Source organism: Ostrea edulis, chromosome 1, assembly GCF_947568905.1.
Source record: "Ostrea edulis chromosome 1, xbOstEdul1.1, whole genome shotgun sequence".
In the NCBI taxonomy this organism is placed as follows: Eukaryota; Metazoa; Mollusca; class Bivalvia; order Ostreida; family Ostreidae; genus Ostrea; species Ostrea edulis.
The window spans coordinates 37,978,523-38,050,611 of NC_079164.1; the positions used below are offsets into that span (position 1 = coordinate 37,978,523).

Here is a 72,089-nt window from a genome sequence, read left to right on the forward strand (position 1 = left end):
AAAGATCTTTACAGTTAATCTAAAATATCATAATTTTTTTGGTATTCAAATATATTTGGTTGCTAAGCAACAACACCATATCGAATATTATCAAACAGTACTACCCGTTTTTCCTCCCCAAGTTCAATGTATACTCAATATATGAACTTCACGACAGACATGTATGAGATAATGCCTGAAAAACCGGGGGGGGGGGGGGGGGGGGGGGGGGTTATTTCTTAATGAAAAGGACAGTTTACTTAGCCCCAAATATTAATGTATAGTAAGAGCTTTTGGATACTCAGTTAGCTCTGTAAACGTTTTCTATAATCAAGGCTCTCTGAAAATTTTGCGTTCAATTGCTTATGAAATTTTATCAGAGGTAATTGAAGGACACATTGAATGAACGCGTTAGATGTACAGCCATTTTAATTTTGGTAAAGGTAATCTTATTGTAATGCATTTTATTATTCACTTTAAACTGGAAATCACTGTCACAATACCGGTACTTTAGCACTAGAATTACATGTACAGTTCCTCTTCAGTGAGAGGCTGCGAATTTCCTTGGGATCCTTCCCGCCTACATATGACAATCCTTCCCGCCTACATATGACAATCTCAGAATAATGCATGGTGACAACACAGGTGGAGAAAACCAAATCTTCTGTCAAAAACATACTCTCATTTTCATTGTGAAATGAAATACAGTCCTTAATTGCTATGTAGCTTAATTGGAAAGAATACTGTGGAGTGTAAATATTTGATCAAGTAACAAGGAGTCTTCTAAAATGGTTTTTAACGATACAGCAAATACCAAAGAAATACAAGCTTTGGAACTAATGCACGTGTTTAAAAGGGAAATATGTAGTAGAATTCGATTGATGATTTCCAATAAAATACAGTCTAGAGGCGACAGTGTTTCAGTGTGTACACACTCCAGGATTTTGTGACGCATGGCACCGTTGTCTCAAGACGTCCATCCAGTTCCTTTTGAATCTCTGCATCAATCCTACGTACATGTGTCAAAGCTTTTAGTAAAAAGTCCCCGGCAAAAACAAACGTAATTGACTTTACAAAAAATCGTTCACCACGATCTTCACAATATTGTTTATACGGCAAACAAGTTGAACAACATTAAGAATTGTAACAAGAGAGACCGTAACAACCCCCTAAAGGCTCCCATTCCTAACGTTTCAAATATCATAGGTTCTATTAGAGTTTTATCTCCTAGCCTACTGTAAACGACTAATCGAAAGTTGGCCCACAGCTTGCTAAAAATATTGAAAACCTGTAAATATCTTATCCCCTTTAGAAATTCAAAATTGTCCACATGCACTCAAACAAAAACAAAGCTATTACAAAACCTTTTCTTGTCTTAGATTATAACAAAAAGACCAGTCATATGATTACTGGCAATGTAATTCTGCATTCACGTTTTAGAAATTTTTAAGATACTGTAGGCGTATGCTATCAGTCAGAATTTTTCTTTGGTGGATTTCTGGTTCGGAAAATGAATACTAGTCTCCCTATTTCAGACCATAATTTTGGAAAATCGCTAATTAGGATGAACCCAAACACAAAGATCAAAATCCCTGCACCAAAAACCGCTCCTAAGCTCTTGGCTGATTGGCGTGGATCGTAGGCGCTGATTTTACGACGCAGAGCTTTGGACGTTTCATTTTTCATAATGGTTAACTTTGCTTTCAGCTCTCTAATTCGTTGTTGTAGTTTTTCTGTTTCGTTGGCTTGGATAGGTACTGCTCCTACCATTGCACATGGACACCGACATCCTAAGATTAAAAAGTTTTGGGTTAATACATCATTAGCAGTTTTCATAGTAATTTTGATCTCTTCTACTGATATTCCGTGTATTTACAATATCCAATATTTAAAGTTATTATATTTTAAATCAAATTATTCATACGCTTAAAATGCCGATAAGGCGGATCGATTGCAACATGGTACCTCATTAGATATAGCGAGGCGGTATAACACAATATATATAATGATGCGATATCTCTATAGGTATAGTGACGCGGTATCTCAGTACATATAGTGACGTTTTATCTCAGAAGATATGATGACACAGTAGCTATAGTGATGCAGTAGGTATAGTGCTGGTATCCTGATCAAAAGATGAGGACTCCAATCCCAGCCATGACAGACAAAAAACTTTTTAAAAATGGGTACTGACTTTTCCCTGATCAAGTTCAATAAAATAAAAAACACAAGATCCAGCGGCACCGTTCATGTTGGTACGAGATAAAATATGTACTATATAATCCCAAGTTCAAATACCTGGAATGTAGCACATAAAGCCGCTGATCAGATTGATATAGTCAATGGGACGCTTTCCAACAAAAGCAATAATTTATGTCTTAAATGCAAAATTGGGATCCAGGTTAGAATAGGTCCTCAGTACCCCTTGATTGTCGTACAAGGCGATTAAATGAGGCGATCCTTCGGATGAGACCGTAACAACCGAGGTCCCGTGTCACAGCAGGTGTGACACGATAAAGATCCCTCCCTGCTCAAGGGCTGCAAGCACCGAGCATAGACCAAAATTTTGCAGCTCTTTTCCGGCAGTGGTGACGTTTCCATATGGGTGAGAAAATGCTCGAGGGGGGCGTTAATATGAACAATATACAACCAACTAATAAACTGTTTGAAACAGACGTTATGGAAGATAGTATGTGCGTTTAGTAATTGTATATTTTGAGACGTTATCGGCTTTAAGTAACTTAACGGTTTTATCACTATGCTAAAAGCTTAAGTCCGTTTATCAATCACAGGTTTTACCAATGTTAAGTAAACTCCTATCGTGACATATGAGATCTCGACTCTTTCGGAACCAAGACTGTCTAATGTTGAACTCTCAGCGAAGGAACAATCACTACTTGTTACAGTCAATCCGGTATGTCATGGCTTAGGGTTTCAGGGCAACAAACAAGTGCTCTACCGAACGAGTTAATCTATTACAACTTGTCCAAATGTTTGTAACTAAACATTACCAGTTATGGTCACTGACGAGATGATTATGTTTACGTTATCCGTCATCTGTTGTTTGAAGCCCCAACCCCAATTCATCCCTAACATGAAGACTGCAGCTTCTGACGTCGCTTTGTTAGGATGGGGGACCCAAATCCCCACTGTAGCTTCTGCTTCATCGTACGCATACACCAATCCCCCGTAAGGTTCAACCTCCGTCATAACGGAGCCAAGGCCATCAAAGCGAAAATTCTTGTTAGGCCCCTCCAGCACCTCTATCTGAAATTATAGCTGAGCATTTCTTTATAATATACCAGAAATAATTGCAATCATGTATTTTTTTTAGAATTGGTAAATAATTCACGTAATTTATCGGCCCTAAATTGCCTTGAACTAATTTTATACAAACATTATCATTAATGAAAAAGTGGGTCCCATCCTTAAATAGTGAATTCCATGTGAATATCTTTAAGTTTAGCTTAGATTTTAAAAGTGCAAAAATGTGCAAAAGACTTGAACTCTTGTAAAAGTAAATGAACCATGACGAATTAAAGTAGAAATCAATATGTTCTTCTACTGCAATTGCATACTGGAATGTCCAATGATTCGTGACCTTTGGAATTAGTTGACTCCGTAAACTTATTACAGATCAGGCCGTAGTAGGTACTTGTACAATTTTTACTTTATTGACGCAAATCTCTTCCTGTGGCCTTCAAATATGCTTCGTACTTAGATATTTTATTTAAAATAAATATTAACGGCAAACTATCAACTCAACTTTATGACAGACTTAATGATTTCAGCTTCTCCATCGACCACTTTCCAGATCTATGTAGCAATATTCCATTATCACCTGCCTATGGTGTTTATATATTTCAATTGATTTGATACGAACGAGCTTGTTCTGCGTATGATCAGTTTTTAAATATAGACAAGCTACTGACAAACAAATTGATGTCACGGGGGTTGAAACAGTCTCGTTTAAAGTCAGCATTTTGCAAATTCCATGGTAGTTATAATGATCTAGTTTGCCAGTACAACCTATCTTTGGGTCAAACGCTGTATGACGTGTTTTATAACGATTGTTAAAATTGATTACTGTTCGTTATCTTCACCTTTCATTACATGTGTGATATATTTGTTACGCATCAAGTCTATCTAGTTGAAATTATTTATTTCAATTCAAATCGAGAAAGGATTTGGAAAGGAGTATATTTTGTGTTGGAGAGATTATATTAAATCAAAAAGTAATAAATCTACATGGTATGTCCATTGCTGTTGCATTTAATTTATGACGAATACTAAACCTAGACTAGGCAAATATATACTTCATAATACTAATAGCAGATATTTATGGTACATATATAACTGTATTTTAAACGAACTTGGCATTAATGCCACTTTTGGTAATCGTACTTACACTCCAACTGCCCTTTCAAAAGACGAAATTCTTCAAAACCATGCTTTAGATTTAGACACATTTAATATCCCAGTCAATGGGTCGGATGAATATGAATTACCGTACCTACATGTATACTGGATTCCTAAACTTCATAAAAATCCTAATAAACAAAGATACATTGCTGGATCCAGTAAATGTTCTACCAAGCCCCTATTTTTGCTCCTCACGAAAATACTAGCAGCTGTGAAGGAGAAACTTCGAACGTACTGTGCGACTACATATGCCATAAGTGGGGTAAATCAAATGTGGATTCTAAAAACATTCTAAAGAACGTTTAGTAAACTTGAAATTGCAAAACTTTTTCTCAAATCAACAACATCAAAAGGTATGACATTTCAACACTTAACACGACCATTCCTGACGATAAATTAAAGACTAGACTTTTTGACATCATAGACAGTTGCTTCTTCAACAAAAATGGAAAACGGAAATATTCCTATCTAGTGATCAGTCATCCCAAAATTACTTTGTTAAACACCACTGATTCCACGCACAAGTACTCTGAAGTTGAAATAAAAATATGCTCCTCATTGACAATATCTCTGTGGTCTTTGGTGATCAGGTCTTCCAACAGTCTGTTGGAATCCCCATGGGAACGAATTGCGCTCCCTTGTTAGCTGACCTGTTTTTATATTCCTATGAAGCATAATTTATTTTAAAAACTTCTACGTGAGAAGAAAAACTCTCTTGCTGTGGCCTTCAATTGGACATTCAGATATATCAACGACGTATTATCTATTAACAATAATAATTTTTATGCATATGTCGATTCGATATATCGCAGTGAACTCGAAATAAAAGACACAACAGAGTCGTCCACTTTTGCTTCATATTTAGATATTTTATTGGAAGTAGATATTAACGCAAACTAACAACTCAACTTTATGACAAACAGGATGATTTCAATTTCTCCATTGTCAACTTCCCATATTTATGTAGCAATATTCCATTATCACCTGCCAATGGTGTTGATATCTCTCAACTGATTCAATACGCAAAAGCTTGTTTTCCGTCAGCTTTTAAATCGAATCAGGCTACTGACAAACAAGTTAACGGTGCTGGGGTTCCAACAGTCTCGTTTAAAGTAAGCATTTCGCAAATGCTATGGTCGTTATAACGATCTAGTTTGCCAACACAACCTATCATTGGGTCATATGCTGTCTGACGTATTTCATACTGATTGTTAAGGCCGTTCTTGGCACACTGATTTTGACTCTGTTTACTTGATAAAGATATAGGGCTCACGGCGGGTGTGACCGGTCGACAGGGAATACTTGCTCCTCCTGGACACCTGGTCCCACCTCTGGTATTTCAAGGGGTCCGTGTTTGCCCAACTCTCTATTTTGTATTGTTTATAGGAGTTATGAGATTGATCACTGTTCGCTATCTTCACCTTCCATATAATAAGAAAGATTTTGTGAATTCACTAGTTTAGTTGATATATTGTTTTTACCACACAAAACATTCTTTTACAACGTTTAGTATGATAATTGATAAACTTTCCCGTGATAAATCAATTTCTTAGTCAATAATTCAAAACATTTATCCCTAACTTCCATTTCTATGCTCTACCTTGATTTTCTTAAGTAAGACATTTTAACTTATGTACAATGCATATATTCTGGACCTTTTTGTATTAAAAGTGTAAAAAGATAATTATTTATTGAATTGTTTAGCGTTTCTTGTAAAATGAGGAAGGTATATTATATAAATAATTTTTCAAAAGATGGACTATATATTCTGCTATTTCTCAACAATCATATAAATAAATAAATAATGACCTTTTTGCACTTTGATGAAAAGCAACTGACATAAAACAGTTCTGATCGTTCCCTATTTTGTGTGAATAACATGCATCTTCTTCACACGATTATGCGACAAATCATGTTAGCCTATTTTCCTGTGTATGTACGTTCATTTGTAACAAAGTTTAATTATTTATTAAAGATGCATGTTTTTTTCTCTTGTTTTTCCTTTTGGGAAGTGTTCCGGTCAAAACTGAAGTAATTCAACGCAAGGAAAAATCAATATTTACGGCCCTCTTATAGCCGTGTGCGATATTATACCTGCACTGAAATGAATTCATCTGGTGCTACGTTGAGCAAAGGTATTCGATAGCCGATCTCTTGTAGGTAAGCGAGGTCCAGTGTTTTGGTTATGTGTTGTGCTCTCTTTGATAAATCCCAAGCAAATATTGTTATAGTTCCTGTTAATGTAGGACCCATGCCATTCGTTCCCCATCCGTCTTGGGCGGACCACAAACCGTAGGCTATGAAATATATATAATAGAAACGTAACTCTTGTCACTTAATATACGCGTTAGTTCAATTGGTGAGAAAAAATTATCTCTCTTATGAACTCTATAGAACATTATGAACATTATACCAGACGATGGGCTGAATATAAAAATGAAGAACTTGGCACATTTTCAGAATGGATAAAAATAGAAATCTCGTATTACACACATTTAAACAAATATAAACACTCATCTATCCATCTGTGTTTTGTAAACCATGCCCGATGAAAGAATTAGTTAGATTACATAAGGAATATGCATTGGTTCCGGTTGACAATCTTTTAACATTGTCTTTGTGTGTAAGGTTCACTATTACAACTGTATTTTGAACAAACATTGTTTTAATTCTACATTTGATATTCCAACTTTTACTCCCAAATTCTTCACAATCACTCAGTTTTAAACACATTTAGTGTCAAAATCAATGGGACGAATTGATACTGAATTCCAAAAACTTTACAAAATCCTTACAGAGATATATTGCAGGATCCAGAAAATATTCTACCAATCCCCAACCTTCTTCATTACGAAAAAAATATCAATTACTGTAAAGGAGAAACTACAGACGTATTGTGCCACAGCACATGCAAGAAGTGGTGTAAATCAAATGTGGATTTCAAAACATCAAAGGAACGTTTCATAAATATTAATTCACAAAACCTGTCCAAAATTAACAACGTCAAAACGTACTACTTTTCAACACTCTACACCACCATTACTCACAATAGGTCAAAGACTATGCTTTTAACATAACAGATAATCCCAAAAAAATGGAACTCGGAAATATTTGTGATCAGTCATCCAAACAAAAGGTCCATTGCTCACCTGGGTCACCTTGGTATTGCTGTTGTTCAGCTGTTGTATTTCTAAAATGATTTTTTAAATTGTTATTCTCATGAAAAAAATTAACCCTGTATTGTGGCCCCATTCTAGTCCGAAAGGGTCCAAATATAAGCTTAATACAAGGTCAAAAGATCAACGGGCATGATACGAAATGTAAGGTATTTCCATTAGGAAAATATGAAAACAATTTCAAAGATATTGTCAAGATTAACTTTACTAACAAGTAGGTTAAATTCCAAGGTCAAGGATACAATGTGAAAACCTTTAGTACCAGAAGTAAACTTTTATCACAAGGAATGCATAAATGAAATATGTCAGATATGCATATATTATCAAATTAAAAGTTTAAAGGGACATGCACACGATTTGAGCCGAAAATGTTCAAATTTTATTTTTCCATTTTAAATGTTTAGAATGTTTAACTAAGGTATTTCTAATAGTCAGCAAAATTTTAAATATCAGGTGTCAAGGTGCAAAGCTTACAATTCCTTATGCAAACAAGGCTCGTGCCATGTTTTTGTTTAGATAGGTTAAATATACAAGTAAAAGTTCGTTTAAAGCAGATTTTTTCAATTCACAAGTTAATTCTGAATACAATCAAATAGTTTCTAGTGTTTGGCACATCTCATTTTATTTTTAAAATACTATTTTCTATTAAACCATCTATATGTAAACAAAAGCATGGCACGAGCATTGTTTACATTTCAAAGAATTGCGAGTGTTGTATCTCGCTTGTAACTCAACAACTGATATTCAAATTTTGGTTGACCATTAGAAATAATTTATTAAACAATAAAAATGGAAAAATAAAATTTGAAAATTTTCTGCTCAACTCGTGTTCATGCCCCTTTAAAGTTGTGGTTAAAAATCTTTCAATCTGGGTCAAACTCCAAGATCAAGGACAAAGGTAAACCATCATGGTATCAAATGCAAGGTCTTGAATCAAAAGAAATATATTCAAAATATAAAAGCCCTACCTTAAATAGTTCAAAAGATATTGTCTAGGTTATTCTTTCTTAAAAGTAGGTCAAACTCCTAGGTCAATGTAACAAGGTTAACACTATTGGTACCAAAACAAAGGTCTTGTCACAAGAATTGCTTTACATGAATCATGACAACATCATGACAACACTATCTCTCACCATTCAAAGATATGAATAAGGTTAAAGTTTTAGACTGATAGACAGTCCTATCGTATCCCCTGGGGTCACAATTTATTTTGAATATGCACTCCATGGGAATGCTTGCATATTAATATAACTCAATCTGATTAAAGTCAGCTCCTCGATCCGCTCCTTTATTTCTATACTGTCGCTATTTGTGTAATCATGGTCCTATTGTTTATGAGAAAGACGATTCGTAAAGAGTTTTCATATATATCCTCATGTAAAACTTTGCTCTCCCTTTGTTGCCCCACCCTTTCCCCAGGGGCATGGTTTAACAAAATGGAATCTACACTTAATAAGGAAGCTTTCCTGTATATTAAAACTTTTCTGGTCCAGTGGTTTTGATTATTTTCAAATGACCTCACCCTATCTTTGCCTTACTATCTCCCCTTTGCAGGGGATATAGATCTTCATTTGAACATACTTGAATGCCCTTTACGCAATGATGGTTTATGCCAAGTTTGATTGAAATTGACCAATTCGTTCTGGAGATGATGGAATTTTGAAAAGTTTACAGCAACGACAAAGACGACCACAGATAATGGACAATTTTGGATTAGAAAAACTCACTTGAGCCTTTATCTTATGTGAGCTAAACTTTTGTTGATAAAACCAACTCTGACTTTACGCACAAGCACTCTGAAGTTGATATTAAAAAGATGTTTGATTTCCTCATTCACAATATCTACGTAATCTTGGTACTGGCCACCAACAATCTGTTTATAGGCACGAATTTTGCTCCTCTATCAGTTGACCTGTTTTTTGGTTTTTCAAGAGTAGCAATTAAGGTCATTATTAGATAGAAAATGAGATTGATCAATGTTCATTATCTTTACCTTTCATATTAGTATGCAAGCATTTTCATGTAGTTTAGATTGAAGTTTATTCAAATCTTGGCCTGCTGGGTAGGATGGGACCTCAATAAGAGATCAGTGTTTAACATAAAACCAAATCTTTAATATAAAAAAATATATATTCTTAGTAGCAGCAAGATCAGGTTCAGTCACATCAATAGGCAAAACCTCCTTAGATACTACAGATTCAAGCTCATCCAAATCAATGCCCTAAAGTATGTTTGGGCCACAATGCGAATTCAAAGTTTTACATGAGAATGTTTATGGGGGGATTTGAAAACTTTTTCCTTAAAAAGTATGGACCATGGGGTTAGTGTGGGGCTATAATCAAAATAGAATTTTATATATTTCAGGAATGTAGGGGAGTATAAGGAATCCCTATGTTGTATGATTAAGTGATGAACCCATTTAACTTAAATGGAGTCCAAATATGGGTTATCAATATTCGAGGGAATAAAGATGGTGAAAAATCGTTTTTAAAATCTTCTGAAGAGCAGCAGGATCAGGTTGATTCAGGTGAGCTTTGTGTGTCATGGACTTCTTGAGTAAGTGAATGAGGAGAATGAACAGTTATGCAAAAAAAAAGGAAATTCCGAAAAATCACATTATTCATCACAGTCAAACCTCGTTATCTCGAACTCAAAAGAGCGAATTGTTTTTAAAGAATGTACGAGAGTTCAATATATTGAAGTTAATTACATAAAGAAAATATAATTGTGACTTTCAGCTCACATTCACATACCCATGGTATTCGGGATATCTTTTATATGCAACCTTAATTTTTGCAAAAAAAGATGCATCAAACTTTTATTACGGTGCCATGACGCCATGATAATGGCGTCATAATTTGTTACGCAACTAAAAACCCAACAAGAAAAAAAGGTGGAATAAAAAAAGCGAGAGTAAAATGTTACACATGAACGATTAGAAATATTAATGACGCATTTTGCATACAGCAAAATTTATTTCTCTATTTACATGTAGGTGTCTCTCTGGACCGTATGAATTCTTGTCATCCGCGCCTACACGGTTGTAGAGACAGGCCACATGCTTACAACAATTCCCATATCTTCCCGCGTTCATTCACCTACTTTCATTTCCATGAAAGTTTCTCCTCAAATTGCCGAAAGTGTTCCGTAGTTTCCATTAAGAACATAGGTACATGTAATATGAGCATGCTATTAATATATTATGGAAAAACATAATATTAAAATCAGCATTTCGCAAACTCCATGGTCGTTATAAAAATCTACTTTGCCAATACAACCTATAATTTCGTCAAATGCTGTCTGACTTGTTAGGCCGTTCTTAGCACTCTGGTTTTGACTACGGATAACTCCGTTTACTTGAGAAAGATATAGGGCTCACGGCGATTGTGACCGGTCGTCAAGGGATGCTTACTCCTCTTAGGCACCTGATTCCACATCTGGTATATCCAGGGTCTGTGTTTGCCAAACTCACTATTTTGTATTGCTTATAGGAGTTATGAGATTGATCACTGTTCGTTATCTTCACTTTTCATTATACACACCAGAAAGTTACGGGAAAATCTTTGAAAAAAAAATGCGCTTACGGTTAATGAAAATAACTGCCTGGAATTCATTTTCCCTTATAGTCTTACCAGTGTCATGGGATCATCTTCATCCTATGACGAGACTATGACAGACTTCTAGTGAGTAGGGAAATATCTGATGACCCGGAAATCAACCCGTCTACGGACAGATGAACGGTCAATAGTGATTCCGTAAAGGTTATGAAAATGGCCTAAAGCCAAAAACTACTTTCTTGAGAGTGTATATATAATAAAGAAATCACGGCAAAGTGTGTAGTTGTTGGGTTTTTTTCTCTCCAGAGCTATATAGTGTACGCACCTTTTAATCTTCCATCAATGTTACAGATTGACCACAACTGAAGATGGGTTTCGTTGACACCATACAACAAACCCCCAACATGTTGTATTGTACTAATCGGATATCCCAGCATCGACAACCCTGAAGTAATTTAAATGTAGCATTTACATGTAAGAGGGGAAATAAAAACAAAAACATAATTTTTTAAAATTGTTTTCAATTCCTATTTCATAAAGAAATTCTCGTAAGCACTAGTTATACATTATTCATTTCTTAATATAGTTTTATTGACTGTGTTCCTATATACCTTCCTCCTATTCTAACTGTTAGGTTAGCCCACTACGTTTTTACAAGATAAATCAAGAAGAAACTTGCATAGTTCAGGTAAGCAACGTGGCTCATGGGCCATGTATTTGACCACGCCTTACTTGTTTGTATTGCGTGAACAGGACAAAATAAATTGGCTATCAATGTTTCATTGAATATTGGTTGAATGTTGTTTAACGTCCCATTCGAGAATGTTTCACTCATATGGAAACGTCACCATTGGTGGTGAAGGGCGGCAAATTTAGACCTATGTTCTGCACTGGACTTTGAACAGGGAGGGATCTATATCGTGTCACACCTGCTGTGATACAGGACCCTGGTTTTGCGGTATCATCTGAAGGACCTTCCCATTTTCTCGCCTCTTACGACAAGCAAGGGGTACTGGGGACCTATTCTAACCTGGATCCCCGCGGAGAGATTAATTCGATACGCGAGAGCTTGCTCTCCCTATTATCAGTTTTTGAATCAAGACAGGTTACTGACAAATACGTTGATGTTACAGTGGTTTCAACAGTCTCGTTTAAAATCAGAATTTCCCAAATTCTATGGTCGTTATAATGATATGGTTTGGCAATACAACCTTTCATTGGGTCAAATGCTGTTTCATACCGGTTGGTATGCCGTTCGTGGCACACTGATTTCGACTACGGATTACTCCGTTTACTTGATCAAGATAGAGGACTCACGGCGTGTGTGACCGATCAACAGAGGATGCTTACTCTTCCTAGGCAATATATTTGTGGTATATCCAGTGTCCGTGTTTGCCCAACTCTATATTTTGTGTTCCTTATAGGAGTTATGAGATTGATCAATTTTCGTTATCTTCATCTTTCATGGAAGGAAAACACGAGCCGAAAGTATCTTCTTTGATCGCTCTAAGTTAGTGGCTTGCTGATTCAGAGGGATCAAATACAATGTACATAGTGCATATTTTAGAATGAGATGTTTTCACAGTTTTTACCTTGACCTTGAAAAGTCCCTAATGGTGTTTGAACTTGTACTACAATTAAATCCGGATACGTCTTAAAGGTGTGTTCAAGTGTTGTATTTATACAGTCACCTAAGAAAAAGAAAACCACGCACATTAATGAGGATGTAAATATGCAGTAACTCTTGCATTATCAAGGATAATCCTAATAGGTAATAGTGTGTTAATTAGTCATACAATTTACTTGTGCAATATAGCAAACAAAACATGCTTATTAAACATACAACTGAAAAGTGTATTGCCACTATTATCATTTGTCTCTACAACCGTGTTTTACTGTAGTATTTGTATACAGTGTATTTATCACCTGTCTCTATAACCGTGTTTTACTGTAGTATTTGTTTACAGTGTATTTATCACCTGTCTCTATAACCGTGTTTTACTGTAGTATTTGTATACAGTGTATTTGTCACCTGTCTCTATAACCGTGTTTTACTGTAGTTTTTGTATACAGTGTATTTGTCACCTGTCTCTATAACCGTGTTTTACTGTAGTTTTTGTATACAGTGTATTTGTCACCTGTCTCTATAACCGTGTTTTACTGTAGTAATTGTATACAGTGTATTTATCACCTGTCTCTATAACCGTGTTTTACTGTAGTATTTGTATACAGTGTATTTATCACCTGTCTCTATAACCGTGTTTTACTGTAGTATTTGTATACAGTGTATTTGTCACCTGTCTCTATAACCGTGTTTTACTGTAGTATTTGTATACAGTGTATTTATCACCTGTCTCTATAACCGTGTTTTACTATGGTATTTGTATACAGTGTATTTATCACCTGTCTCTATAACCGTGTTATACTGTAGTATTTGTATACAGTGTATTTATCACCTGTCTCTATAACCGTGTTTTACTGTAGTATTTGTATACAGTGTATTTGTCACCTGTCTCTATAACCGTGTTATACTGTAGTATTTGTATACAGTGTATTTATCACCTGTCTCTATAACCGTGTTTTACTGTAGTATTTGTATACAGTGTATTTGTCACCTGTCTCTATAACCGTGTTTTACTGTAGTATTTGTATACAGTGTATTTATCACCTGTCTATATAACCGTGTTTTACTGTAGTATTTGTATACAGTGTATTTATCACCTGCCTCTATAACCGTGTTTTACTGTAATATTTGTATACAGTGTATTTGTCATCTGTCTCTATAACCATGTTTTACTGTAGTACTTGTATGCAACGTATTTTTCACCTTCTTGAACATGAATGGCGCTGCTTCTCCAAGATGGAGGGGGCAGATCACTTGGCTTCCATGCTTTCGCTCGAACAAGAACTGATGTGTATTGTCTCGTCAACTGGTCTGGACCAACCCATTTATTTTCATTCCCTGGAAATTCGTAAATCATTTTAATATTCCAGATTCGCCATGTATAAATAATGCAGTCTCCCATCCTCAATACATGCACATGTGTATTGTGCAATTCGTAAATCATTTCAATATTCCAGATTCAGCTTATATAAATACATGTAATGCAGTTTTCCATCCTCAATATATGTACATGCGTATTGTGCAATTGCAAAAGAAGCCGTTTGGCGGGTATACGATTTTGGCATATTTTGACAATTTCCAAAGATTCACCTAAATAAAAATTGCTAAATTGAAAAACAAAAATACAATGTAGTATACATGTATATTGTATGAATGATTAGAAATGAATTTACTAAAGAAACAACCACTCACCCAAAATACACCCAGCTATACAATACATCAATTTCTACTGATACTGCCAAGTATAATTTGTTCTATACTAATTACTACATGTAAATAAATTTTACATTGATTCTAGTTGTTTCATGTTTTTCGAAGTTTTTCCGATGTCTTCATAAAAAAATGGATTCGATTTATTTTACGAATTTTAATTGTCTTTATATAAACGTTTGTTATTTAATTGATCCTTTAAAAAGATAAAAAAGGATATATCCATGTACCTTTATCTTTAATAGACCCACCTTTCCTCAATCCATTATATACATATATATATATAAAGCACAGAAAATTTCACTTTATTTTGGATACCCATTTCCGCCCCTTCCCGGGGTTGAACTCACGACCTGCGGAACCAAATCTCCTAGCAGCGTGTAACCAACGTGCTAGACCGCTCGACCATCTAGGCAAGTCTTGCGCGTTGGTTACACGCTGCTAGGAGATTTGGTTCCGCAGGTCGTGAGTTCAACCCCGGGTAGGGGCGGAAGTGGGTATCCAAATAAAGTGAAATTTTCTGTGCTTTATATTAAATATTTCTTCAAATAGAGCAGTTATGTTCATTTAAGAGTTCATTGCTATTTCTGTGTATATATATATATATATATATATATATATATATATATATATATATATATATATATATTCGTTGACAGAGGTAGTTATAACAAATAAGAAATAATTTAACAAACCTAAGTATAAAGCTGTCCATTTACTCTTTATTCTTCGGCCGTTGTTCCGATGAGGAACGTACATTTGAATGTTTACTTCATTGTAGATAAATACCACTCCCCCGTAGGGAACATCCTTATCATCATCTGCCTGGGCGGATCCAAATCCCGGGAAAATCCACCCCTCTTCTGTCCGAGCTTCTATTATGACTCGCAAGGGCAGTTCTCCCAGGCCGTGGTCCACGCTCACTGATGAGCTGGGGGAGTTGGCAGTCATATTCACCCAGTCACTTACAAAGCTTGGTGTTAATCCACGAAAAGCTGCAGCTGTATAATATATAAAATCTTAGTCATTGAACTGAAGAAGGAATAACACACCCGAGACATTTGATTTGGATGGAAAGTGGAGGATACATGTATGTTCAATGATATTTTGAAATTGAAAACTTTCAAATCTTCTTCACTTTGTCAAAAAATGCAGTTTAGTTGAAAGTAATCGAAATATTAAAAGTCTCCGATGGACTCGAATCCGCGATCTACAGATCAGCAGTCGACATGTATCTAGGCAATCAAATATAAATATTGCTGATATTTATATTCCGCAATTTTTGAAATAGTAAAACCAATATACGAGCAAAAAACTCTGGCATTGCGTAGCTGAGTTTTTATGACTAGATAATCATTGAAATGTCTAATGAAAAACACGTTTTGTGTGAACATGTCATTTATCATCATGATCAAACAAATGACTTAATAAACCACGTTCAATCAAAATGACGTAATATACCAAAATATACAAAATTAATTGGCTGGGACAACTTAAAATCCAACAATCGTTTACTAATGACTAGGTTTGCATATGAGCAAATAAACATGTAAATTACACAAATTGATCCCAGCCAATATACATATAAAAAACACTAATAATATCAAAAAGGTGGTGCACCAATTCAAAAAGAAGTTAGCTATTATGATGATATAGTAAACCTCCTTAAATTGTTAATGAGAGAGAGAGAGAGAGAGAGAGAGAGAGAGAGAGAGAGAGAGAGAATCATTTTATTACCCAGTCTGTATTGATTTGATGTGTTATATTTTGCTTTACGCAGTTTGCATAGGATCCTTCGGCGTCAGTGTCAGGAGGGAGGTGTGTACAGAGAGTTTTCATAGTTTGGAGTACAATTGTTCCGACATAAAAATTTGTATTATTAGGTGTAATTTAAAATCCACTTAGCATAAATCAACGACAGAAATCCAGTACAATCATCGTGTAAAATTAGATATCGTATTTAAGTCCACTTTAATGTTAAACCGTACTGTTCTATTAGTTACATGCATCAGGTGTGCGTTTGAAAAATTGATGTCGCATCACATATTAACATTATACAGTTGTTTGACCACAGTTATTCAATCAGTGTTTGCATTATATTTGCAGTTCTGTGTATCTTTAAATCAACTTCCATCAGAACAACATAACTGATGATACTGATCTTCAATTGTTTCATCTAAATAATAGAATAACGACAGACTGTTGGACGCTTCATTCGGAATGTCACTATTCTAACTTTTCTTAGTCTTGAATTAATTTTTTTTTTAAATTAGGGATTTGGTTTGATGATTTGAAAAATATATGAAGTTATTAATTATTTACTGTCGCCTGTGTTTCACAAAAACCAAACACCTTGTAGACAGAGAAGGGGATATGTTCATTAAGCTTTTCGAGGACAGACAATTGCGGTCATATTGGAAATCATTTGTTTCTCTAATTAAAGAATAAAAGAAAAGGAACTGCATAAGACGGAAACACTTATGTCCATATTCATTGATTGAACAGGAGAGAGAGAGAGAGAGAGAGAGAGAGAGAGAGAGAGAGAGAGAGATGGCAGAGCAAGGAAGAATATGATTTAATACAATTGCGTCAATATGACTATCAACTCAATTTATTGGTTTGTTTCCCACCGAGACAACCTAAATTACCAGTACTCACTACCCTGAAAAGGGCGTCATTTTTCTGAATGCCTTTCATCGATCTACACATTCTTCTCTCGTTCTTCATTAGATCCGTGTTGTTCTTTTGTCTATGGTATACAGCAGTCATTCCGCTATTTTGACAAGTTTAATATTTTTAAAATTATTTTCAAAGAGACGGGAAGGTGGCAGTATGTTTAATAACATTGGAAACAATGATCCAATAACATGCTTGATTATCAATATAAGATTGAAATAATACTTTTTCGATTTATTCACTGTGGTCTGTGTTTTATAATGCTATAGATGTATATTACATTTCAGGTACAGATTAGCTTAAATAAAAATGCAGGACATCCAGTGAAGGTAAATACATGTAATGAACTATGTACAGCATGACTCATCATTTCAAGCCACGGCCCAGAGTTTGCATAGCTCTCTCCCCAAGGCTGCTTGTTCACATATCGTAAAGTCGAATATTCACACTCGATATATGATGCATATTTAACCTGTTTGAATTCTACAAGATGTGCGCTGTGACTGCATCAGTAATAAAAAGCAGGTTTTATGCAAACTGCGATTGGATAATCAAAAGTCGTTTCATAGGTCATGCAATCTCACTCTATAGTTTACTTGTATTGGTCAAAATTGTAATGAACTACGAGATATTCTCTTATCATACAACCATGGCCAGATGGGGGATCTAGAGAATCATACATATTGACCATGGTTTGCAACGATGAGTGATCTTTAAAAGCGTCAGTGACCATGCAGTCATCAAAGTGAATGTGATATTGTAAGTGTCTAATGTTTTGCCTGCACTTTCATAAAAGCAATGAGTAAAATGTTACAATGCATGTATTCCTGGCTCTGATTAACTGTTGCACAAATCTAAACAAAATATATAGTTTCAAATCGCAAATATCACCTGGAAGAGACTGTTTTTGAATCACTAGTTGAACATCTTATAAAGAACATATCCATTTACATAATTATGATAATTCATCTAATATGTACATATATATCGTATTTGTTTATGGCTTTATTGAATAGACTAAAATAATAAGACCAGATGAGGATGCAAAATTTTGGTGTCAAGCTGGATTAGATAAAGATGGATTTGAAAAACAGTTTATCAATGAAACAATACGTATTGTTACCTTGATACTTACATGTATAAATCGCATCATTTATTTTACTTTAAATTGAAAAATTAATATTTTTATATTCAGTCTCTTTGTATACTAATAAATGCCATACTGTGCATGTCTATTCCTTGGTATGATTTAATTTTGCAGGGTTTGGTGTATTTACAACAAAGTTTTTCGAAAAGGGAAAATTTCTTTTAGAATATGTCGGTAATCGACTGAGTGAGAAAGACGCAGAGAGCAGAGAAAGGAAACACAGGAAGAAAAAACACAGTTACATGTTCTATTTCAAATGAAATGGGAGACGGGCCTGAGTTTATTTTGGTTTTAATTTTATTAACAAACTTTCATATTTCACAGTAAAGATAATACTGTACCCTATATACTGTTATCCCATTATGCTTAGTTTGAGTAATGGAGAGAACTCAACTATTTCAAAGATAGTCGATCTGTTCGGTCCAAACTAATACACATGTAATTAATCTATTCAAATTTATTCTTGACTTGTACATATTTTACTACTCATTATTAGAGGTATAGAGATATACGTCTGACTCTTTATTGCTTTGACTAAGATTCTTTGTTCTCTCTCTCTTTCTCTCTCACATACTGTAAACAATCATGGATCTATATACATGTACTACATTCTTGAAATTCTTCATTGAAAAATTATTTTGAAATGTTATGAATCTGCTTTGATTAAATTTAAATAGCACAAATACAGTGCAGTATATCATGTATTTGACATCTACTTGAAATTGTTTTAGGTCACAAAATAATTTGATCTATTCACAAAATGTGTAAAAAAAATTCTGATGTTCAATCTGCTGGTCCATTGGAAAATCAAACAATTAACAAGCATTATTTAATGATGTTAAAGCAGAAATATTCGTTAGGGATTACATTTCGTTTATTTTGTTGATGACATTTATCAATGAAATTTAATTCCTAACAAAATTTTTACATCAGTATATGTTCAGTATGATTATTTTTGAAACAACAAAATTAGATCCCTACAAAACCATTTTATATCACAAATCAACAAAAGTTTAGTCCCATGAAAATTTCTGCCTCTACAGTAATGTCCTAAATATTTATCATCCCTTACACTTCTTAAGTTTGATTAAATTTGTAACTAGTTTGTTCATGTAGAACATGAATCATTATACACAATATAGTCTGGGATAATCCAAAACAGAATTTTGTTACTATATTCTGACTCATTTAGGAACAATTGATTTTTCTACCAATTTACATTACATAATTCAGTCTGGTTGATTTCAGATTGCTGAAAAAGGCAATAAACATGATGAAGAGGGAATTTTTATTGAATATAACAAAATGTTTATTGACAAGGGTCTTAGGCAAAAAGTGTTTTTTCACACCCATGTACCAAACATTTTCCTGCTTAGATCCAACAAATTTACCTCAACCCAAGTCAATATTCAAATAGTTATCGTATCTGTCCATCAATTCAGATGTTGATAGACAATCTTTGAAATGTTTTATTTCCTTCCATATATACATGTGTATGCAGAGAACTATTTAAAAAGTTTTGCATATGCTAGGGTCATATATTAAAAGATTGTTTCCATTTTGTAGTGTTGATGCTACATATGTGACAGAAAGAATGTGCCGTTATGTCAATGAGGACAAGAGGGCAAATACAGCCATGAAACTGAAAGTCTTTAATAATTATCCAAGGCGGTGTTTGTTTGCCCTGAGAGATATTAATGAAGGAGAAGAAATTCGATACGATTATGGTGATGAGAATGCTCATTGGCGACAACACTTACATGACGTAATGATTTTAAAATGATGAATAATTTGTGCATTCAATTTGACATTTAAAATTATACTTTAATCAGTGAGTAGCATACGTTTGTATTGAGTGTTCTTATAGTTGAATAATTGAGGATTTAGAATTATTATATGATGTACCTTGTCCGTTATTGGTAACTTTTACCTCCAACAATACACAGATTATGATTTGAAATTCTGATGATGGAACAGTTGAAGATCATTTTAAAAGTTCAAGATCAATTCAGAGGGCATACTGCTACTTCTTAACACAGCATGTTTGGAATTTTACATTGATATATTTTTCGACATGTTTTTAGAAAACCAAGTTGGAGATGGACAGAACTGAAGTAGTAGGTGAGACAGTTGTGAATTATGACTGATATTATATTAACGTGTGAAAGTTTTGAATTTGTAATTATGAGTAAAGTTAAATGTAAATGTAATTCCCCATTCCCGGTTGTTATAAAAGGGGAAGAAATGGGCCAGTCCCATAGTATATCCCACGTATGATTTTAAGAGATGAGTAAACAGTCTATAATATAAATCTAACCAAGGAGAAATGGTTTTATTATAAACAATGCGACAATTAACTCCGGACACGACAAAGTCCGGACAGTTTGCTATCCTTTATGATAAAGATTTTGAGCAAAATCAAATTGCATATGATGGTAAGATTTTTAAGCAGTATGTGATAGCCTAAGGTTGGGCTCACACATTCTTGTACAATGATAGAGATCAGCCTCCAAAACAAATACAAATGATATTGAAGACTGAAGAGCATTTGTTTTGCATAATAGAGGTATAGATTGTATAGAACAATATTCTTACAATGTTTACAACCAGTAGGACGTGGGGAACAAGCGAAGTGGTGGACACGTGTTGGATTAGTTTGAGTTACTAATGCGACCTATTGCGGGTTGTTCTTGTTGGTTTTCAAGGTCATATCTAAAAGACCCGTGACGTTTACTTCTACTACCAGACGGCTGGGAAAGAAAAAGACACTCTCTATGTTTATCGTCTCTTGTTTGATTGCATCGAGATTCGAACGCGGACCGCCCGGTTACAAAGCGAGTGACCAAACACTAGCAAGTAGAGGCTAGTGCGACCGGTGTAGACGGATATTGATTAAATTATAACTCTTAGAAGATTATAATAATACCATATTTATATAGCACCCTTTTCATACACTATGTACGCTCAAAGGTGCTCAAAGAAGATGTTGAAAATCACTTATTCATTAATGAAGGTTACAATAAGTTCAATCTTTTTATACAATAACATCTGAAATGCACGTTTTAGTGTAGTTTGTGAGAATGGTGCATGTATGGCGTTCAACAATTAGACAGAGCAATGTATGAAAGAGTCTGGTCATTGTAGGTGGGCAGAATGACTGAGATGAGTTCATATCACAAAAAGGTTTTTAAAAAATCGCACATTCAGTATATTTGTGTTAAAATCGACCCCTGTCTATTTTAAAATGTTTTGCTTTTCAGTGTGAAATTGAATCGTGATATGGATATTAGCAAATTCTGTGCTTAAAATGTATAATGTATGAATTGCATATAAAAGCTTATTGATGTTCTTGATATGCTTTTACATGTAATACCATACAATGTTCCTCTCGTTGTCATAATATAGTTCGCCAAGAAGACGTAAAACATTTTCGTTTATGTCATTGACATAAAGGAAAATGTTTTATGGACAAGTGCAAGAACACTTGATAGAGGTGGAGCGTTTTCTGTCCTGTGAAAGGTCTCAAACATCACGAAAATGTATCTGATTAATATAAATAAAAGTGATATTTGTGTGCGAGGGTAAGAAGCTGTTATATAATTTTTGAATGATTTACTCCAGAGCAAAAACTTATTACGTATCTGTTACTAACATCATACACAGCCCCACTTTCGAGGTATTTTGCGATCATGTCTGCTGCACTTCATACTGTCAAGACCGGCCGCGGTAGCCAGGGGTAGAGCGTTCGCTTCGTAACCGGGAGGTTGTGAGTACTAACACAGGTCTAAATTTGTGGCACTTCACCTAAAACTGTTTCAATATGAGTGAAATAATCAATCAATCAACGTTCTGTAACTGCTGATGTCAGCCATCTTTAAATTTTGTTTACGTTCCCCGTTAAGGAATTTAGGGAATGACCCCTACAACTAAATATTATATATCTTGAAACCTAAGTAAAGTTATCTAAAAATTGTTGAACAATAGGACTTTGCCAAGTTAAATGAAAGATTGTTTTCTCCTCTTCTTCACAAAAGGTACATAGATTTGTATCGGCTTTACCTATTCTATACACGAATCTATTATTTGCTATCTTTCGTCACCAGGAATGGACGGTAGTAAATCTCTTTCCATTGTACATCAGATATTTCAAAATATTTCGACCACTTTTCCTCACCCTTAGGATTTACTACTGATTTAGTTAAGATCTCATACACAGGTTTTGATCATTTTCTAGCAAGAGCAAAAAGTTTCATATTACAAGGAATCACTGGTCTTTGTATAAATCCATTGCTACTAAAGTTAAAATTTCTTAAACCAGATATAACTTTGTTTTACACCATTGTATGTTACATACTTTGTTCTGATATTAAATTTATTTTGAAGTCGGATTATCTAGTGACAAACAATTGCTATTTTCATCCAATAGGTCCAGTATATGTGTTATGCCTTTTTGATAACAAGACTTATAGAAGACAGTTTTTTTTTTCAATTTTGAAATGTTTATCATACTATAAGGGTTGGATGATATATCCATGCCGATTTTTAATTTCAGCATTATCTTGGATTCTCTAAAAGCATTGAAAGTATCTTTCCAAATTTGATTTTGTGCATACTCTTTAGAAGTTGCTGAGTAGGCTTATCCTGTATTTAAAAGTTTATCAGTGTCCATAATGTTTTCAAGTAAAATTTTCCACTTCGAGTCATTGTCATTAATAATTCTCCTCATCCAAGTTGATTTCAAAGCTTTTATGTAAAACCCTTTACCAATCATTTTCAACCCACCCCGTGAATATTTCTGAGTAACTACCTTTCTCTTTATTTTATCTACATTTGATTTCCAGAGAAAATTAAGTATTAAATTGCTTTACTTTTGTATTCTTTACAGGGTTTACGAGATTCGTTCGTTATATAATTTCCCTTTTACTTGCAGTTTTGAAAATCATTTTTTTCTGATTGTGTTGCGTTTAACGTCAATTTGGCAATATTTCAACCATTTTAAGACGGTTACCTAAATAAAATTTGAACGGTTTTGAAAGTTTTTTGTTTTTTTAAGTTTCCCTGACGACTAGCAGGGCTTTTTTTTTTTTTTTTTGAAGACAAATTTGTACTTTAAAATTTTCCATATGAGGGAATAATTAAAGTTAAATTTTACTACGACATCGATTCACAATATGTATAATCCCCTACAATTCAAATGTCTAAGAAACAATTTTAGCGTTCAATGTTACCACTGTAAGAAATGGCAATGTGGCTTGATGATGTACACGTTTCATTAAAAACTACATTCTCGTATGGTGACACACTTATCAACTACTTTGTCTAGGTGATGACAAGAATTCATCCTTAAGGAACAAATGAAGATAACCAACAAGTGATCAATCTAAAAAATCCTATAAGATATAGGGCTCACGGCGGGTGTGACCAGTCAACAATGGGATGTTTACTCCTCCTAGGTACCTGATCCCACCTCTGGTATATCCAGGGGTCCGTGTTTGCCCAATACACTATTCTGTAAAGCTTATAGGAGTTATGGGATTGATCACTATTCGTTATCTTCTCATTTCATAAATAATGCAAAATTCAGAGATTGACGAACACGGACCCCTGGACACACCAGAGGTGGGGTAAGGTGCCTTGGAGGAGTTACCATCGCCTGTCGACCGGTCACACCCGCCGTGAGCTTATATCGTGATCAGGTAAACGTAATCATAATTAGTAAGTAAGTTGTAAAGAACGGCCTAACACGTCAGATGACATTTTACCAAGTGATTGATGGCTTGTATTTTCAAATTAGATCGTTATAACGTCCGTAGAATTTGTGAAATGTTGACTTTAAAATAGGCTGTTGAATCTCTGTAACATTAACTTATTTTCCAGTGGTCTGCCTCGATTCAAGTTAAGTAACAGTAAATCATAGCCAGAGGCGTATAGCTATCCCAGGATGCTGTATGTCTATAATCTATCAAAAATCTGTAGAAATACAAATTATGATCACATCTTATTGTAATGTAAAGCACAGAGTTTGCTCGAAAAACAAACTTTTCCTGTCTTTGTAGAACAGTAAACAAACGGACAACAAGACAGACTACAGACATCTTATAGTTAAGCTATAAATCATACAGAAAATGAATTTCAATTATCAAACAAATTCCGTATATATCTGAACAGGAAAACCCATAAATACTTACAAATTGGACACACTTTCCACCGGGATATGAAAACCATCAAGTAAAAAGCAAAATAAAATATTAAATTTAAAACCTGACCACTTGGTCATAACCTTACCCACGGAACGTGAAATCCACAGGAATAGAACAACGTGAATTACTGGCATGTCTTATTTCTTAACTCTTCCGATCAACCGTGTACTTAGCAAATACTTGATATTCTTACTTATGATTTTAATAGTGTCATTTGGTGAGCGATACGATCGATATTTAGCATCGCGCACCCTATGATTGATATCGGATTATTGATAGTCAATGACAAGGTCCAAACCCGAAAGAATTCGAACAGCAAAAACGTAAATAAATATAAACCATTTGTGAAGTACGAAAATCAAAATATCACAGTTAATGAGTTATAAAGTTCTGATATGTTAAAGGCACTGGTTCACGATTTTTGATAAAAATATTTTTCATTTAATGTTGATTTTGTAATATAAAGCATCTTAATTTTGCATAGTCACAAATTTTAACTTTTAGATGACACATTTTACCCCACAAATGCTTCAAAGGCGAACGATATAATAATTCTTTTGAAAATTTTGTAAACAATAACATACCACAGTATTTGTTTACAAAACAAATAATAAACTCTCTAAAATGAGCTGTGATAATATATACATGTAACCATCAAGTGTTCTGAATTTTCATGTATAAAGAAAGTGGAATTATTAGTAAAATAACAAATCACAAAGTAATGAGGACGTGTACTGAAATGTTTAAAATTGTGAATATCAAATCATCTTGTTGATCATTTATTGCATACGTTGAGGATCATACATACAGTATAAGAGGAAAAATAAAGATAGATCTGAATCAACATTAACAGAAAGTCCAGGGGAAAGTCCTACACAACTAACTAAAAACCCAGTCAGCACCATTACCTCAATGTCCAAACGATCAGTCAATGTCTACGGTGATTCAGAAACGGAACTGCTTGGAATTTATCAGAGTATGGCAGTTTGAGTAGAATGTAAGTCATAAATAATATAATAAAATTTATATTGCGCCTTATAGGAAACAGGTGCTTTACAAAGGTAAGAAGACGAATATATAACACAATGAAACACAATTAAATGACATATGTAAAATTATCAAAATAAAACTCTATAACACTATAATTAGATCAATAGCTAGGGTTTTTTTTTATGTCGAGCACCATGCAAAGTATTAGAAATCAACGAAATAAAACATTAAGATTTAAATCTTAAAAATGGTTATTGACAAACACTTGTACTGTGTACGAAGCTTAAAATTCAATGAAAGCAGTTTTTAAAAATGTGGGTTTTTAACAGGTTTTTTTTTTAAGTTAATGTTTTTGGAAGCTTTAACATGTGGAGAAGGTTATTCCTCAAACTGCCTACACCCAACTAAACATACGTTCTCCAAAGACTTTGTACTAATTTTCTGTAAGGGACACAACTATAACCCACACTGTTATAGTGGCTGACATCCTTAACAAATTCATATTAGGGATGGATTTTATGGCAGAGAATAAATGGCACAGAAGTTCCTTATTTGTAACATGAAAATATGGATATCTCTGCAATAGTGCATGCAAAATAATACTCGAAGAGGAGTTAGATATTCTTCCCAATAGTGAGTTTATTCCTCAGGGGAAAGTAGAAAATCCAGTATTTCATGGATTGGGGGCGATTATTGAGCCCACCGAAAAATCCATAGATAAACATGAATTACTAATCCCAAAAACCTTAGTGAATGTAAATGGAGATAAAGTCCCCATACGCTATTTGAATCTGAACAATTTTAGCCACTATTGAAAGGGTGCAATATATATATAAGACAAACAAGGCAACAAGTAACCAATGCACAATCACCAAGGTTTCTGAAACCACATTGCCAGCACATTTAGAACAGATTATGCAAAAGCTCCCTGAAAACATAAGTGTGGACAAAAAACAAAAACTAGAAAACTTATTAAAAGAATTTCAATGTACTTTTTCACAGGGTTCCTCTGATATAGGTTTGACTGGTTTAGTAGAACACAAAATTGCTATAAAAAGGAGTAATAGAAACTTCTGATAGTCCATAGAGTTCCCCTGTTGCTCTGGTGAAAAAGAAAGATGGGTCAATCAGATTCTGTATTGATTACCGAAAACTTAATGATATTACACTAAAAGACAGTTACCCAATACCTCGTATTGATACCACATTAGATGCTCTATCTGGGTCAAAATGGTTCTCCACCATAGACTTGAAAAGTGTATACTGGCAAGTGAAAATGGCACCTGAGGATATACCAAAAACTGCATTTTCTATCCCTGGTGGCGGGCACTGGCAATTCCTAAGTATGCCTTTTGGTCTCTGCAATGCAGGGGCCACATTCGAGAGACTTATGGAAAAAGTTCTCTCAAACCTTTCATGGAAATATGTTTAGTCTATTTGGATGATATAATAATCCTCTCAAAAACATTTGATGAACATATAAATAACCTTAGGGAAGTTTTTCTAAGATTACAGAAAGCAATTTTGAAAATGAACACTAAGAAATGCACCTTTTTACAAATGGAGGTCGCATTCTTAGGCCACATTGTCAATGAAAAGGGAATTGCCACTGACCCCTCCAAAACTTAGGCTGTGGACACATTGCCAATCCCTAAAACTATAAAAGAAGTAAGAAGTTTTCTGGGGTTGTGTGCTCCTATTATAGGATATTTGTACACAAGTTTGCAGACATAGCCAGACCTCTACACAAATTTACAGAAGTAAATAAAAAGTTGATGTAGGGAGAAGACTATCAAACATCCTTTGACAAACTCAAAAGAGAGCTAACGAGCTCAGATGTTCTGTAGAACCCCAATGATGAGGACCAATTCATTTTAGATACAGATGCCTCAAATTTTGGGTTGGGTGCAGTACTATGTAAGGTGAAGATAACGAACAGTGATCAATCTCACAACTGCTACAAGCAATACGAAATAGATAGTATAGATAGAAACACGGACCCCTGGACACACCAGAGGTGAGATCAGGTGTCTAGGAGGAGCAAGCATCCCCTGTTGACCGGTCACACCCGCCGTGAGCCCTATATCCTGACCAGGGTAAACGGAGTTATCCGCAGTCAAAATTAGTGTGCCAAGAACGGCTTAACAATCGGTATGAAACACGCCAGACAGCATTTTACCCAATGCGAGGTTGTACTGACGAACTAGATCGTTATAACGACCATAGAATTTGCGAAATGCTGACTTCAATCGAGACTGTTGAAACCCCTGTACCATCATCTTGTTTGTCAGTAGCTTACCTCGATTTAAAAACTGACTATACGCAGAACAAGCTCTTGCATATCGAATCAGTTGAGATATATAAACACCACATGCAGGTGATAATGGAATATTGCTACATAAATATGTGAAGTTGACAAAGGAGAAGCTGAAATCATCCTGTTTGTCATACAGTTGAGTTGTCAGTTTGCCGTTAATGTCAATAAAATATCTAAGTATGAAGCAGAAGTGGACGACTCTGTGGTGTCCTTTATTTCGAGCTCACAGGGATATATCAAATCAACATATGAATGAAAGTTATTATTGTTAATAGACAAAACGTCATCGATATATCTAAATGTCGAATTGAAGGCCACAGCGAGAGATTTTTTCTCGCGTAGAAGTTTTTGAATAAATTCACTGTCTCAAGAACAAAATGGGGTTGTCAAGGTCATTAAATATTTCAGTAAAACATTCAGGGCCACAGAGAGTAGATATTGTGTAACAAGAAGGGAACTGTTGGCCATTATAAAGACAATCAAACATTTCCATCATTATTTGTATGGAAAAACTTTCAGAGTGAGAACGGACCATGGGTCATTGACCTGGCTGTTGAACTTCAAGAATCCTGAAGGGCAACTAGCTCGGTGGTTAGATTCACTATCATCATACGATTTCACAATAATGCAGATGCTCTATCCCGCAGACCATGCATAGATACACCTTGTAAAGATTGTGACAAGGCAGAAGACAAGTATCTTATGGGAGAATAGAGACTAATGGCAATATTCAGGCTAAACGCATACCTGAAACATGCTCTGTGGCTACAAGGTCAAGTTAGCTTGGCAAGTCCATAGTATCATCATCTCTTGATTCTACAAAACACAAATTTGAATCATCAGGTGAATGATGAATGAAAGAAATACAGTACAATGACCCAAACTTTAAAAAAGTGATTGATTGGGTACAGTTAGGTAAGAAATTTTCTTGGGAAGAAATCTCAAGTACAAGCGAGACTTGTAAAGACTATTGGGTAAGATATGACTCTCTCATAATTAAGAATGCTATTTTATACCATAAATGGGAAGATGTAAACCCTAAGCTTCAAGTAGTCCTTCCTCTATCCAAAGTCCTAAAAAAAATTGAGCGAGATCCACGATGGACTCATTGGAGGTCATTTTAGTTTTAAGAAAACACTTTCCAAAGCCAGAGACAAGTATTTCTGGCAAAGAATGCCAAGTGATATCAAGCAATATTGCAAAACCTGTGATAAGTGTGCATCACAAAAGTATCCCAATAAACTCCCGAAAGCTCCTCTACAAATCTATAATGTGGGAGTCCCAATGGAACGTTGGGCACTAGACATCCTTGGGCCACTTCCTATCACCCACAAGAAGAACTCTTATCTTCTAGTTGTGGGTGACTACTTTACTAAATGGACAGATGTCATCCCTATAAAGAACAAAACGTCCATTACCATTGCACAAAAACTCCTTCAATACATAATACCCATATTTGGAGTGCCGATGCAACTACACTCTGACTATGGTCAACTGTTTGAATCAGAAGTGTTCCGAGAGTTGTACAGGTTGTTGGGCATAGAAAAAACGAGAACCACTCCCTATCGCCCACAATCTGGGATGATAGAGAGAGTCAACCGTACAATTGAGAATATGCTCTCTGTATTTGTTGATAAAAATCAAAAGAATTGGGATGAATTAGTACCCATGCGCATGCTGGCTTACCGTTCCTCTGTCCATGTATCAACAGGAATCAGCCCGAACGAAATGGTCTTTGGTCGTCCACTTATATTACCAATCAATTTAGTACTCGGACGAACTGACCCTGAAAAACTGAGTACATGTATATTCAAAATTTAACTGAAAATTAACTAGAATTCATGAGTTTGCTAGAAGTAAACTTTTATTAAATTCCCAAACGATGCTTCGGGAATATAATACAAACATTCAGAAAAAGCTTTACAAAGTAGGTGATGCAGTATGGGTGCACTACCCAAATCAAAACTTGGGGTTATCGAAGAATTGACACCCAAATCGACGGGACCTTATATGGTCACAAAGAAAACAAATGATATTCTGTACAAAATACAAAAAAAAATCCCAAACATAAAGGGATAATAATTCACCACAATCGAATGAAAATTTATGCAGGGAAAAATAGACTCAAATGGTTCATGCATGGAAACTCTCAGATCTAAGTTTCATTCATCAATGTCTTCTTAACTATTGATAATATTCCTTTACAACTATCCATAACCCAAACAACCAATCAACCCAGGTCATTTCATTATTAATTAGATCCAACGTTTCAAATGTGTACTTTGCAACGGAAGGGAATTCACCCATCAGAGCCATGCAGAACGGTATATCACCTCAATACATTCAGGATGTACATACCAATGTTCCGTATGCCATGTTCTTCTTACACGCAGGGATCAAAAGCACGGCTGTAAGGATTATCAACTCAAGTTCATAAAAAATCGAACATGCAATTCGGAGAAACAGAAAAACAAGAGTTCTTAGACTTTCAGCGCATATGAGCAAGTTTTGTGGAACCCTTTATGAAGAAGGAGATACCCAACTTCAATGTGAAGCCAAAAGCGAAGAGAGCTCTGTACCTGGACAAACCGCCTAATCCCAGAAAAAACAAAAGACTGCAACAGCAAAGAAAACTACCACCTCACTGAAAAACCTTGTTCCACCAGCAGTCACAGAGAACCGGGATCCATCCCTAAGCATAACTGTCTCCAACTTTAAGACTCCAAAGGATGCACCACCACATGCCAAAAACATCGCCACACTTCGTTAGGAAGCACACCCTTTGGAACCACTCACACCGTTACCATCATCTTTAAAGTTATCAGTATCAAGCAGCTCTGCATCTTCCTCTTCCTCCTCAACTCCTGCCAGAGCATCTACAACGTAGACTTAGATGAATCATCGCCCACTTACAAAGTAAAAGAAAAGGAGACCGCTCCAAAATATGTGCCATCACCTATCGACAAAGAAGCAACAAAACTGCAGGGCATGACATTGCAACAAAATCAAAGACTGATACTAAACATCGGTGGGAAGAGGTTCGAAACTAGCACACCAACACTACTGTCTGACCCCAGTTCGATTCTAGCGGTTATGGTGCAACCAGATTCCCCAATGAAGCCATACGATGTAAATGGAATATACCCGTACTTTGTGGATCGTAATCCCCGCTACTTTGATTTTATTTTAGACTATTTACGATCACCAGAATGTATTGGCCAAATCTTACCCAATGAGAAGGTGTTGCTAAGATAACTGCGTGTGGAGGCTTCGTTCTATGGACTTTCGGGTTTGGTGTTGGCCATCGAGAAGAAAGCAAGCGTAGGAAATTCTCTGTGGGAGGAATGAAGACACTTAAATATCATACCTGGGGAAGGAACTTGAATACACATAGATATAAACTGATACATAGTGTGTTTAACGTTATTATTCATTTCATGTTTTTAACTTTACTTGTACATATGTTACCATTGCTGTTACTATTTATGTGGATTATTCCTATTCAAAGTATTGTGATAACATTAATATTATCATGTAAATTGCACATCTTATATATCATGTACATAAATGAATATTACCTCCTTCAAATTAGGGCTGTACATAACTCACATTCGAGGACGAATGCCTTTAACGAAGAAGGGGGTAGTGTTACGAACCTGCAAATTCGTAGACTCCCCGAGTATTACTGCATAACGTATACCCAGACATTTACGTTCCCAAATTCCTCAATCGGGATCGTAAGACAGAGTATCAAACATGTCTAATGCGACATTTACATGGGTATTTTATGAATTAATACTTTTTATACTATGATAGCACATTCATACTTGCAACAATTAAGTTATTTAACAAACCTACATCAAAATACGCGCTTCTGATCATCGGCCCTTCACAATCAAGGCATATTGTCGGTTTGGGTAAACAGGCTAAATCGCGGGAAATAGTGGCGGATCTACGACGTCATTCTCAAAGTAACGTAATTGCGGTAGGGTATAAATACGACGATCAGCAGACGCTAAGCAGATTCTCTTAGGTTTCTCTTCAATGACCATTTCGATCAAGAAGCAAAGAAAACATGCACTCCACTGGAGATCGTGAAGCTAGATGGGTAACCATATATTGATTCAATGTTTATGACTGTATGGGTACTGATGCCTATAATTCTAATATTACCCATCATGTTGGGTATGGTAAAATTTATGGGTAACCCATTTATGCTGTTATAGCCATTCTGACAAACGTATTTTATTTATCATAGCTATTGTATAACATGGGTAAATCCTTTGATTTATTTAATAATAAATGAATTATTTCTATCTTGATTATCTTATATTTATATTGCAAATCACATTTTCCTCTATGAAACAACCAATTTCAGCGCGCGACACAATCCGTTCACATTGACTATGAACGGATTATGTACTAGCTTAAAACACGCGACTGAGAGAGCGTGATGGTTGAAAAAAAAAAAAGAACATCTGTTACAAAGTTCTCGCAAGTCACACCTTTGGATTAAGATTGTAAACTTACGTGGATTATCATCCCAATCTTGCGGTCTCCTACCTCCAAAATACAGTGCACCTTGCAATGTTGATAAAAGGCAGGGTGAGACTAAATGTGACGTCCTGTCTGTGTTGACGTACGTCACAATAACTGCTGTGACAGAGGCTAGGAGTTCGTTTTTTGCAACAAAATAGAAGCAATGTAAACAAACGGTGTTTTAGTAAATAAATATAAATATAAGAAATGAATATCATTTTTTGAGTTGTTCATGGTCAATATGAACCGATTTGGATTTGAGGCAAATTCTCTGTGAATCGCTAGCGCGATTGACAGAATTTGCCTCAAATCCAAATCCGTTCATACTGACCATGAACAGCTCAAAAGTGATATTCATTTCTTAAATATATATACTTAAATATATATATACTTATATATATATATATATATATATATATATATATATATATATATATGCATGCACGAGGGTTGTCCATAAAGTTTGAGAATACGTGAGATTATTTTTTCCCCTGATCACCCGTTGTCCATCGTCCGTCTGTCTATGAACTTTTCATATTTTTTTTTTTTACAAAAATTTCTTTTCTTCTCCAGAACCACTGGGCCAATTTCAACCAAACTTGGTACAAATCATCAATGGGCGAAGCGAATTCAAGTTTGTTTAAATAAAATGGCCATGTCCCCCTTCAAAAGGGAGAAGGGGCCTCCGTGGGCGAGTCGTTAGAACATCGTGCTCAAAATCACACGGCCTCTCACCTCTGTCGGCGCGGGTTCGAATCCCGCTCGCGCCGGTAAGTGAGAAAGTTTCCCAGTTTACATGCGGAAGGTCGGTGGTCTCTTCCCAGGTACTTTGTATCTGGGATCTCTCTTCCACCATAAAACCTGGGCGCCACCAGATAACTGAAAAATTGTTGAGAGTTGTGGAAAACATCAATCAATCAATGGGGAGATAATTAAAAAAAAAAATGCAAAAAATTGGGTGGGGTCATTCAAACTCTTCTCAAGAACCACTGGGCCAGAAAAGTGCAAATTTAAACGTAAGCTTCCTGACAAGTTCATATTTAAATTTGTGTAATTCACACTCCCTGGAGGTAGGATGGGGACACAATAGGGGATTACAGTTTAATATGCTGATATATATGAAAAATATCTCTTGAAGTATCTAAGCTAGGCTTTCATATTTTGGACAAACCTCGTATGTGCTTACAGTATATCTTTATACCGGTAATATAAAAATTGTGGTGGTTTTTTATTTTATAAAAAAGAACGATAACCTAGGTTTCATGATAAATTAGTTTGTATTAAGTTTCAGTGAATGGTGATCCACAAGCATCCATTTCAGTGATTACTGAGGAAGATGGATTCCTGCAGGCTTTGATCCTTGTGACAGGGCAGATGAAATCAATGTTCTCCAAATTTCCAGAGGTGCTGTTTATAGATGGTACTCACTGCACAAACAAACTTCGCTTGCCATTATATACCTTTATTGGAGAAGATGGTAATGGTCAACGCCAGCCTGTAGCCTACAGCTTTGTAGCCAATGTGAAGAAAACAACAATACAAACATCACTTATTCAGGTAAAGATCATAAACCCGGAGAAAGTTGTAGTGGTTCTTGATAAAGACTTGAGTGACATTCCCAGCATTAAATCAACTGTGCCAGATGCTTTAATTAAAATTCGCAAATTCCATGTTTTCCAGGCAATGTTGAGTGAAATACGGAAAATCCCCACGTCAGAATCTGAAAGACACCAATTAATTACATTATGCAAAAAGTGGACCTATTCAAGAACAGAACAGGCATTTACATACATTCTTTCCAGCATTACTTGACAAACACCAACACAGTACATGGCATACATGAATATTGATTGATTGAATATTGTTTAACGTCCCTCTCGAGAAGTTTTCACTCATATGGAGACGTCACCACTGCCGGTGAAGGGCTGCAAAATTTAGGCCTATGCTCGGTGCTTACGGCCTTTGAGCAGGGAGGGTTCTTTATCGTGCCACACCTGCTGTGACACGGGACCTCGGTTTTTGATGTCTCATACGAAGGACCACCCCATTTAGTCGCCTCTTACGACAAGCAATGGGTACTGAGAACCTACGCTAACCTGGGTCCGATATTTTAACTACCAGGCTAAAAAGAAAAATAGAAGAAAAAACAACATAAATAAAAACCTGGAAAACGTCAGTTGTTTCAGACAAATTTTAAAATAACAAGGAGCAGGAAATTTGGGAATGTGTTTGGTTTTTAATGTTTTTTTTAAAAAAGGTACTGATTCACGATTTCCTTCGAAATTTTGTGTTTCACTCTTAATGATTAAAATCTACTGTCTTATGTGTTTAAGGTGCCTCACTAAACCCTGAAATAGTTTCTCAAATCAGTACAAATTGATTTAATCATAAAAGATAGTTTTATGATAAAATATAATTAGTATATATGTCAAAAGGGCAGAAAATATGAAAATTTGGATAAAAACATGACTTTCAAAAAAATATTTCAACATATGAAGAAAAGACTGGCGGATTTGAACTCGAGATATGCGGTACACCAGCCCAATGCTTTAATAATCACCGAGCTACGAAAAAAGACAAACAAATTGATCGATACAAATAATTGAACAAAAGATTCAACTCGCTATCTTGTAACGTAGTGTCATACAGAGATCTTTAGTGTAGCTTTAGTTTTAGTGTAGTGAGTTACCTTAAACGGTTTCACAAAAAATTAAGGTTATACATGTGATTGTACATTATTATAGAAACTCATGTTAGATTGATTGATTGTAGCTTAACGTCTCGCTCGAGAATTTTTCACTCATGTGGAGACGTCATCAAGACCAGTGAAGGGTTTCAAAGTTAGGCCTATGCTCTGTGCTTATGGCCATTGAGCAGTAAGGGGTCTTTTGCGTGCCACACCTACTGTGACACGGGTCACCCGTTTTTAAGGTCATCTCCGAGGACCCGTGACATTCACACCTTATGCCGAGTGTTTGGCGATGGAACGACTTAGGTCTGTCGCGGCCGGGATTCGAACCCCAAGCCTTCCGCATGCGGGGCGAACGCTCTAACCATTCGGCCACCGCAGCGGTATGTTAGAGAGTATGTTATTTGTTTTGTAAACAAAGATTGCGGTATATGTTCGTTTACGAAGTTTTTAAAAGAAATGGATATCGGTTTTAGTTTATAATATATATATATATATATATATATATATATATATATATATAGGATAGCCTCGGCCTTTATTATTGCCTTCAGAAGGTCAAATATCTGGTTGTCAACATGAAATAAATTATATTTTGAAGCTTAAAATCAAACATGAAAAAAAAAAAAATTTTCTTCAAAACAAGAGGCCCACATGCCTTATCGGTCACCTGAGAATCAGTGAAAAATTATCACTACTTCCAAGTGCTATGAAATGTAGAAAACAATTCCTGTTCTGAATATCTAAGCTAAATTTAAACATTCAGCAAAAGTATTTAAAACAATATGTGCTCTTACAACTTCAATGCCCTCATAAGTGCAAACACTGATGAAAGGCTTCACATAATATAATAGGTGTACATGTGCTAGCATTAAAACATTAAAAGATGAAAGGTGAAGATAACGAACAGTGATCAATCTCACAACTCCTATAGGCAATACAAAATAGATAGTTGGGCAAACACGGACCCCTGGACACAACAGAAGTGGGATCAGGTGCCTAGGAGGAGTAAGCACCCTCTAAATTATGACAAAATTGGATCCATCTGTCCAGATTCAAAACCCTGGGTTGTGAAATTCACTATTCTTTGTACATCCTTTTTTAATACAGTATCAGCAAACTTACACATAAACACTATATCTAAGCTAGGACCAATCCTGGGGTCAAGATCCTTACCCCGGGGATCATGAAATTTACAATTTTGGTGGAAGCCTTCCTGCCATACATCTTAATAGATTTAGTTTTTCTTAAACATGTGCGGTTCTAGAGAAGAAGATATTGGACAATCGGTCAATTTTGGGCAGTTTTTGCCCCGTCTCTAAGGTCCCAGGGGTGCAGGAATCCTGACATATATAATTTATGTCCCCCTTATCCCAAAGATTCTTCATACCAAATTTGTAAAGAATTGGTATAATAGTTATCAAGAAGAAGTTAAAAATGACTATTGTTCACACATTTAATAACTGACCATTTTGGCCCCATCCTGATACCAAAACCCCTACCTCTAGGATCATCAAATTTACAATTTTGGTAAAGGACTACCTGCTCTTTCTAAATAATTATCTATTAAATTTCAATTTAGTATCAATAGTACTAAAGTAAATGTTATGTAAGTCTTTTACACATAAACACTATATAGTAAGTTTGGCCCCGCCAGAACCCCGGGGATAATGAAATTCATCATTTTGATAGAGGCCTTCCTGCATTTAGATTTTCTTAAACATATGCGATTCTAGAAAACAAGATGTTTGAAAATTGGTGAATTTTGGGCAGTTTTTGCCCCGCCCCCAGGGGTGCAGGAGTCCTCAAATTTACAATTGATGTCGCCCTTGTCCCAAACATGCTTCATACCAAATTGAAAAGAATAAGAATGATAGTTATCGAGAAGAAGTTAAAAATGTATATTATTCATACATTTAATAACTGACTATTTTGGCCCCACCCTGATACCAAAACTTCTACCTCTGGGATCATCAAATTTACAATTTTGGTAAAAGACTACATGTACATGTTCTTTCTAAATATCCATTTAGTTTCAATTTAGTATCAATAGAACTAAAGAAGATGTTATTTAAGTGTTTTACCCATAAGCACTATATAACAAGTTTGGTCCCGCCCTGGGGTCAGAGCTCCTACTCTCGGGATCATGACATTTACAATTTTGGTAGAGGCCTTCCTGCTCGACATCACCATTTATTTGGTTTTTCTTACATGTGCAGTTCTTGAGGAAATGATTTTTAAAAATTGGTCAATTTGGGGCAGTATTTGCCCCGCCCTTAAGGCCCCAGGGGTGCTGGAGTCATGAAATTTACCATTTATATCCGCCTTGTCCAAAAGATACTTCATACCAAATTTGAAAAGAATTGGACTGGTAGTTATCAAGAAGTTTAAAATGTGCAATTGTTAACACATGGCGGACGACGACAGACTACAACCAATACGGGACTTTCGAGATACGGATCCACTCGACTTTTATCGCACGTTGAACGTCATTTGTAGGGCATGTCACTTCCGGATTACAATAACAACTAAGTAAACAAGCATGGAATTCTTCAATTGCTACCAAATTCCTGCATTTAAATGCTATCTTTGAAAGAAAGGAATTACTACAGCCATTTTATAGGAAAATGCATTTGATTAAAATATGGGAGTTGGCGAGAGAAATAAATCTAGGGAATATCTTGAGGATATCGGTAAAACCTCACGCCTTACATCTAATGATACGCGTCTAAATGCACCTTTTCCCCGCCATCTAATTTACACTAAGCACCAATAGTGACTCGGATCGTCATCGTGGGACTGCGCATAACTCTTTACGGACCGTCTGCTAGCGAAACACCATTTGTATCGTTGTCAACTTTGCCCTACAATTGGTTATTATCACGTGACCGTGGTGTGTAAATGTCAAATATAATCGGTCGTTCCGGCACATCCCGAAAGTTCCGTATTGCAATAGGTCACCTGAGTTTACTCTTTACTCAGGTTACCTAAAACATGAACCAATCCCTTCAACTCTTTTCGGAGACATTGCCAAAATACAATATGCATATTTCGTATTTAAACAAAAGTACCAGAAAAGAGTAAATATATGATTCGGTGCAGAATTAGCAAAATATTAAATATTAAATACAACCTCGCATTGGGTCAAATGCTGTCTGACGTGTTTCATACCGATTGTTAAGCCGTTCTTGGCACACTGATTTGACTGCGGATAACTCCGTTTACCTGATCAGGATATGGGGCTCACGGCGGGTGTGACCGGTCAACAGGGGATGCTTACTCCTCCTAGGCACCTGATCCCACCTTTGGTGTGTCCAGGGGTCCGTGTTTGCCCAACTATCTATTTTGTATTGCTTGTAGGAGTTATGAGATTGATCACTGTTCGTTATCTTCACCTTGCATATATAGCTCTTCAGAGGGGTGACCTCCACGTGACAATTAACTTACGGCTAACAACCCCAATATCTATTTTATTGATTCTTCCACGAAATTATATATGAATTATGTTAATTTAATGCGACGAACAAAGAGCTACATTTTGCAGCCCTTCACCGGCAATGGTGACCTCTCCATATGAGTCAAAGATTTTCGAGAGGGGCATTAAACAATATTTAATCCGACAGACCTTAGTCGTTAAAATAGGTAGTGACAGTTCGGCATCAGGTGTTAATGTCATGGGTCCTCTGAGATGACCTTAAAAACGGATGTCCCGTGTCATAGTACAATGTAGGTGTGGCACACTAAAGAACTCTCACTGTTCAATGGCCGCCAGCGCCGAGCAAAGGCCTAAATTTGAAGCCCTTCATCAGTAATGGTGATGTCTCCATATGAGTGAAAGATTCTCGAGAGGGGCGTTAAACAATATGTAATCGATCAATAAACACTTTGCACGACCGATGAATTAAAGACTAGACTTTTTGACAACATTGACGGTTACTTCAACACAAATGGGGGGGGGGGGGGGGTTCTAAAATGTCAATGGCCCGTCATCTCTAATGAAAGTTCCTATAATGAATGTTAATATCAGATTCTTAACTGAAGTTTCAGGAATTAAGTCTTGTTTTCCTTTTTCACCATACACACTTAGTTTTTCAACGTGTAGTGGCAGTAGTGCTGTATGCTATGATATGAGAGAAAGGAGGGGGCAGACATGTTTTACAAACATCTCTTGCTTGGTATCGTAGTTACATTTTGTTTTGTATTAACGTCCCTTGTTCCGTCACCGGAATTATTTATCCGGATTTTGATTTTTAGTTCTTTCCGATCTGATGTTTTCAGAACGTAGTACAAACGTTATATGCAGCATGTGCTCCTGAGCACTCGCGTATCTGTTTACCTGTATAAAATGTAGATCTTCAGTGTCTTGTTCACTTGAAACTGTTCCTGCACAGCGTAAGTGTTTATCTAGATGTTTTTTATTTAGATTGCAAAGTTATGGAAACTTGTTTACCTATTCAGTTTTGCATATGTATACTAGGTTGTGGATCAGAGAAATTTCGGGATAAATATGAAAGGAACTGTTATTGTGAAATTATCTGGATTTTTTGTAATGCTATCATACTAGCATTTCTTGAAGTATTTAAACAAGCCTTAAATATGAATATTTCCTGATGCATACACAATTTAGGGATTTTTATGCCATTTACATTAGCTGCAATAATGTAGCCCTCTCTGATTTTTTTTTTTTTTTTTTTTTTAAGGAGAGGGCTACAACTCCTTAGGATCTCCGTAATGGTGCAAATGCGGGAGTGATTCACTTCCGCAACATTTGCGCTCATTCTAAACATTTCCTGACTTTCTTTACGTAAATAAAATTATATTCTATGTTTCTTAGTCAATATATAAATTTACAACCTGCAACTTAAGATTTGTGAGGCTCTATTCTACCGTTTTCAACAATTTCGATGAATTCCAATTTCTCGATTCATATTTGTGCGCCATGTTTGATGTACTGAAGTTTCAACTTCCGATTGTCAAGTCATTTGCATATGCCATATAAGGTAGTATTTACATCAATGGACAAGTATGGAGGCGAAAGCTATTTCGTCGGTATTGAAAAGGTTTGAATTTAATATCAAGTTAAAAACCGAACTGCAGAGTGTAAATTCTTTCTGCAACAATATGATTTCCCTTTCTTTGTCGAAGTGGCTCGAGTAACTACATTTTCGCGCTGATTGTCAATGTTTAGGTTTTTCATTAGATCCACCTACGAGATCTCGCGATAACAAGCATGGCGGAGCAGACGAAGAATTTTGCATGCTGTACATTATATTTAATGAAAAACACCTTTATTAGACATGCCCGAGCACAAAGTTGGTACTCCTTTTGGTGTAAACAACATTTAGGACTAATACATAGAGTTTATTATCGGTTATTCATAAAATTATTTTGCACCATTACGGAGATCCTATGGAATTGTAGCCCTATCCCGAAAACGTCAGAATTAAAAAATTGGATAGGGCTACATTATTGCAGCTACATTTACATGTGTGTATGGCTGATGTTTATGATGGGGGGTTTTGTATCGATGGTATATACATAGTTTTTTTTACATGAATTTATGAATATCAGAGAAAAAGTGTATGCGCTTATATTTTCTATTATCATATTTCAATTGTTTGTTTGCTTTAACAAAATTTAAAGCGAATTGCTGTCTGAATTTAAAAAGTATGGTCACCAGTTATTGTCATAATCTTACATTGATTTGTGTATGTTTGGTTAATCTCATTTTTTGTACATGATTGAATTGTAATAGTGTGTTCTTTGTTACTTTTCAGTTTTCTTACCATTTCATCTTTACTCAATAAAGTTTTGGAGTATTTTTGACTGGTTTTACTGCAGTATTGTCTTGGACTCTCCAGACTACAGACTGTACATCCCTCTTGAGAATCTTTCACTCATATTAAGACGTCACCATTGCCGGTACAGAGCTGCGAAATTAAGAGCTATGCTCGGCACTTACGACCTTTGAACAGGGAGGGATCTTTATCGTGCCACACCTGCTGTGACACGGGACCTCGGTTTCTGCGGTATAATCCGAAGGACCGCCCCATTTAGGCGCCTATTACGACAAGCAAGGGGTATTGAGGACTTATTCTAACTCGGATTCCCACGGGATTTTTCTTAACAAAATCTTCATATTTGATATATTGTAACTCAACGCTTACTCCATACACATATACGTGAAATTGATAGAAATAACAGCTGGATTCATCAGTCCTATGACATGAATAAGAACTGCTTCATGACTTTAGTAATTTTCTCACGTGGGGTGACGGTGGCAGGGACAAACATACTATCATTTTTATTGTGAAATGAAATTCAGTCCTTAATTGCTGTGTAGCTTAATTTGACAAATACTGTGGAATGTAAATATTTCATTAAATAACAAGGAGCCTAGTAAAATGATGTTTTAATGTTACAACAAATACCAAAGAGATACAAGCTTTGGAACTATTTCACGTGGTTATAAGGGAAAATATGTAGTAGAATTCGATTGATAATTTTAAATAAAATACACTCTAGAGATGCCAGTGTTTCAATGCATACATACTTCAGGCTTTTGTGACGCATGTCACTGTTGCCTCAAAACGTCCGTCCAATTCTTTTTGGACAAGAAGTATCTGCAGCAAGCCCACATATACATCCTTACAATGCCCTCTGTAGTAGACAATAAGCTAATTATGTCAGCACGACCAAACCAATACAGAATTACAGCTAGTGCACATGTCGAAGCTTTTAGTAACAAGTCCCTGGCATAAACAAACGCATTGACTTTACAAAAAAGAAATCGTTCACCACGATCTTTCGCAATATTGTTTATACGACAAACAAGTTGAACAACATTGAGAATTGTAACAACAGAGACCGTAACCCCCGTAATGGGTTTTATTCAAAAACATACGCGAGAAGAAATCTCTTGCTGTGGCCTTCAATTCGACATTTAGATATATCGACGACGTTTTGTCTGTTAACAATGATAACTTTCATGCATATGTCGATTCGATATATCCCTGTAAGCTCGAAATAAAAGACACCACAGAGTCGTCCACTTCTGCTTCATACATATATATTTTATTGAAAGTAGACATTAACAGCAAACTGACAACTCAACTGTATGACAAACGGGATGATTTCAGCTTCTCCATCGTCAACTTCCCATATTTAAGTAGAAATATTCCATTAGCCCATGCATATGCTAATGGTGTTTGTATCTCTGAACTGAATCGATACGCAAGAGCTTGTTCTGCGTATAGTCAGTTTTTAAATCGAGGCAATCTACTGACAAACAAGTTGATGGTACAGGGATTTCAACAGTCTCGATTGAAGTCAGCATTTCGCAAATTCTATGGTCGTTATAACGATCTAGTTCATTAATACAACCTATCATTAGGTCAAATGCTGTCTGACGTGTTTCATACCGATTGTTAGGCCGTTATTGGCACACTGATTTTGACTACGGATAACTCCGTTTAACTGATCAAGATATAGGGCTCACGGCGGGTATGACCGGTCGACAGGGGATGCTTACTCCTCCTAGGCACCTGATCCCACCTCTGGTGTGTCCAGGGGTCCGTGCTTGCCCAACTATCTATTTTGTATTCCTTATAGGAGTTATGAGATTGATCACTGTTCGTTATCTTCGCCTTTCATTGATCACTGTTCGTCATCTTCACCTTTCATTCCTAACATTTCAAATATCATAGGCTCCATTAGAGTTTTATCTCCTTGTCTACTGTAAACTACTATTGGAAAGCTCTTCGCAGCTTGCTAAAAAATTGAAAACTTGTAAACACCTCATCCCTTTTGAAAATTCAAAACTGTCCACATGCATTGAAACAAAAATACACGTGCAAACAGCACCGATATGGTATTCAAAACTTATTTTGTCTTAGTTTATAACATGAAAAGAATAGTCATATGATTACTGGCAATGTAATTCTGCTTTCACCCCGTATGCTGTCAGTCAGAATTATTCTTTGGTTGATTTCTGGTTCGGAGAATGAATATACATCTCCCTATTCCGAACCATAATTTTGGAAGATCGCTTATTATGATGAACCCAAACACAAAGATCAAAATCCCTGCCCCCAAAACCGCTCCTAAGCTCTTGGCTGATGGACGTGGATCGTAGGCGCTGATTTTACGACGCAGAGCTTTGGACGTTTCATTTTTCATAATGGTTAACTTTGCTTTCAGCTCTCTAATTCGTTGTTGTAGTTTTTCTGTTTCGTTGGCTTGGATAGGTACTGCTCCTACCATTGCACATGGACACCGACATCCTAAGATTAAAAAGTTTTGTCTTATCAAATGTAACATACAATATCAGCAGTTTTCATAATTACTTTGATATCTTTTACTGATTAATACAATATCCAATATTAAAAGTTATACGATAGATCGATAGGTAATGCAACATAGCAGCTCATTAAATTTAGCGAGGCGGTATCTCGGTACACGCAGTAGCTCCCTTCGTCTAGTGACGCGGTAGATCAGTAGATTCTCAGAACATTTGGCGACACGTAGGTATAAATAATCAGTGGCTATAGTGACGCAGTAGATCAGTAGATTCTCAGAACATTTGGCGGCACGTAGGTATAAATAATCAGTGGCTATAGTGACGCAGTAGATCAGTAGATTCTCAGAACATTTGGCGACACGTAGGTATAAATAATCAGTGGCTATAGTGACGCGGTAGATCAGTAGATTCTCAGAACATTTGACGACACGTAGGTATAAATAATCAGTGGCTATAGTGACGCAGTAGATCAGTAGATTATCAGAACATTTGGCGGCACGTAGGTATAAATAATCAGTGGCTATAGTGACGCAGTAGATCAGTAGATTATCAGAACATTTGGCGGCACGTAGGTATAAATAATCAGTGGCTATAGTGACGCAGTAGGTAGAGCGTTGGTCTCTTGATCAAGAGGAGTCCAACCCCGGCCACGATATACCTAAGTCATAACAAGCATTCTGAGAGTATTGCATGGCAATATAATGAATTTATAGTCCCCTACCGGTTGCAAAAAATCACTGTACCACAACGATATTCAAAGTTCATTATATAGGTTAATGGTAAAAGGGAAAATAGGGGAACCAGGATAGGAATGGTTGGAAATCAACTACTACTCGAGTAGAGACTAGACCAGGAAAAAGACAAAATTATAATTAGGTTTAGGTCTTTAACCAAGTCAATAAACTGTGACATGTAGGTAATAATGAATAATTTACATGTAGCTATATTGTTGAATGTATTACTATGCAAGAAGTTTTAATGGGTGTAGTGCTCTTATCTACAGAGATAAGAAAGTGGGGCGTAAACTAACAATAATTCATGCTATTTTTCTAAGTCCAAGGGCCATAACTTAATGAAAAATCAACGGACTAAGACGAAATTCCAACTTAATCTGTAACTTGTTATGGCAAAGCAATGTACTAGATATCAAATGAATATCTGTAAGCACAACTCAAAAAAAAAATGTGTTTGTGAAACAAAAATGCCCCCGATAATGGTCAATTCTAAAGATGGTCAATATCACAAGGACAAATATCTTGGTACCAGTAGAAAGATCTTGTCATAAGAAATACTCATGTGCAATATAAAAGCTTTAATATAAATTTACCATTTAGAAGGTATGACGAATGTCATATTTATAAAAGGTAGGTCAAACTCCAAGGTCACAGGGTCAAACATTTTTGTTCCCACGGAAAGGTCTTGTCACAAGAAATACTCGTGTAATATATCAAAGCTCTAGCACTTCCTGTTCAAAAGTTATTAACAAGGTTGAAGTTTTCAATAAGTAGGTCAAACGTCAAGGTCACAGGCTCGAAAATGTTGGTAGCTACGGAAAGTATGAAAGCTCTACCACTTAATGTTCAAAAGTTATTAGCAAGGTTAAACTTTCCAAAAAGTAGGTCAAACTCCAAGGTCAAAGGGTCAAAACTGTTGGTACCCACGGAACGGTCTTGTCACAAAGAATACTCATGTGAAATATCAAAGCTCTAAGACTTGCTGTTCAAAAGTTATTAGCAAGGTTAAAGTTTCAGACAGAATTACAGACAGAACAAAAACAGCATGCCCCCGATCTTCGATGTAGGGGACATAAAAGTCTGGAAAACTGAAAATTCATGTTATTTTTCTAAGTCCAAGGGTCACAACTGAATGAAAAATCAACGGACCGGGACCAAATTCAAACTTAATCTGTAACTTGTTATGGCAAAACAATGTACCAAATATCAAATTAATATCTGCAAGCACAATAAAAAAAAGTCTGGAAAACTGATAATTCATGCTATTTGTCTAAGTCCAAGGGCCATAACTAAGTGACAAATCAACGGCCTGAAACGAAATTCAAACTTGATCTGTAACTTTTTATGGCAAAGCAATGTACCAAATATCAAATAAATATATGCCAAGAACAGAGAACAAGTGTGAAAAACTGGACAGACGGACGGAGCGCAAAGCTAAAGGCCCCTTCGACTTCTGCGGAAGGGGACTAAAAATAGGTACTGACCTATTCAAGCGCTCAATATCGACCAATGAAAAAAGGGCTATTCCGAAATTATGTCAACTTTCGTCCACCTTTCAGCAATCTTTTCTCAATTGAGAAGTAGTAGACGATGTTTGACGGTTGATTATAGCCGATAAATGGACTTTATTTCCAGTTCACCATGACGATGCGAGAGGTAATACCTTGACAGAGTTGCTTCTAAACGGTAGGGGTCTTATTATCACATCATATGGAACTTTTCGTCGAAATTTTCTAGCGATGCAGCTGGTAGAAAAGAAAACCAAGATGACGGCGTGATATACCTTGTGAATATTATGTTAACAGGTAGAATTTTTTTTAATTATAGATATTAAAAACGTCGAGTGTCTGTAAAGGAAACCTATGCCCTATGTATTGTGAATTTTTATTAACGTTAACATATTTGTTGGCGTGATTGCTGTAAAATTATAAAACAATATCTTTTCGGCCTTCTGCACTGTTGATAATGACGCTTCTCGAATACACTACCCGTAATTTTAACCGTTCCGAATCAAGGAAAGATAACTCATGGTTTCAGATTGGCCTACTAACTTGAGAACCAGCGGCACCGTGCATGTTGGTACGAGATAAAATCTTTACTATATAATCCCTAGTCCAAATATGTAGCACTTCACCTAAAACTGCTGACGTCTCAATATGAATCAGTTTGATATAAATAATGGATCGCTTTCCAATAACATCAGTCATTCATCATGTAATGTATGCAAAACTTATGAAACGGGCATTAAATGGGAGACAGTGTGTGCATATATTAATTGAATAAGGAAAGGTAATATTTTGAAACGTCATCAGCTTTTACTATGGTAAAAGCCCAAGTCCGTTGATCAATTACGGACTTTACCAGTGTTAAATAAACGGCTTTCGTGACATGAAATATGGCTCACGGCGGGTGTGACCCGCTTACTCCCCCTAGGCACCTGATCCCATCTCTAGTGTGTCCAGGGGTCCGTGTTTGCCTATTTTGTATTGCTTATAATAGATATACATGTAAGGCTCACGACGGGTGAGACCGGTCGACAGGGGATGATTACTCCTCTTAGGCAACTGATCCCACCTCTGGTGTGTCCAGGGGTTCGTATTTGCCTAACTCTCTACTTTGTACTGTTTATAGGAGTTATGCCATTGGTTACTGTCCGTTATCTTCACCTTCCATGTGAGATCTCGACTCTATCGGAGCCGAGACTCTCTAATGTTGAGCTCTTGGTGATGGAACAATAACGACTTATTACAGTCAATCCGGTATGTCGTAGGTTAGGTTTTCAGGGCAACAAACAAGTGCTCTACCGAATGAGTTAATCTATTACAACTTGTCCAAATGTTTGTAACTAAACATTACCAGTTATGGTCACTGACGAGATGATTATGTTTACGTTATCTGTCATCTGTTGTTTGAAGCCTCAACCCCAATTCATCCCTAACATGAAGACTGCAGCTTCTGACGTCGCTTTGTTAGGATGGGGGACCCAAATCCCCACTGTAGCTTCTGCTTCATCGTACGCATACAGCAATCCTCCGTAAGGTTCAACCTCCGTCATAACGGAGCCAAGGCCATCAAAGCGAAAATTCTTGTTAGGCCCCTCCAGCACCTCTATCTGAAATTATAGCTGAGCATTTCTTTATAATATACCAGAAATAATTGCAATCATGTATTTTTTTTAGAATTGGTAAATAATTCACGTAATTTATCGGCCCTAAATTGCCGTGAACTAATTATATACAAACATTATCATTAATGAAAAAGTGGGTCCCATCCTTAAATAGTGAATTCCATGTGAATATCTTTAAGTTTAGCTTAGATTTTAAAAGTACAAAAATGTGCAAAAGACTTGAACTCTTGTAAAAGTAAATGAACCATGACGAATTAAAGTAGAAATCAATGTGTTCTTCTACTGCAATTGCATACTGGAATGTCCAATGATTCGTGACCTTTGGAATTAGTTGACTCCGTAAACTTATTACAGATCAGGCCATAGTAGGTACTTGTACAATTTTTACTTTATTGACGCAAATCTCTTGCTGTGACCTTCAAATCTGCTTCGTACTTAGATATTTTATTTAAAATAAATATTAACGGCAAACTATCAACTCAACTTTATGACAGACTTAATGATTTCAGCTTCTCCATCGACCACTTTCCAGATCTATGTAGCAATATTCCATTATCAGCTGCATATGGTGTTTATATCTTTCAATTGATTTGATACGAACGAGCTTGTTCTGCGTATGATCAGTTTTTCAATATAGACAAGCTACTGACAAACAAATTGATGTCACAGGGGTTGAAACAGTTTCGTTTAAAGTCAGCATTTTGAAAATTCCATGGTAGTTATAATGATCTACTTTGCCAGTACAACCTATCTTTGGGTCAAACGCTGTCTGACGTGTTTAATACCGATTGTTGGGCCGTTCTTGGCACACTGATTTTGACTACGGATTACTCGGTGTACTTGATTAAGATACAGGGCTGACGTGTGACCGATCGACAAGGGATGCTTACTCCTCCTAGGCACCTGATCCCACCTTTGATATATCCAACAATCTATTTTGTTTTACTTAAAGGAGTTATGAGATTGATTACTGTTCGTTATCTTCACCTTTCATTACATGTGTGATATATTTGTTACGCATCAAGTCTATCTAGTTGAAATTATTTATTTCAATTCAAATCGAGAAAGGATTTGGAAAGGAGTATGTTTTGTGTTGGAGAGATTATATTAAATCAAAAAGTAACTAGATGCTGTCATGAGACAGTAATACCCGCACGTAAGTGTTTGCCTTTAAATGTACTCTCTGTCCAAATGGCGGATCCAGAGGGGAATCCGGGGATTGGCACCCCACCCACTCTTTCTGTGGGACATCTTTGTAGTGTTGTTTTTTGGGTTTTTTTTTAAATATGATACTGCTAATATTTGTAGGCAATTATTTTTAATGTACAAGTTGAATAAAATATTAACTAACACTGGGTGATACACGTATATTTATTTTTATCGATTCATTTTTTTCCTTCTTTTTTGTTGATTCCTGGACCCCCCCCCTTTTTTTTATATCGCTGAATCCTATAATGTATAACTAGTAAAGAAGCCACAGTGTGATTTGGCTACGTCATTGCATTCTCAGTTCCAAAAGGGGATGAAGAAGTTGACTCAGTAATTTGACAACTAGGCCTAACGCTATTAAAACAAAGTACGTACTTAAAGCCAAACCTCGATATACCAAATCTTCAAAACATGACTGAATTCATCGTTTAAACTTACATTTTCACTACATACCGTTTCGACTGCCAACCAGAGAGAGAGAGAGAGAGAGAGTCAATAACTCGAACTTCTTTCCCATTTCAAAAGAAAGAAATTGCGTTGTCCATAAAACCGACGGGGCTCATATTACTTCGCATTGGGATGGTTTTAAAGGGCAAGTGACTGTAATCGCAAATGAAAGTTCCTAGCAGAAACAACACATAAGACATGGGCGGATCCAAAAGGGGGGAGGGTCCAGGGCGTCTGGACCCCCCCCCCCCTTTGGAGAACCAAAAAGTTTAAGAAATATTCAATTTTAACGAGACTTTGAGTCCAAATGATATGAACGGTAGATACTTAAATGTATATGTACTACTAATTGCTTCATTCAAATTTATCAACACTATTATAATTATCATTCAACTCTAGGATAAATAAGACAACACACTGATAATATATTTACGATATTTTCGTCAGATGCAAGTATCGCTTTTAAAAAGAATTCTTAAAAAGTACATTTGTATATATGTAACATAAAAAAAATTGTTTAAGAAGTAGACAATTTGAAAGTGAAAAGGAAGTGCCAGGAAATGTTCAGAATGCAGGAGTTGCACCATTTACCCTACAGCTTCTGGGGGCCTAGGCCGCCCCCAGCCTACTGGGAGTAATCTCTCTCTCTCTCTCTCTCTCTCTCTCTCTCTCTCTCTCTCTCTCTCTCTCTCTCTCTCATTTCTTTGCAATATCAGAAATAGATAGCGGAGAGACGTTGTGAAAAGTATCTAAACGATCAAGTACTGGACCCCCCCCCCCCCCCTTTCCACTTCAAAAATTCCTACATCCGCTTCTGTACAAGATATACTTCACAAGAGATAGAATCCGGCAGTAACTCGAAAATCCAGGTTTTCTGCAACTCGTCGTAGTTACTTCAGTGTGTAATTTTTACGACAAGTTTAATTTTTAGTGAATTACATTCTCAAACAAATGTGATAAAAGTTGATGATCAGACATCGTCATATTCCACTTTTCCCCTCTCTAAATATAACTATGATCATTTGACCCAGCTGATGTTTTTGTGAGCAAAATATTTACGAAGGTAATGTGACCAGGGTTAAATACTAGATGATATAAAGAGAAGAAATAATGGAGTTTGAATGATATCAATGATGTTTATTTGTGTTTGAATGCATGATGGTGATCACTGTACATTGATAAAGTGGCTTTTTATAGGATCCGAAACAGTGACATGTGAGAAAGTTGGTTGGCGGGGATTTCTACTTTCACTTTTGAGGATGCAGTAAACGGACGACAGGAGGGGAAGCTGCACATTTCCTCGTTGGATGATTTGTGTACATGTGTGGACGTGGATGTCATTTCAGTGAGTTCACTTGGATTTGAGAGGCTGAGCAAAGGCACAAAGAAATTGTTTCCTGAGTATAGAGTCTGAAACGAGGATATTGCATCATTCCTGATCAGGCAAGTCTGGCTTGTTCATTTATTTTATTTATCATTTCTTTTTTTTTTCTTTTCTTTTTTTTTTTGAATTATTTTTTATTCATTTATTGGTTTACAATATTACAGAAGGTGAAATGTACATGTTTAACTATTTCTGTGTATCATGTATGTGTATTTGTTTTAATTTTTAATTTTCTTTGGGGGTGGGTGGGCTGTTATCAGTTTGTGTAGAGTGTCAGTTTTGTGTATTACTTAAAGATCAGTACCAGTGTCCTACTGTTGAACATTGGGCAGATATGTAAATTGGCACTTGGTTGGTTTATGCAGTCCTCCCTGACATTGACAGGGCTTTCCCATGGAGACTGTTTTCCAAGTTATGCTTAGAGTGTCAGTCATCTATCTGTGTCTCGCAAGTACTTGGTGCAGACAGCTATCATGCTGAACCCCGTGAAGGAAGGGGATATAGACTTCCTTTGGAATGACGTACATACTCAATGTTGCGTCGTTTGTGGAGACCCACATCTTGAAGAGTGACCTTGACTTTTGACCTTGACCCCATTTTTAAAGGTCAACCACCTAAGACTTTGTGGAGGAGAAAGTGATCTTAACCTTTGACCTTGACCCACTTTCAAGGTCATTCAAGGTCAACAATCCTAGAATATCATGCGACTACTCCTAAAGATGTAGATGGAGCTTTATGATAGAAAACGTCATTTTTCGGCCCCTATTTGCCCCCTGGGGCCAATATGAAAATTCTGAAACCTTATTGCACATCTACAGGACATTACTATTCAGCTCCTTGAATATCATGTGACTATTCCTAAAGATGTAGATGGAGTTAAAGTGACAAGCTTTGTGATAGAAAACGTCATTTTTCAGCCCCTATTTGCCCCCTAGGGCCGATATGAAATTTCCAAAACCTTATTGCACATCTACAGGACATTACTATTCAGCTCCCTAAATATCATGTGACTATTCCTAAAGATGTAGATGGAGTTTAAGTGACAAGCTTTGTGATAGAAAACGTCATTTTTCGGCCCTTATTTGCCCCCTGGGGCCAATATGAAAATTCCGAAACCTTATTGCACATCTACAGGACATTACTATTCAGCTCCTAGAATATCATGTGACTGCTCCTACAGATGTAGATGGAGTTTAAGTGACAAGCAGCTTTATGTTAGAAAATGTCATTTTTCAGGCCCTATTTGCCCCCTGGGGCCAATATGAACATTCTGAAACCTTATTGCACATCTACAGGACTTTGCTATTCAGCTCCTAGAATATCATTTGGATTGCGCTGTAAATGTGGACACAGTTTTAGTGACAACAACCGGGACAGACGGACGGACGGACGGACGGACCGGGATAAAAACAATATACCCAACGTTCATGTTCGGAAAAGATTACCAGTTTTCTACGATTCAATATCTAGAGAAGGTGGATGCCTGTGCAAAAGTATTTCTTTCAATTGTTATCCATTTTAGATGATGGAACGTATATCGATGATACATCATACTTTGAAATTGATTGACACTTTAGAATTGTGAATATAACGAACAATGATTAATCTCATAACTCTTATAAGCAATACAAAATTAAGAGTTTGGCAAACATGGACCCCTAGAAATACCACAGGTGGGATCAGGTGCCTAGGAGAAGTAAGCATCCCTTGTCAACCATTCACACCCGCCGTAGGTCTTATATCCTTTTTCTTTTCTTTCAGTCATATGGGCTACCGTTATTCCAAAACATAATCAACATAAATTTATTCAATTATATTATTATGTTTTAAGAGACATACACTTTTTTCAAATTAAGTTGGAATATATATATATAAAGCACATAAATAGCAATGGACTCTTAAATGAACATAACTGCCCTAAGTGAAGAAATATTTTCAATATAAAGCACAGAAAATTTCACTTTATTTGGATACCCACTTCCGCCCCTACCCGGGGTTGAACTCACGACCTGTGGAACCAAATATCCTAGCAGCATGTAACCAGCACGCTAGACCGCTCGACCATCTAGGCAAGTCAAACAACTTGCTTTCGATGACGATGGAATTCTCGCCACGCTGTCACACGCTACACGGTTATTGAGAATGGAAATTGGATACAGTTATTTAACGTACATTTAAGAGGATCATACATGATACACATTGCATTCGAAATATTTATATATAAAGCACATAAATAGCAATGAACTCTTAAATGAATATAACTGCCCTAAGTGAAGAAATATTTTTAATATAAAGTACGTTAAATGACTTCGCAACCCAATCCGTTTTAAGTTTGGCCTAAAGATGGGAATCTGTATCGATATAATGATACAACAGGTAAACGTCCACTGCCTTATAACTTAGTTCAAAATGTGATCACTGCCGATGGTTATGGATCACGTCTCGTTCTTCTTATCAACGGGAAATTCCCAGGCCCTTTGATTGAGGCATACGAGAAGCAAAACATGATCATACATGTCTGCAACCTGATGCACACAGATTCAACGACTGTCCACTGGCACGGTCAACATCAAAACATACAACACATAACGACGGTGTGGCATTCGTTACACAGTGTCCAATTTACTGCGTATCCACATATCTCTTTCTTTTATCACGCGCATATTGGCTATCAAAAAAGTATGGGGTTGTATGGGGGTTTTGTTATCTATTCACGAGAAAATCTATCTCAACCTCAAGAAGGCTTTGCTCTTCTTCTCCAGGATTGGAATCATAGCGACAATCCAGAGGCAATATACCAACGTATATTGAACGGTGTTTACGGTCTAACAACTCATATGAAGATAAATACCATACAAGCAGTGGATGGTGCGAATTTCAGTCGATTTCATTTTCATTCTGGAATTTTCAATGGCAAAGGTCGTTTTTATAACACTGAAATTCTAACAATGGCGCCCCTTTGGAAATTTTACCGCTTTCGAATATCAGCTACCCTGTATCCCTTCCGGGTTTTCGTTGAAGGTCATTCAGAGTTGATCATAAAAGCCTCGGATGGATATGAAATCCCGGGAGGATATGAAAATGAATCGAGAGAATTAACAGTTGAGTCCTTCATAATTCATCCAGGGGAGCGATATGGTTTTATACTAAAAACAGATCAAAAGCCCGCAACCTACTTATTGGTTGCAGAAAGCATTGAAGAAATCCAAAAAGATCTTAATGAATATCGTGTTGCAGAAGCTGTCATTCAATACAAAAATGCAGCATTCGTATATCCAAATAAGGCTATCCCCAATCCGTGTTCGAAAGAAAAACCATGTACAACATTCAATTGCCCATAATTGTACTATCATATAGAGTCAAACAGAACATGTATTACGTATGACAATGTGTACGGGAATGAAACATCGTCAGTTTTTGAAGAGGTTGATAACTGATGACACACTGTTTTTCAATTTTGCTTTTCCCGGGGAACCGGGAAATACACCTGGGTCTATCAATGGATATCAATTTGAAGTACCAGAGTATCCTATTATTTCATAACAGAAATTAACCCCAGAATGCGAGGCGTCCCTTTGTAATGCTGATTCTGTTTGCACCTATACGTATACGTTGACCTTGTCCAAAATAAAGTTTATTAATTTGTCCTGATAAATATTGGTGCTGGTCGTGGTTGGTCTCACCCAGTTCATCTTCATGGACATTATTTCTACGTATCAAAGATGGGGTTTGGTGTTTATAATAACATCACAGCAAAATTCATGACGGAAACTGACGATGTTAAATGTTTTGGTACAAAAACTATTGCAATTCTGCTTCCCGGAAAAATGATACCTGGATCAAAGATGCGTCATCAATACCAGGATTGAATACAAAATTTCCACCGAAAAAAGACACATTTATAGTCCCAACAGGTGGATATGTTGTCATTCGGTTTAAGGCCGACAATCCCGGGGCTTGGTTCTTTCACTGCCATATTGATATTCACAACACTAATGGAATGGGCATGGTTCTACTGGAAGCCAAAGACGAAAATTTCCAGTCCTGTTGGCATGTTGTCAACGAAAATATCATGTCGAAAGGTAAATCAAATAATGTAATTTTATTTTGTAAGTTTGTAAAAAAAAATATTTTTTTTCGGTTTTGTGGGTTTTTTTCACTATTTTTGTCAAAGTACATTTCATAATAGTTTCATATGTCTTCAAACAATTTTGCCCATATTTTATTTACACCTTGTGACATTATCATAATTATATAAGAATTCAAGTTCTTAAAGTTTGACACACTTAACGGATATATCAGGGTATACATGCCTGAATATTAAAGATTGACGCATTTAATGAATATTTATGATTAAGTTAAATATATTTTCTTTGCAGATTGGGAGTTAGACAACTGGGGCATTCTATTTATTGTTGCCAGTACCCTTTTTCTTATCTTCTTTGTTGCTACCATAACACTGGCATGCAAATTGTGCAAACGTAGTGATGAATATAACAAGTTATAAAATTGTACATTCTTGACAGCGTTTTCAATTCTGAGTTGTGAAATACCGAATACAATGTATATCACGTGGAAGAGAACTGAATTCATGTTTTGTTTATAAATTGCAATTTCAGATATTCTTGCTACGCACGACGTTTGTAAATGTTTGAAAATTATATTCTCTACAATGATATCATTCAACAAAATCTAAGTAGTAACCTTATTAACATGACCTCGTTTTGAAACAATTATAACATATTATTGAATATAAATCGATGATGTGAATTGAACTTAGACGTATTTGTGGGTGTCAATACAACTGTGAATTTGGTTTTTAAGGATTGTGCATAAGATCTTTTATATTTACGCAGTATGAAGGACCATTTCTTTTGCGTTCTCATTCGGAGACCCACCCCAATTAGTCGTCTCTTTTAGAATTTCTTCAAAACTTCTACATGATAAGAAAAAATCTCTTGCTGTGGCCTTCAATAGATTTATGACGCATTATCTATTACCAAAAATAATTTTTATTTATATGTCGATTCGATAGATCCCTGTGAACTCGAAATAAAAGGCACCACAGAGTCGTCCACTTCCGCTTCATACTTAGATATTTCATTGAAAGTAGATACTAATTAGTGATTAGTCTATCAAAACATAACTTTGGCACATTGATTTTGACTACGAATAGCTCAGTTTACCTGATCAAGATACATGAGTCATGGAGGATGTGACCGGTCGACAAAAGATGCTTACTCCTCCTAGGCAGCTGACCCCACCTCTGGTATATTCTGGGGTTCGTGTTTGCCCAACTTTTCATTCTGTATTGCTTATAGGAGCTATGAGATTGCTCACTGTTTGTTGTCTGCGCCTTTCCTCTTACGACAGGTTCTAACCTGGATCCTCATAATTAGTCATCTTTATTTACTTTGGTAGCGGCTATGTCAGGCGCGAATATGTGATAGCTGGACTTTTGTTTTACATATATTATTTTACATTCTCCTTAGATTTAATTCAGATTATCATTCATTCATGCACAGCGCTACTACAGTGTTTTGTGTGTATGAAAGGTGAATATAACGAACAGTGATCAATCTCCTAACTCCTATAAGCAATCCAAAATAGATTGTTGGGCTAACACGGACTCCTGGACACACCAAAGGTAGGATCAGGTGCCTAGGAGAAATACACATCCCCTGTCGACCGGTCACATCCGCCGTGAGCCCTATATCCTGATCAGGTGAACGGAGTCATCCGTATGTCACGATTGACCGGTATTCTGATCTTTCAATGCAAAGTTTTTTTGTTTTATTTTGTTTATATATATATTTATATTTACAATAAAATCATCAATGTAATACACTAAGTATAAATGATTTAGTGTCTATATCCTTTGAATCTGGCCCCATTTTGTTTCTGTTGCTCGTATGTGGATCAGTTTCCCACTTCACATGAATTTTGTTCCTAGACTCTCAATAATATGACAACCGTTCCACATGTACCACATGCTGCTAAGTCGACTTGGAGATTCCCCCACTATGACATACGGAAACTCGTTCCGCAATAAGAATCTTCCTGACCGGGAAGTAAGTAATATCCAGAGCCTCGTCTGTACCTGTCCACTACTGGCACAGGTTAATGTCGGGAACCTCGTCCTGGCATTATTGATAAGCCTAACCCGGAAACCTTAAACAATAAAGCTTACATAAGCACAATATGACAATGCCTACCATTTGGAGACTCTATACTAGATATTCTTTATCTAAAATAACATGATGGAGTTTTATGTGACTTTTGACATCATGTCAAGGCAGTAGTACATTGGCAATGGCGGGTAAGCCAGTGTCATTGACTTCATTTAATCTCCACCCCACGCCTAAACGTTAAACTCAAAGTGATTCTTGTGGTATTGGTACCATGTTACTTGTAGATCAGAATTTTGCAGTGGGTATGGGCTATCTGGTGTCAAATGAAAATACACTGCCTCACATCTAAAGCTAATGCACTTTCACCGGACCCAACTCGTTTTTCTGCCTGATTATTTGAACACATATTTTTGATTCTGGCATAACTATGGCCATCCGTAACGACTGTTTACTAACGGGAGAAACACAACCATTTCCATTTGAGCAGGATATCTATGCCATATATATGACTCAGATCTTGTAATGCATTGAACAACTGGGTTTTCTTCGTATCTATGGAAAATATAGATTTTAGCTGTCATCTCTGATTAATTATTGTACACTTTTTTTATGTTCATACCTCATCTTATTCGATGGTGTAGGTTATTATTTTTTTTTGGTTCAATAAATAAGGAAAATAAGATTCATCAGTTAATTATACAAAAGAATACTTTTATAATTTTTGTGTAACTTCCATACGAGAAATCTTTCAACTACATGTATATACTGGATAGAAAATAACAGAATTATGTTTGTTATGTGTTGTGATAGCCATTATAGTGTTAATAATGCATAATAACAATTCATTGCACGACAAAATGGTGATATTATCAAGTTTATTCGTGGCAACACATTTCTTATACATTTTGAACACACTTGAATTTTCTAGGACATCATCTACAACTGAGGTTTCACTTCAAGGCTCAGGTTCTAGGGAATTAACGTCTCCATATGAGTGAAAGATTCTCGATAGGGACGTTAAACAATATTCAATCAATCAAACAAGGGGACTGTAATAGACATACGACGAAAACAATATACCGTACAGTTCTTGTCTTCTGTACTACAGGAGTCATAGACTATACCACATATGGTTATATACTCGCAATGGTATTTTAGTTTCAACTTGTTGGACACGCTCTTTTTGTACATCAATGTATTCAGTCAGTTGTTCTACTCTTTCAAATCACGGTTATTCTCCCGATTCAATCATTTTGATAGAAATTAAGAATTTGTGACCAGAAGAAAAAGCCATAACATATGCTTTGCAGTTTGTCATGTACACGATCTACTGGAAATTACTGTGGTCCCTAAATATATGCGAGAATTCTATTATCGCATAATTTTACGAGAAGTATTAATCGCAAAATAAAATTATCTGCCTGTATTTATATATTACTAAAATATATGTAAAAACTCTTGATCAACAGAGCATTCGCCATTCCTGTTCTCGTGATTTGACAATGACGAGTCTTGCGATATTAAGTACTCGGATAAAATAAGGAATTTACATTAAGTGCGTTTGCTTTCGGGCAAATGAAAGATGGCAGGTTAATTCAAGGATAATACGGAATGTTTGGCCGTTCTTGGCACACTGATTTTGACTACGGATAACTCCGTTTACCTGATTAAGATATAGGGCTCACGCCAGATGTGACCGGTCGGCAGGGAATGCTTTCTCCTCCTAGGCACCTGACCTGACCTCTGGTATATCCAGGGGTCCGTGTTTGCCGAACTCTTTATTTTGTATTACTTATAGGAGTCATGAGATTAATCACTGTTTGTTGTACCAAGTTTGTGTTTTATGAAGGAATGCTCTTAGCAAGTACATGAAAAAGATATATTGCAGAATATCACGTTTATTATACTCGAAAATAGTACGTGTATTGAATACTAAAAAAGCACAAACAACAAATATTATATTATACGCCATCTACAAAGCAATATGACACCCTTCATGACATGGAAAACATCGTTAAATATGAACTTATATGACACACTAAGTACTTCGAGAAATGTAAACTGAAAATTAGGTGCATTCAAACTCTATACGTCAGACATTTTACATTGGATTGTTATGCTGTAAATAACCTTTCACCTAAAATTTCTTTGCACCGTAAGTATGGAACTAACAAACGATTCTTTTGGACAAAATATTGGTGAATATATTATAATGTACTTAGAGAGCCCTAAGAGGATGCGACTTGTTCACCATGTTCAAAGTCATTAAGTTAGATTCTTTTACACCGTATTCCGGTATTCAATTTTAACTGTATACATGTATGTATGTAAGACATTCCATAATCAAATAACTCATTTTGATTACAATAGTTTTCATCATGTCCGCTTTGGTTTCCTTCCTAAGAATCAAGCAATCACAACAAAACTTACACCAATGACTGCAGACAATATCAGAACAATAACAAATTCTGTCTTTACAAAATCCCAAAACATATCCTTGGTCTATTCTGGATAATGATTCAAAGAACACCAAAGCAACAATATATCAACAAGTAACTGTAAGGTAACAAAAACCAAATTAGGACCTACTGAGTGTAGCTAACTAACAATTCTGTTATTCTCCTAAGGTATATTAACGCCACCATTATTTCCAAACCCTATGCAAAAGTAACACGGATACTATTACTAGATATTCTCTAATATACTATAAGTAAAGCCTAAATACACACATAGAACCAAGCCCAGATACCGAGTAGATGCTTAATAATGTCTGTTTGCATTTCGACATAGCCGTTAGACTTATCACAGCTGTTTCACTGTCAGAGAAGCATGTAAGCAGGGGATCGGAATGTATTTACACCCTTTGTCTCAGGTTGATTGACCTTTACTCCTTATTTCTTAACATATTATAATCTGATCAGCTTTTTTTTTTTTTTTTTATATATTTTTACGTGTATACATCACATTTTAACATTGCTATTCTAAACCATAAAAACTTAAAGGTTTTAAAAGTACTAATTATATACAGAAAAATGTTCAGACAACTATATTGTTTTCTATTTTTCAGTTCTTTTTCCTTCTCAAACGCAAGAATTGCTTGTGATTCTGTAAATATTCATCGATTTAGATACCAAATTTCTGTCAGTGTCATACAACATTAAAACGTGGTTCTTTTTTTTCTTTCTGTCGCTGATAGAAACCCTTCAGTATTCTGTACAAGTTGGTTTATCACGGCGGCCCGCCATGGTTAAATTGGTGTGTGCGTGGACCATCTTTGAAATGTTTAATTGCTTCAACTAAACATTATTTGTGAGGGCCCTGGGATATGTAATTCCCATACAGATCTTTAAACTATATATATTTAAAATATGACTAGCCAGAATTTCATCTAATGCATATAGATGTATTGATGAATGCGCTTGTACAATGAATCTCTTTTAACTTCATTTCGGTTGAGATTCTGACTTATCATATGGTCAATCATTCATAACAGGAGAATGGGAATTGCTTTTAAACGTACTTGTAAATTAGATACAAATATACTTGATTACATAGTGTACTTTGTAAATGATCATTACACAAATATGATCTGTTGTTAATATTACCAAAAATTGATTAAATAAAACTAAAAGGTCAAACACGCATTCGTGCTTTCACTTGCATGCAGTTTCCCCCACATAGTACAGTTAAAATTCAAGTAAGGAGGCGTGCCGTAATATATACAGAAATGTGTAGTATGACATCAAATAAAAAAACAGCAAAAAATCGCAACCCTTCAAAATACCATGAAACAAAATAATCAATGTTTCTAAAGTGCACGAAAGTATGACACTGCAGAAAAACTTAACATTAAACGAGTTTTTGTCCTTAATATAATCTAACACCTTGCGATATAACCAAAAAGTTATCAGTTTTTACTTGTCATCCTGACGTCATCATGATAGTCTGACGCATATCATTTGCAGTAAGTGACAGATCAACTGGGTTTTTTTTCTTATTGAATAAAAATTACAATTGAATGGAAAAATGTTTGCAGACTATTAATTTGATAGCAATGCCTCTCTTATAGAGTCACAAAAACATTTTTGATTTTTCCTGTAGGAAAGCAATGGTGCTTTATTTATTGAGAAGGGGACAGATGATTGGATGTTACAAATCGATTTATTGCAATGATATTCCTTCAATGCATCACAATAGGTTCTTTTTAAAATGAACCAGAGAAATATTGAGCTATTTGAAAAGTGCTCCAGACCTAATGAATCTTAGAAATAACTTATTTATCTTAGATTAAAATGCAGCTGACCCGTAAGAACTTTAAACATTCAATTCAATACCATGTCAACAATCATAAATCGGAATATATAAAACTCCTTAGTGGTTTTCATAGACTTTAAAGGTTGTTTAAAAGTGAAAGTGTGAATTTCAACCTCATCACCATGCAATATCTACATTTATTGATGAACTCAATATCGAAGGTATATTTGTTAAAACTACGTGACGTCAAATCATGTGATCATTCTAAATATACATATAATTGCCCTGAATATGTACATGTATTTTAGTCCATTATAATTTGATCCAATATCAGTAATGTTCCATCTGTCCTAATAAATGATTTTTTTTTAAATTTATATATTTTCGGCGAAATTTCCATTGTCCACCCTAACTATACTTTGAATGGTGAAATTTATGAAGTGGAGAGCCCTCCAGTAACTGATTACATGTATATATAACAATGCAAGCACAGAAGATATGCTACCGTTGCTACTTTCCAGATATATCATGTTCATAATTATCCAACCCTGTATGGTTATATTTACTTGACTGCTGCACAATCTTTATATGATAGCCAATTAACAACTCATACAATTTTACTAACTCGAGTTTACATGTACATTCTACCCATAAATCTTCCGATTGTCACGGACGACAGCAACACCAAATCTGGAAAAAAATATAGAGCTTGATATCATTACATAGCAACTGTATATGACAACGTAAAGTAAACAGTGGTCAATCTCAAAATTCCTGTAAAGAACACATCAATAGCACGGCAACACGGATAAGTAGGCAAACCAGAGGTGGGATCATGTGCCAAGGAATAATAAGCATTTTTATTGACAGGTCACACCCGCTGAACTTTACATCTTGATAAGGTCAATTCGTAGTCGGAATAAGAATGTAAAGAACGGACCAACAATTGGGATGAAACACACCAGACAGCATTCAACCTAACGACAGGTTGTATTTGAAAATCAGATTGTTGTAACGACCATAAAATGCGCGAAATGCTGACTTTATATGAGAGTATTGAAGCCCCTGTAACATCATATTTGCTGAATGACCGTAAGCGCAGAGCAAAGGCCTAAATGTGAAGCCCCTCACCGGCCTTGGTGACGTCTCCATTTGAGTGAAAAATTCTCTCGGGAAACGTTAAACAAGATACAATCAATCAATCATATATATTTGTCAGTAGCCCGCTTTAATTAAAAAACTTCTCATGCTCGGGCCGAGATCAACTCTCGGGGCCAATCCCAGGTCCGAGATCAACATTAGAGTGTGATATTCTATATATATCATATACCTAGTAGTGCATCAGCCCTGATACACCGATCTTGGCTAGGGTGAGACAGCTGCAAGTAGGTAGGGCTGTCTCGCCCTAAGGACCGAGATATCTCTGTCTCGGCCCGTTGTCAAGGGGCTGTCTCGCCCTCAAATTTTAAATGGCTATTTCTTCTTTAATCTTTTGAAATCTAACATAACTACATGAAAAAATGATGTTAGACACATTTTATTTTTCACGACAAAATTTAATTTAAGCAGAAAAATTAAATAAAAACGTTTTCAAAAACAGCGCTAAATTGTAGCGAGTATCTACGCAAAGGGGGGTAACCCAAGTAACAATTGTTTATTTAGAACAATAACACATTTAACTTCATTTAAAAACAATCAACGTTCTAGGCGACAGAAAACAGTAGGAGGATTATGGAGGGTGATACTGAAGCATTATTAGAAATTCCCGGTCCTAATGGAGATCAAAATGTTAATTTACGGCAATTTTGATGTAGAAAACTGCTTTAAAACGATTTCTGAAATCTAAAATCCCGAGGACTTGGCAATAAAACGAGAAAAGCAGAACCAATATCTTCCGACGTTTTTCAACGACTTATAGATGCTAAACAGATAGGAAACGGTAAAAAAAAACTTACTTCAGTATAAGGTAACATTCCCTAAGCAAATAAATAGCAGCATCAGATCTGTAAACATTCCCGTTCATAAGATGACGCCACGTAAACAAAGTTCTACAACTCTTACAAATTATATGAAATAATGAAAACGGGTGAGTTTGATAAATCCGAAAAAAGAAACAAAAATAATTCACTTAGTATTCATTAGCAAGCCCCTAGGAGCTGCTTAATAGTATATACATGTACATGAACAACACAGCGATAGATATGACGAGTTTCTCAGCAAAGCAGTTCAGTTAATTGAAACGTCCAGATTCTAGACCACATGAGGGGATGTCCATGATTAATCATCCAATTATCGTGACCAGCAATGGAATAAAGCTACAAAACCCAGACTTTAGCATGTTTCACAATGCCAATAGTACTGGAAACATAACCATTAAAGTAAACTCACTGAAGGAATAAAATAGTCAAACATCGTTGTATAGTATACCATGTATTTATGTTTGGGTCAATACACCCCCCCCCCCCCATTTTTAAAAAAAAATGTTTATCAACTTGTTGTGTTTTAGGTATATGATATAAACAATATCACACTCTAATGTTGATCTCGGACCTGGGATTGCCCCTCGAGTGATCTCGGGGCCAATCCCAGGTCCGAGATCAACATTAGAGTGTGATATTCTATATATCTCATGATTTGAATTTCGTCGCTTTTAAACTAGAAAACTACGCAAAATTTTTCATTTCAAACACATTTAAAGTCCTTTTAGGCATGCAAAGAATTGATATATAAAATTGAGATACGAGTGCAAATGAGTATTATTAATAGATAAACATTTGTATATATCTAATGATCGAGTTGAAGGCAACAACAAGATATTTTTAATACACGATATTTTTAAAGATTTGTCTTATATACAACTAACTTGAAAAATGTTCACTTGAGTCCTTATTTGGCACAGTCAGTTTTCAAAGAATAAAGAAAAAAGTTGATCGTTTTCACTCTTCCTCATCATGATTTAGATTCATACCTATGACGTATTTTCAAGGTAACTTTTACATATGTTGTCACAAAGTACACTACCAACGTTATATTCATTCTTTCATTGGGCCGAGTAGTATGACGGATTGCTCCATTTATCTGATCAAGAGAGAGAATTCGCGGCGGGTGTGACCGGTCAAAAGAGGATGATTACTCCTCCTAGGCTCCTGATCCCACCTCTGGTATTTCAAGAGGTCCGTGTTTTTTCTGCTCTCATTTGTTTTCATCCTTTATAGAATTGAGGAGATTGATCACTAATCATTACATTTACTTTTTTTCATTCTAAGAAGTATACTCATGTGGAAATTTATTTGAACAGGAAATACTTAATTTCCGAGTTGCCCAATAGTTCTTTCCCTTCGTCTCACGCATAGTGATACGCAAAACTTAATATCGTCCATACGCGGTGGGTACATATACTATACCTTTATATATTACCCAAAGGCCGATTATCAGATATCACGCAACCACCAGAACTGCAGGGACACACAACATTAGTAAGTTTACAGGTATTTAATTATAAGATAGCTCAAACAAAAATCGATAATCACCATTTTTCTTTGATTAAAATATCACTCGTGCAGAAGAGAAAATCAAAAATAATTTCACATTTAATTTAATGGACTAATTCAATTAAATGTTATTCTTGATATGGTCAGTTTAATGTGTACTAACGGCTTATATAAACAAAATTTATACTTTAATTACTTTTATCCGTATTTACATAGCTAGTCTATATATATATATATATATATATATATATATATATATATATATTGTACCCACCCAAGCGTTCAACAGAACACTGAACGTACCTCTATCGCAGAAGAGCTGATATCTCGGAAGTTGCGTATTAACAGGAACATTTTATGCATGTTATGATTCTAGTTCCTTTAAGGGGTCACTAGTATACAACAGCAACACATACCGATTACATGGCTTGAACGTATGGATGGATTTCCGTTTTGACTTGAACGTATGGATGGATTTCCGTTTTGACTTGGACGTATGGATGGATTTCCGTTTTGACTTTCTCCAAAGAACCCACATTTTGGGAATCCAGATGGAGCTGATGGGTAATTGTTTGACGCTTCCAGAAGAACCATTCCCATTCCATTGGTGTTGTGAAGGTCAATGTGGCAGTGAAAGAACCAGGCTCCAGGATTATTTGCTTTAAATCGTATAACGACGTATCCTCCCGTTGGAATTATTATGGTGTCTTTTTCTGGAGGGAAAATTGTTTTTGAACCAGGAATATTGCTGTCCCAAGCTTGATTTCTCCACTTAGCAGAATTACAATAATTTGTAGTGCTAGTTTTCATGCATTCAATGTCATCTGTTTCATCGATAAATTTGGCTGTAGTCTGATCATATTCTCCAAATCCCATTTTGTACACGAAAAAATAATGACCATGAAGATGAACTGGATGGGACCATCCTCGACCACTACCAAGATTTGTCATGACAAACTGATATACCTTCCCAAAGTCAAGATTAACAGAATATGTGCAGGAGCAGATAGAGTCATGGCGACATTTCGAGTCATCGCATTCTGTTCGCAGTTCCTTGCTTGATTCTGTGAGTATAGGTGCCACAGGCGGTACAAATGCACGTCCATTAACCGAACCTGGCGTATTTCCTGGTTCACCAGGGAAAGCAAAGTTAAAAAACAGCGTTTCAGAAACAATATCAACTTCGCTATAACGTGAATTTGATTCATTACTGTTAGCTACATCATAAGGCAGACACTGTCTGTATTCATTGGCGGGATAGTACAGATATGGACAGTTGAATGTCACACATGGTGCTCCACTGGTACAATATTTCTGATTGCTTTCTCGTGATCTAACGTATGGATAGGGGGAGGCTTCGTATTCAATTATTGCCTCTGCAGCATGATATTCATATACATTGCTAGGTAGGACTTCAATACTCTCTGCAACTAGAAGATACGAGTTTACAGTCTTTCCTGTGTACAATAAAAAATCAAATCGCTCTCCTGGATGAATGATAAACGATTCTACAGTGATTGCCTGACTTTCCTCTCCAATTCCTTTGACAATCTCAAATCCATCAGATGCTACAATCGTAATCTCCGGATGATCTTGAACATAAACGCGGAAAGGGTAAAGAGTTGCTGCACTTATCACTCGAAATCTGTTGTTTGTTTGTGGCTTTACGCGAAATATTTCAAGAGGGGCCCCATTGTGTTGAAGTACATAAGGACTCCGTGAATAAAATCTTCCTTTACCATTGATAAGACCAGAGTGAAAATGAAATCGACTAAAATTAGCGCCATCAACGGACTGTGTAGTTTCAATTCGAGTCGGTGGATTGTTTTGAAAATTGTAAATCCCATTAAGCATGCGCTGATACAAAGTTTCAGGTTCATCGTTGTGATTCCAATCCTGCAAGAGAACGGTGAATCCAACTTGTGGTTGAGAAAAGAATTTGTCCCGGGGATAAATGATAAGCCCTCCATACAAACCCATGGTACGCTGGTCTCCTATGTGTGCATGGTAGAAACTGGACCCATGTGGACTCGCAGTGAATCTGTGGGTAAATGTTTGTCCGGGCAAAATTGGACACTGGCTTATAAAGGCTACACCATCAGCATGCGGTGTCCCACGCTGATGCATCCCGTGAAAATGTAACGTTGTCGAATCAGTATGCATCAAGTTTCTAACATGGATTATCATTTGCTGGTTTTCGTAAGCTTCTATGGTTGGTCCAGGAAATTTATCATTAATTGCTATGACAAGGCGGGATCCATATCCATCTGTCGTTATAATGTCACTGATGACGGAATCTGACAAAGGGTTGAGTCTGCTTGTATCGTTATAGTAGTAAAGCTTACCATCAGATGGAACAACTAGTAATTGATCTTTTGTTGTCATTGTCAACCTGTGATCAATGGTGAGAGAGCATTCGCATGTAGCATCAGATTCTCTACATGTATCAAACTTACAGGTGGGACCCTCCTCTGGAGTTTTCCAGTATCCTTGAACCAAGACGATACATACAAGCAGCGTTGCCAAAGAAACACACCGAGTGCTATGCTTTAGATTCATGCTTCGATCTGAAAGAATTGATTCAATTAAATGAGAAAGGAAATGTGATTAGGAAAGTGATTTATTTCTACTAAATTATAGATACATTGCACATTCGGACCCATGTTGCATGTACTGTTTAAACATAAACGCAATCAGACACAATGACAGATTACAAAACATGCAAGCATTTTTCAAGTTAATGAACCATTTCATATTGTCCCATACATGTTTGGGATTTCCATATTTCGTATAAAGCACCTGAAGTATGGATACTCCTCCTTCTGATTTTTTTTTGTAGCGATGATTTCAAAATGAGTGAATTCCCTGCCTAACTCATCCCAATTTCGATTTATATAATCGTTTCAAGCTTTTGGTAAATTTCAGAGATTTACCTTTTACCGGTATAATAAAATACACAAGGTACGAAACAAAAAATTGTATATAAACAGGGGTTTCTGGCTTCAGGGCACATTTTGCAAGTAATGGGATGAGATAGACAAGGAATCAACACATTTCGGAGAAATGGCCGCAAAATCAAAATCAGAAGAGGGAGGTGTAGTAGTATCCATACTTCAGGTGCCTGTGGTACGAGATAGGACACAGTTCTCTGAATAAAACATAATGGATATAACTCGATGCGTCTTCATTGCTAGGTATCTATCGCACTCGAACCATTTAGCTTACGTGGATATCATTATATCCAATATGCATTATTAATGTCAGTATTTCATTTCAGTAAAAAAAATTTTAAAAATCCCTGAAAATGCACCAAATGAATTGAAGAAAGCTGGCTTAAATTTGAAAATGCACTTTTATTATATTTTTTTTAATGAAAGTGAAATCAAGGCATACACCCTTAGTAAATCCTCCCTCAGATTATGTGCAAGAAGATTTTGACACTACAGTACCTTCTCTTAAGTAGAGGCTATTATAAAATTCATTTCAATATGCAAATATGTTGATAATGCGACATTAATTTCCAAATTAGGCAAAATAGAGCTATAACATTTCATTTCAAAAAATGTTTTAAATTGCAAAAATTCTTACAAAGTAAAGCTTTGCTCTATTTACCTGTTTCCAGCTAGATTCCTTTAAACTATGTGTGCATCGTATTTCAAGTGTCTGTATATGTTGTTTAAATAATACCGTGCATGACGTTTATACAGAAGACTGTTGAGATCAAATTTTCACAAATAACAACAGATGCTCTGACGAATGAGCGGCAATATGGAGGGAAAATGTATCACTAGACAAACGAACAATACTTAACCTTGTGTCAGCTAAACTGAAGCGACAAATTAAGATACGAAATGATTAGTGTCTCTTACAAAATGGATGGTGGCCGTTGGAAAATGTAGTCAAGGGTTACTAATGTAAACGAAATAATTCTTCTAATTCACGCTAGTTGGGGTGCAGCTCTTCTAATTGGGTATTCATACAATTCGGCCCAATAACAATTAATTCCCCAGGGACAGTTCGTCAATGTACTAACTTAATGAAAAATAAGTAAATTATTAAACATTGTCACCAAATATTTTATCCAAACACTGTACAATAGACATGTTGTGCTTTAAATGCACATGACATGCCTATAAGTTTAAGTTTTAGCTTAGACTAAAGGTATTCGAAAAACAGTATGCAAATAACAAATGAAAAGAACTAAAACGGAGTTATTCTAATTAATGTTCCACTCATATGGAGACATCACCAACACCGGTGAAGGGCTTCATATTAAGGCCTTTGCTCGGAGTTTACGGCAATTGAGCAGTGATTTAGCGGGCCACACCTGTTGTGACACGGGACATCCGGTTTTAAGGTAATCTCCGAGGACCCCTGGCATTCACACCTGATGCCGAGCGTTTGGCGATGGAACTATCACTACTTGTTTTAACGACTAAGGTCTGTCGCCGCCGGGATTCGAAACCCGGCCTTCTGCATGCGGGTACGAACGCTCTAACCTCTAGGCCACCGCAGCGGTTTTTTAAGATTGAAGAACGTTAATTAATGTGTACATTTCAAACTTGTACATTCCATACAAAGAAATTATTTATCTTGCTTTCAGAGCAAAGCTTAGATATAATACCAAATTAAAAAATAAATGATCTGAAAGCAAAGCCCCCCCCCCCCCCCTCCCCACTTGTAAATTGAAGAAATTATCATTGAAAAAAGAATAAAATAAAATCTATAAACCCTGATTACTTGAAAGAAAAACATGAGGTGCTACATTTTCTCTTTCAGTTTGGTCTAGTTTGATCATCAACCATAGTAGATGTCTACGGTAGTTGACTTCCGAAACGTAATTGCGCATGCCTAGTTTGCTTCCAGACCTTCAGTGCGCATGTCTGGTTACTAAAATTTGACTATCCTATAAGCATAGGTTGTTGTTTGGTAGATTAGACATGCGCAGAAACACCTCTTCCGGTTTCGACCATAGGCAGTTCAATCGTACTTTGGTTCAACTCTAGTTACTATAGTCTATGATCGAACTAGACCTTTGATAATGAATAGCACGAGTTAACAGATTCCATACACGGATCCATATACCGATCACGATTCCAATCAATCTTTCGCGTTTTTATGCAATATCGAATCTCTAGTAAAGATGCACTATGTTTTGTGTGGCTCTCACTCCTAATGAACATTGGTCCATAATGCTAAGATGCTCATTTTAAGAGAGTTTAAGTGTTGGACACCCCCAACACTTGCGGCTGCTAAAAGATAACGATCGCCTCTTCGTATTAACACACGCTATGCATGATCGGCTCGCGTCCATATCAATGCAATCCCGTGGGGACCCGGGTTAGAATAGTTTCTCAGTACCCCTTGCTTGTCGTAAGAGGTGATTAAATGGGATGGTCCTTCGAATGAGACCGCAAAAACCGAGGTCCCGTGTCACAAGTGTGCCACGATAAAGATCCCTCCCTGTACAAAGGTCATAAGCGCTAAGCATAGGCCTAAATTTTACAGCCCTTCACCGGCAACGGTGACGTCTCCATATGATTGAAATATTCTCGAGAGGGATGTTAAACACTATTTAATCAGTCAATCAATCAACGCCCTAGTTTAAATATGTCGGATTCGATCGAAGTCGACTCAATCGTTGTTGTTTTTTTAAATTCCTTTTAGTTTATTTTTAATACAGAAAATAAAATTTTAAATGCGCTTTGAATGTTTCCATTGCTGACCGTATCGTTTATTTTGCGTTTGAATATGATCATCTAACTTAGCTGTTTATTTTGGTATTTATTGTTCATTTTAATTAGACTTTTTTACCCTTTCCGCTTCCCATACAACTTTACAAATACATCGAAACCGAAACCTGACATTTATAGGAGCACTTATTGTTAGTATTCGACATTCAATAGTAGCTCAATTAAACCATCGTGTCAGTTTCGCGGATGATTATTGGAGCATACTCATAACATCAATGATCAATATATTTACATGCACTCCGTGTATTTCTATTAAAAATCGCTCTCAAACAAAAATTACATAATCCGCTAACGCGGGTTTTGCATTTTTCTGCAATGTGTTGCGACCTTCATATCCCATTTCAGAAACCAAAGAAAGCATTTTATTAAATAATCGAATATGAACAGGAATATACAATGGATTGTTGTACACAAGATTCGATCGATGTTCGCCATTCAGCAATATATTGGACCCTATGCATATATCCGAGCCAGGTTCAAGTAACATTTAAACCATCAAAACCATGGCATCAGTAACTACGATATAAGGATAATGGAAAATATGTTTCGTTAGCCTGGATTTTGTATTTACATCATCATGCAGTTGTAATACATATTTAATTTCAAAACTAGGCTGAAGCTTGCAACCAATAAGGAAATTTATCAATTCCCCGTGAGTACGCCAAATGTTCAAACTCCGCAAATAAATGATTGAGATTGTATTGCTTGTAGGAGTTATGAAATTGATTATTGTTCGTTATCTTCACCTTGCATCAATCATTTTTAAATCAATTAAGTCACGGGCTGTTGACAATCATTGTTAAAAACTTACATAACAATCTAGCTGACCTGAAGAGTTTAATTGGAACACCATTATTTTGTATCTTAAAACCTAAACATAGAGGTTCATAGCTATGTAATCTTGTAAGAGTCCACGAAAAGAGTATCATGGCAACACATAGGACTTCTTGGACTATCATTTGCCGCCCTCACTGTCCGACTTTAATGGTGCCACCTGGAAATGTCCGTAGATTGGGTCACTTTCAGACCTCTATAATGATCTTCTTCATTTTATATAAGCCATTTGAAAATGTATGATCTTTTCATGTAACAAAACCTTTAAGAATATATGGCATTTTTATGAGTCAATTTTGGTCAAAACATGGGTATTCTATTTTTAGTAACACAGCTCTGTGAAGGTGCGTCATATGAAAAAAATATTATCACCGAATGATTTCCTATAAACAATGTTACTATATATATAAGTATCGGCTCAATCCCTGACGGTCGACTTATCACCCTCTGCCTGATTTTTACATGGAACCATACTTAAATGAAACAAACTGATCAAGAGATAAATAAAAATGTAGAGGACATATATAACCCTAAAGGGGTTTCAATCGGCCATTGAAGTTAAATGCCCTCACCTGCAAGTTCATAATTTTACTTCTCATGTGCTAATATTGAAGGTAAATAACAAGCAATCTTCAAAGAGCCTTCTAAGAGTCCTCAAAACCAGTATCGAGGTTAATAGGGGATAGAGGAACTAACAAATGGAACTCTTCAAAATTCGAAGTTGCAAAAATTACGCTTCACTTGAGTAACTCTTTTATATACAAATTAGTGATGGCTAAAGACAATTTATTTCTGATGAAAAAAAATATCTGCCTGATTTGAAGATTATTTTTCGGAGAGTTGAAAATCAATATTCAATATGAGTTAGTGGATTAAATTTCTGATGTTTGGTAGCCGAAAGCGACTAAAAAAGGATTCACAGCACCATGTGCTTCCTCTACCGTATGTAGGTCTGGTAGATATCTGATGGATGCTCATAATCTACAGGACAACAACAGGGGCAAAGACGCTTGTACGAAAAGATAAATTGACGGAACGAGCTACATGTATATTTTAAAAAAAAAATAGGAAATCGATATCTTCATGCATCGAAAGGTGCCAATAATTTCTAGTTTAAAACAATCAAATATTCTTTCTTCATTCTCAAGATCTGCATAAAATGGGGATCGGTAGTAAGAAGCCTAGACTCCCATCTTGTTTATTTCCATAAGATGGCCAAAGGATCACAAGCCCACCAGTTGGTCATGAATGTCGAGTGTCATCAAGGTAGATGGTATATTTAATTTATGTTGATATCTAGGTCAGGATTTGCAAACTCTGATGCTATTACAAATCATGTCACATTCAATTCTATAGAAGTTTAAGCAATAACAGTAACAGGACTGAAGAAAAGGAGGTAT

At 36.0% G+C, this 72,089-nt stretch overlaps 1 protein-coding gene, 1 long non-coding RNA gene and 1 pseudogene across 3 annotated transcripts in view; 2 read left to right on the forward strand and 1 right to left on the reverse strand.

Moving 5' to 3' along the window:
* The first annotated feature begins 33,711 nt into the window (after positions 1–33,711).
* LOC125658902 (uncharacterized) lies at positions 33,712–54,733 on the forward strand (annotated as a pseudogene).
* A 3,506-nt stretch (positions 54,734–58,239) lies between these two features.
* LOC125657356 (uncharacterized) lies at positions 58,240–67,914 on the reverse strand. 2 transcript variants are annotated; one of them, XM_056148142.1, is made up of 3 exons: positions 67,715–67,914; positions 64,519–66,669; positions 58,240–61,301 (listed from the first exon to the last, which is right to left on the reverse strand). In XM_056148142.1, the coding sequence occupies exons 2-3, from the start codon at positions 66,659–66,661 to the stop codon at positions 61,243–61,245; spliced, it is 2,202 nt and encodes a 733-aa protein (XP_056004117.1). In that variant the 5' UTR covers positions 66,662–66,669; positions 67,715–67,914; the 3' UTR covers positions 58,240–61,242. The 2 variants fall into 2 exon arrangements, with proteins under 2 accessions (XP_056004117.1, XP_056004122.1); XM_056148147.1 differs by lacking the exon at positions 67,715–67,914 and having other exon boundaries at positions 64,519–66,701.
* Positions 67,915–70,927: 3,013 nt separating this feature from the next.
* LOC130049908 (uncharacterized) overlaps positions 70,928–72,089 on the forward strand; it is a 2,231-nt gene continuing 1,069 nt past the window's right edge. The window contains exon 1 of the long non-coding RNA XR_008798260.1: positions 70,928–72,089. This exon is cut by the window's right edge and continues 370 nt beyond it. This is a non-coding gene — a long non-coding RNA (uncharacterized LOC130049908).

Coding starts and splice junctions, on each gene's coding strand:
- LOC125657356 (XM_056148142.1), bottom strand. CDS start 66,661: ATGAATCTAAAGCATAGCACTCGGTGTGTTTCTTTGGCAACGCTGCTT. Junction 61,302..64,518: donor ACGTTCAAGCCATGTAATCG/GTATGTGTTGCT, acceptor ATTTTTTTCCAG/ATTTGGTGTTGCTGTCGTCC.